General features: G+C 41.4%; 2 protein-coding genes across 5 annotated transcripts in view; both read right to left on the minus strand.

Annotated features, from left to right (window-relative positions):
- Positions 1-27,231: 27,231 nt before the first annotated feature.
- On the minus strand, positions 27,232-54,640 carry pcdh12 (protocadherin 12). Of its 4 annotated transcripts, none has more exons than XM_080901082.1 (6): positions 54,529-54,640; positions 51,299-54,250; positions 47,105-47,193; positions 43,786-43,937; positions 29,010-29,174; positions 27,232-28,821 (listed from the first exon to the last, which is right to left on the minus strand). In XM_080901082.1, the coding sequence occupies exons 2-6, from the start codon at positions 54,149-54,151 to the stop codon at positions 28,583-28,585; spliced, it is 3,498 nt and encodes a 1,165-aa protein (XP_080757208.1). In that variant the 5' UTR covers positions 54,152-54,250; positions 54,529-54,640; the 3' UTR covers positions 27,232-28,582. The 4 variants fall into 4 exon arrangements, with proteins under 4 accessions (XP_080757208.1, XP_080757205.1, XP_080757207.1 ...); XM_080901079.1 differs by having other exon boundaries at positions 47,105-47,196; XM_080901081.1 differs by having other exon boundaries at positions 47,105-47,196; positions 54,535-54,585.
- A 7,464-nt stretch (positions 54,641-62,104) lies between these two features.
- The window catches only part of gm2a (ganglioside GM2 activator), a 10,974-nt gene continuing 989 nt past the window's right edge, over positions 62,105-72,089 (minus strand). Inside the window, exons 3-4 of the mRNA XM_080900893.1 lie at positions 63,842-64,024; positions 62,105-63,697 (exon numbers count right to left, since the gene is read on the minus strand). Coding sequence (XP_080757019.1) covers positions 63,542-63,697; positions 63,842-64,024 — 339 coding nt within the window. The 3' untranslated portion in view covers positions 62,105-63,541. The remainder of the gene's footprint in view (positions 63,698-63,841; positions 64,025-72,089) is intronic.

Raw genomic sequence — 72,089 nt, forward strand, 5'->3', positions numbered from 1 at the left:
CCCTGAGAGCTTTGTTTTATTTCATTAGAGCTTCTCTCCCTCTGGTTACACTGCTGTATCACTGAGGCTTCAGACAACATTCATGGTTTTACACACACACACACAGCCAATTCTTCTTGATCATGTTGTTCCTCCCCAAGTGATTCTGAAGTGCCCATATGTACTGTTACAGTATATGAAGTATGGGAATAAACCTCTCTGGGAATAAACCCATACGATAGATAGATAGATAGATAGATAGATAGATAGATAGATAGATAGATAGATAGATAGATAGATAGATAGATAGATAGATAGATAGATAGATAGATAGATAGATAGATAGATAGATAGATAGATACAGTGGGCCAAAAAAGTATTTAGTCAGCCACCGATTGTGCAAGTTCCCCCACCTAAAATGATGACAGAGGTCAGTAATTTGCACCAGAGGTACACTTCAACTGTGAGAGACAGAATGTGAAAAAAAAATCCATGAATTCACATGGTAGGATTTGTAAAGAATTTATTCGTAAATCAGGGTGGAAAATAAGTATTTGGTCAATAACAAAAATACAACTCAATACTTTGTAACATAACCTTTGTTGGCAATAACAGAGGTCAAACGTTTACTATAGGTCTTTACCAGATTTGCACACACAGTAGCTGGTATTTTGGCCCATTCCTCCATGCAGATCTTCTCGAGAGCAGTGATGTTTTGGGGCTGTCGCCGAGCAACACGGACTTTCAACTCCCGCCACAGATTTTCTATGGGGTTGAGGTCTGGAGACTGGCTAGGCCACTCCAGGACTTTCAAATGCTTCTTACGGAGCCACTCCTTTGTTGCCCGGGCGGTGTATTTTGGATCATTGTCATGTTGGAAGACCCAGCCTCGTTTCATCTTCAAAGTTCTCACTGATGGAAGGAGGTTTTGGCTCAAAATCTCACGATACATGGCCCCATTCATTCTGTCCTTAACACGGATCAGTCGTCCTGTCCCCTTGGCAGAAAAACAGCCCCATAGCATGATGTTTCCACCCCCATGCTTCACAGTAGGTATGGTGTTCTTGGGATGCAACTCAGTATTCTTCTTCCTCCAAACATGACGAGTTGAGTTTATACCAAAAAGTTCTACTTTGGTTTCATCTGACCACATGACATTCTCCCAATCCTCTGCTGTATCATCCATGTGCTCTCTGGCAAACTTCAGACGGGCCTGGACATGCACTGGCTTCAGCAGCGGAACACGTCTGGCACTGCGGGATTTGATTCCCTGCCGTTGTAGTGTGTTACTGATGGTGACCTTTGTTACTTTGGTCCCAGCTCTCTGCAGGTCATTCACCAGGTCCCCCCGTGTGGTTCTGGGATCTTTGCTCACCGTTCTCATGATCATTTTGACCCCACGGGATGAGATCTTGCGTGGAGCCCCAGATCGAGGGAGATTATCAGTGGTCTTGTATGTCTTCCATTTTCTGATGATTGCTCCCACAGTTGATTTTTTCACACCAAGCTGCTTGCCTATTGTAGATTCACTCTTCCCAGTCTGGTGCAGGTCTACAATACTTTTCCTGGTGTCCTTCCAAAGCTCTTTGGTCTTGGCCATGGCGGAGTTTGGAGTCTGACTGTTTGAGGCTGTGGACAGGTGTCTTTTATACAGATGATGAGTTCAAACAGGTGCCATTCATACAGGTAACGAGTGGGGGACAGAAAAGCGTCTTACAGAAGACGTTACAGGTCTGTGAGAGCCAGAGATTTTCCTTGTTTGAGGTGACCAAATACTTATTTTCCACCCTGATTTACGAATAAATTCTTTACAAATCCTACCATGTGAATTCATGGATTTTTTTTTCACATTCTGTCTCTCACAGTTGAAGTGTACCTCTGGTGCAAATTACTGACCTCTGTCATCATTTTAAGTGGGGGAACTTGCACAATCGGTGGCTGACTAAATACTTTTTTGCCCCACTGTAGATAGATAGATAGATAGATAGATAGATAGATAGATAGATAGATAGATAGATAGATAGATAGATAGATAGATAGATAGATAGATAGATAGATAGTAGGGGTGCAACGATATTCGTATCGATATTGAACCGTTCGATACAGTGCTTTCGGTTCGGTACGCATATGTATCGAACAATACAACATTTGTAATTTATTTTATCAATTTTCCTTCTGACGATGCTGTCTGTGTTGAGCGCTCAGTGAATCTGTGTTCGACTACTCCGCCTAGGCTGCACTGTCGAGCGCAGATCCACTGAGCGCTCAACACAGACAGCATAGTCAGAGGGAAGAGCGCAGGGCAAGCTAGCGAGACAGAAGTTAAGCTCTCCTTGCAACAGGCAAATTGAACGTCATTCAGATCTGGCGTTTGGAATTATTTTGGTTTTCATGTGACGTATGACCCTGAAGGTAAGCGAGTCATGGACTAAAGTAAAACAGTATGTTGAATGTGCCATGCAATGCTCAATGCTCATTGGTGTGAACTAGTGTGTTAGCGCAGTTAGCTCGTTAACATGTTGGCCGTCTAGCCCCATGCACGGAGTGATCGGCGGTAGCTCGTTAACGGAGATTTGCCGTGTTGTGGCGTTAAGGTAATTTCAACGAGATTAACCTGAAAGCACTAGCGGGAACACAACGAATATGACTGCACATTTACGCCGACATCATCGTAGTGCAAAGACAAGTGGAAGCAGACAAAAAAAAGCAAGCATGCTACTAACTTTAGCCGAGTCATTTAGACAGCTGTTAGCACATGATTCTCCTTATGCTGCTGAGAATATAGCCCAGAAGAAGCGGATAGTATAGCTTTTATTTTGGAAAGAGACATTTCTCTGTAATAAACTCTCTTTTCCAAAGATGAGTGATTCCTCAATCAGATACAGGGCTTGCAATATCGCTAGCCCGACGTCCCGGAGCTAGCGATTTTTTCAGTCGGGCTACCAAAATCTATCTCTTCCCTGCCCATCGGGCTATTGTAGGAAAAATATATGTCAATGCTTTTGCATTCTTTCGGAAATGTAGCTGGGTAATTATGTCATTGGCATCGGTGAGCCACTGTCAATATGTGACATATTGAAGTCGCGTTTGAATTCGCGCTTTTTTTTTTGCTTTCACTTTGCAATCGTGCGAACTGTGTATAGAGAGCGACAGCACTGATCTGTGAGTGATGATAATTTGTGCACCAATTCCTCTGACATCGTCTTATTAATCGTTAGCTTACTATGCAAACATGACAAGTGAAATCTCCCGCAGCAAGCTTAAACATGTGAGAGGTTGATCGTGCAGAGAATCGCTGAGCTTATGTGAGTGAGTGTATAAAAGCATTTCAGTTCTGCTGAGCCAAATAAGACAGGTCAGGGTGAAGAAGTGACAGCCAAAGAAAAGCTTACCACAAAACGGAGAAGTTATGACAAATCAGACTATGAGGCAAAAAGAAAGTGCAGCTTTATGGTTTCATGGACAAAAGAATTTCTGTGGCTGCAATATGATGAGCTAAATAACCAGGGCTGCACATAAGTGGTCCGCAGGTGCGCATTCGCTGTCAAAATAAAAAACACGCACAAGGGTTAGGGTTAAATTCAAAAACTGTACTTTTGAGTTAAAATATATATTTATAATTTTAATAAATGACAAATTAAAAATGCATAAACATTTTTTTGTATCGAAAAAATATCGAACCGTGACACCAAAGTATCGAACCGAACCGAACCGTGAATTTTGTGTATCGTTGCACCCCTAATAGATAGATAGATAGATAGATAGATAGATAGATAGATAGATAGATAGATAGATAGATAGATAGATAGATAGATAGATAGATAGATAGATAGATAGTTTCGTGTTGGATCGCTGCGATGTAGAGGTCAAATGTGCTGCTATCTGGTTAGCAGGCTAACTGCCTCACCAACCCAAAACATCTTTGCTTTTCACATTTGATTTATTGTTTTAGTTAACTGATGCAACTGATATAATGAACTTTCAATAGTACTCTTGTACACCAACCAGAAGCCAGGAGCCAGATACATACAGTGGGGCAAAAAAGTATTTAGTCAGCCACCGATTGTGCAAGTTCCCCCACTTAAAATGATGACAGAGGTCAGTAATTTGCACCAGAGGTACACTTCAACTGTGAGAGACAGAATGTGAAAAAAAAATCCATGAATTCACATGGTAGGATTTGTAAAGAATTTATTCGTAAATTAGGGTGGAAAATAAGTATTTGGTCACCTCAAACAAGGAAAATCTCTGGCTCTCACAGACCTGTAACGTCTTCTGTAAGACGCTTTTCTGTCCCCCACTCGTTACCTGTATGAATGGCACCTGTTTGAACTCATCATCTGTATAAAAGACACCTGTCCACAGCCTCAAACAGTCAGACTCCAAACTCCGCCATGGCCAAGACCAAAGAGCTTTGGAAGGACACCAGGAAAAGTATTGTAGACCTGCACCAGACTGGGAAGAGTGAATCTACAATAGGCAAGCAGCTTGGTGTGAAAAAATCAACTGTGGGAGCAATCATCAGAAAATGGAAGACATACAAGACCACTGATAATCTCCCTCGATCTGGGGCTCCACGCAAGATCTCATCCCGTGGGGTCAAAATGATCATGAGAACGGTGAGCAAAGATCCCAGAACCACACGGGGGGACCTGGTGAATGACCTGCAGAGAGCTGGGACCAAAGTAACAAAGGTCACCATCAGTAACACACTACAACGGCAGGGAATCAAATCCCGCAGTGCCAGACGTGTTCCGCTGCTGAAGCCAGTGCATGTCCAGGCCCGTCTGAAGTTTGCCAGAGAGCACATGGATGATACAGCAGTGGATTGGGAGAATGTCATGTGGTCAGATGAAACCAAAGTAGAACTTTTTGGTATAAACTCAACTTGTCGTGTTTGGAGGAAGAAGAATACTGAGATGCATCCCAAGAACACCATACCTACTGTGAAGCATGGGGGTGGAAACATCATGCTATGGGGCTGTTTTTCTGCCAAGGGGACAGGACGACTGATCCGTCTTAAGGACAGAATGGATGGGGCCATGTATCGTGAGATTTTGAGCCAAAACCTCCTTCCATCAGTGAGAACTTTGAAGATGAGACGAGGCTGGGTCTTCCAACATGACAATGATCCAAAACACACCGCCCGGGCAACAAAGGAGTGGCTCCGTAAGAAGCATTTGAAAGTCCTGGAGTGGCCTAGCCAGTCTCCAGACCTCAACCCCATAGAAAATCTGTGGCGGGAGTTGAAAGTCCGTGTTCTTCGGCGACAGCCCCAAAACATCACTGCTCTCGAGAAGATCTGCATGGAGGAATGGGCCAAAATACCAGCTACTGTGTGTGCAAACCTGGTAAAGACCTATAGTAAACGTTTGACCTCTGTCATTGCCAACAAAGGTTATGTTACAAAGTATTGAGTTGTATTTTTGTTATTGACCAAATACTTATTTTCCACCCTGATTTACGAATAAATTCTTTACAAATCCTACCATGTGGATTCATGGATTTTTTTTTCACATTCTGTCTCTCACAGTTGAAGTGTACCTCTGGTGCAAATTACTGACCTCTGTCATCATTTTAGGTGGGGGAACTTGCACAATCGGTGGCTGACTAAATACTTTTTTGCCCCACTGTATGTATCTGGCTCCTGGCTTCTGGTTGGTGTACAAGAGTACTATTGAAAGTTCATTATATCAGTTGCATCAGTTAACTAAAACAATAAATCAAATGTGAAAAGCAAAGATGTTTTGGGTTGGTGAGGCAGTTAGCCTGCTAACCAGATAGCAGCACATTTGACCTCTACATTGCAGCGATCCAACATGAAACAGTGGAGAAGCAGAGCACTCCAGATGTTGCATTTTTCAGTTCTACCATCTTGTAAGTCGTGTTGAATACAAGCAGTTAGTCAATGGAATGGCAACTAGCAATTAGCAATCGTGCTACGAACTGGAGGTCTCTACTCCACAGAAATCTGAGCCAAGTCATGCACAGAAGATATGCTGTACATAACTTTAACTTAGTTTTACCTCGACTTGAGAAAAATAAATAAAATACTTCCATCCTATCCTCCTGTCCTCTCAAAAAATATAAAATTTTTCAAAATAAAACCTAAAGCGAAGATCAAATTTACCATTTTCTAAGTGAATAAAACTGCAGCAATAAGGCTCTTCAAAGTTTGCTGGCTGCCAAAATCAGTGGTTCTTACCTTGTTAACACGTGAATCTGCAGATGTTGCTTTAAGTACATTTTGGATTCAGTGAGCATAGACTGCAATTCAGCATGTGCAGAGAGTTTCAAGGGTAGTCTGTTCGAGAGATGGCGAAAGCATCTGCCGGGTAAAGTTGAGCATGAGGGTCTGTGGCACCGAAGTGAGTGCATACAGCTGCTTAAAGCTAAATGTTGTCACATAAAGCTCAGGTGGGTTAGCAACACTATTTAAGGCTTTCATTTATGTAGCTGGCAGCTCGGTGATATAAAAGCAAAGCAGGTAGAAGAAGGAGGAAGCTTTTCCATGACTGACTTTGTGTGAGTATGCACACCTGGACACCTGGTGTACCTGGACACAAATCAGTACATGAGACCGGACAGATGAGGAATCATGTTAAGAAATGCTGAAAAACTGGAAGTGGATCCGTGTCTATAAATATGAATCAGAAGATTCAGGTTTTCTGAGCTGTCACAGTAACATAATGGAGCATGTCGAGTGTCAGGTGGTGGGGTGGAGAGTGTTGTCTTTGACACCAGAGAATTTTTCTGACAACACCTCAGATAAAGATGTTACTCATCAGCAGTTTGTTTTTTGTAACATTTCTATATCAGATCAGTTGAAAGCATTTCCAGATCATAAAGATATTCACAGCACCGATTAGTCAGGATTGGCATCTCGAGAGACGTTAGTACTGACGTGTGAATCTTATGTCATTCCCTCAGCTGCCTCAACCCAGCTACCGTAAACACACAAGTAATTTGCCAGGACGAACGTACCAAGGCTGGAAAAAGACTGGCCACAACATCCAAAAGCCGAAGGATGATCTGAAGGTCTTTTTTCAGAATTAGAACCACTACAGCTGACAGCACCCACAGCCAGTGTGTATCTGCCATAAATAATCAGGTATTAAATGTGTGTGAGGTATTAAAGTGTCAGCCTTTATAGTTTTTCTACAGAGAATAATACAGAAAAAAGTCTCTATTTAATTCATAAAGAATACTGTCCCATTGTCCAGCAGCTCTTCCTCTATTGTTTGCATGCAGCACAACATGTATCAGTACACACACACACTAACAGCATAAAAATATCAGTCAGTGCATGAACGCTGGAACATTTTACTCCCTAGAAATCGTCATTAGCTGAAAAAGTCTAACAACACTCTAAGCTCAGTGTACGTCCAGCATGAAAGTGAAGATTTAAGAGCGAAAAAGTTCTGTTTCAAATAAACACGGACGAATGAAAATAGACAATTCAAGGAGGGGAAGTGAGCAGAGGATCAGAGAGAGAGAGAGAAGTGAACCTGGAAGATAAACCTCCATCAGCAGCAGCAGCTTAGAGTCTAATAAATGTTTGGTGTGGAGTAAATTGCCTGCTGGCTGCTGGTGTTTGACCACAGTCTGCTCTGTCACAGAGCTTTACAGCCTCTGAACTCGCATCTGAAAAAACCCATATGGGGCTCTTACATACTCTCTCCACTGCTGAGGCCTGGAGAGCAAATAAACATTTATCTGCTCTGTGGACACGGGAATATAGGGAGGAAAAAAGAGCATGTTAATTCAACAAGCTAGACAAGGTGGCCAGGATTTCATCATCTCCTCGTCCTCTCGCTCCTTCTGTGTTTAACTTGAGTTTTATTGTGTGTAATGCTTACATTCTTCTCATTTCTCTGACTCCATCTGGTTTATCTGCAGCTTTAGTTCTCTATTTGCAACCAGCAAAAAGACCACAACGGAGTCCCGAAGCAAGCGCTAAGCCAGCTTTTATGTCGGGAATACAACATATTTCAGATGAAGCTGGATTGGTTCCTCCTCTGATGCCGCATGTGTTTATCACTGAAATCATCTGGTGGAGGATTTGGCAGCAGTAAAAAACCTGTGTGTATGTTTTTGGCTCCATATGGCACATAAAAGCCCAGGAGGGTCTCTGCGATTTTGGTAATAAACGACACATTTTTAGCTCAGGGTTGTGTTCAGTGCCGAAGCTGTTTTTAGCTTATTATTATTTATTTATTTATTTATTTTGTGCTTGAACAAAACAAGTTGCTCTTATAAACAGCAACTGTTACACCGAGTTGGTAAACGATGGCAGCACTAGCAAAAAAACATCTCTATGAACATAAAGACACAATACTGGCACTGACAGCATGCATAAAACATTTTTTCAGGTCAGATGACTATTTAAAAGCTTTTGTTGCAAAAGAAACTGAAACATAAGCACTAAAACAAACAGCAACAATAACAGAACACTGTTATGGAAATCAGTAATAAAGATAAAAATGACAGCATGCTTCTGATAAATTTTTCCGATAAATACGCTCGTGCAAATTATTTAAACGTTTTACTCTCAAACTCTGTTGTTAGAGTTGGAGAAATGAGGCTCCACCCCCTCCCTACAATCAACAAGATTTACAACCAAAGACGGAGAAAACCTTCAGTGCAAGAAATATCGGGAAACCAGAAATATCTCCACGATTAACTACTCTAATTACTCTGATTCAGCTCTAAAAACGATGTTCAAAATCCTGAAATGGCGTAAACGGGCATGTAAGAAAGACCAGAATGGATGGTTAAGAAGATGGATGGAAGGCATGGAAGGCACCATGACTGCCTCCAGCTGAAGGGACACTTACGTGCTCATCTCTGAGCAGCTGTTCAGATAAACAGAGAAGCTAACAGCAGATCTGTGGAGCGTAGCAGCCGTTAGCATTAGCGCTGTTCCAGGAACTGAATCGTTTGCATCTGTCCCTGCAGTTGGACATTCTCCTCAGCTCCATGTGCGTCTGGCTGTTTGTTTGTTTGCTGTGCGCTGTCCCTCAGCCACCTGTCAAACACGCTGATTTTACCTGGCAGTGAGCGTAACCGCTGGCCGAGCCAACTGACTCCGAGCCTTGTCCTTTTTCTCGCTGCGGAAGGTCATTTACTTTTTTCACTAATAACAACTCAGTGAAGTTTTGTCGTAAAATAATAGAACTACTTGTTTCACTTGTATTTTATAGTTTGTAATGACGTTCCAGAATAAAAATCCAATGTAGACCAGGAGCCGCGTCACCATCTGGGATTCTGGCCCAGTGCCTGATGGTGTTCAAACAGGTGAGTCTCTCCCAGCTGATCACATTAGGATGCTTGTAAAGAACCCCTGGAATCACATTTAATGCAATGTTTAAGTGTCATTTTTGAACATCCAGCATTTTTCTACCACCATTTGACCAAAACCACAAACTTTTGCTCTTCTTCTTCTTCTTTCAACTTGTTACTGTAGTGGATTGTCTGCCTCCATCTCCCTATCCTTACATCCTCTCTGTCACACCAACCGTGTGCGTGTCCTCCTTTACTTCACTTCCTTATTCTTGTTTTTAAACATAACCAGACAGTTTCTAACACAAACACCTTTCCAACTTCCAAATGCAGATAATTCAGCTCCTTTATCAAATGATTTCCAATACTGTGGTGACCGGAGGGTCAAAGCTTCACATCCAAAGGACACCTGGTGTAGACATCTGATACATTAGCACCGTCCAACAGAAGGGAAGCGTGTTAGTCGCTGGGATGAGAACACGCTGGAGGACGCTGGAGTACTTTTGCTGCTTTAGCTGAGTCTGCTGTTCTGTAGCTGCTGAACTGATCCAGAGTTTTGAGGTAATTTCATGTTAATCTTTCCAAAAAGATCTTCAGACTCTAACCTCACGCAGCAACAGAATTTCTTCCATTTCACAGTAATTCTGTCATATTGAATTTTTTATGTAACCTCTCCAGTGTTGTTGAGTCCTACACCTTTTGGACCGTGCAGTTTTAGGATATCGTCTTGCTCTGTGCGTTTTTTATCGCTCAGGTCCTGGAGCCGGTTAGTTTCTCCACCAGCTGGATACAAATATACAAACTTAAAATTTGGAGTTGTAGGTTGATGATGATGAAAACTTTGAAGGATTTCTTTTAATCCAATGTGTGCAGTGATATTGCAGTGAAATGTTGAATCTCATAAGTGTGATTGTATTTTGTTTTAGGGATTACTGAGGCCTAAAGTTAGAGGATTGTTGTTGAGAAGCTACATGCATAGTGAGAACGTTCAGACAGTGAGAAACTCTCCTAAAAATGCAGCAGACATGTAAACTGTGACCAATTAATGTTAGAAAATACATTTTTTATCGATACTGGAAAATCCAAGCCAAACCGTGTGTTCGTGTCCAGGCTGGTTCCCATGGTAACAGCTGTAAACAGCCCTGCCCTGTTCAGGCCTCAGCAGGGAGCTGACAGTAACATCTGAGAGGATTGTGTTATTAAAATGCCACCTTTTTTAAAGACTTTGCTGACGGAGTGTGTAGCTGCTGCGTGTAGTTGGTGGTTTATGGCGACAGCTTTGCAGCTGCTGCGTTAACAGAAATACTCCACCCTGTTGTGTCTCTCCAATATGTTATGATATTTTTGGATGCATCTTTATTTTCTGGGTGATTGATTATTGAGCTGTCATGTGTAACTGGGGCCGTTCCCTCTGAAATCCTTCAGTCATTCTGGGAGAATCTGTACATTTTTCACCCGTCTCCTCCAGGTTTGTTCACTCCTGCTCATTCGCAGGCTGCTGCTGCCCTCCAGTGTTTCCTGTAGCCACTGCATCACACTGACCAGCATCTTCCTCCTCTCGCAACGTAGACAGTGTTTTTTTCACTGAACACACACACTCATAGGCTCTTACTGATGATAGCAGCTTGTCATAGGTGAGATGTGTTTCAGAGGGACAGGAAATATAAAACCCTGGTATTTTAAGACTAAACTGATAGATGACTTATTTACTAATACTCTTTGTTTTCAAATCACTTTTTTTTTTTTTTTTATTGTCACATCACATGTGCAGGCACACTGGCACAGCACATGCGAGTGAAATTCTTGTGTGCGAGCCCCACAAGCAACAGAGATGTGCAAACACAACAACACAAACGAGCAAAATACAAGAATGGCCAACCTGAAACTAATAAATATATGTACAATATATAATAGTGTATGCATTTCTGGATGTGTATACTAAATATTTTCCTACGTGTGTGTGTGTGTGTGTGTGTGTGTGTGTGTGTGTGTGTGTGTGTGTGTGTGTGTGTGTGTGTGTGTGTGTATACACATTTTTACAAATTAAATAGTAAAAAAATAAAATAAAATAATAATAATAATAATAATAATAAAATATATAAAATATACAGAGTTGAATATGTGCAAAACAAGTGGCATTTATATACAGTGTGGAGTGCATAATGTTGAAGTTCCAGTAGTGAAGCTGAGGTGTCTATGACGTGTTCAGCAGTCTGATGGCCTGATGGAAAAAGCTGTCTCTCAGTCTGCTGGTACGGGACCGGATGCTGCAGAACCTCCTTCCTGATGGAAGCAGTCTGAACAGTTTATGGCTGGGGTGACTGGAGTCCTTGATGATCCTCCCCGCTTTCCTCAGGCACCGCTTCCTGTAGATGTCTTGGAGGGAGGGAAGCTCACCTCCAATTATCCGTTCAGAGCACCGCACTACTCGCTGGAGAGCTTTGCAGTTGTAGGCGGTGCTGTTGCCATACCAGGTGGTGATGCATCCAGTGAGGATGCTCTCAATGGCACAGTGATAGAAGGTCCTGAGGATGCGGGGGCTCATGCCGAATCTTTTCAGTCTCCTGAGAAAGAAGAGGCGCTGCTGCGCCTTCTTCACTGTTTTGTTTATGTGTACTGACCACGTAAGATCCTCAGCCAGGTGTACGCCAAGGAACCGGAAGCTGCTCACTCTCTCCACAGCAGCGCCGCTGATGGTGATGGGGGTGTGTACTTCTCTGCACCTCCGGAAGTCCACTATCAACTCCTTTGTCTTTGCGACGTTGAGGGTGAGATGGTTGTCTTGACACCAGTGGGTCAGGGCGCTGACCTCCTCCCTGTAAGCCGTCTCATCACCGTTGGTGATAAGACCCACCACTGTAGTGTCGTCCGCAAACTTCACAATGATGTTGGAGCTGTTAGTGGCTGTGCAGTCGTAGGTGTAGAGTGAGTACAGGAGAGGGCTCAGTACACACCCCTGTGGAGCACCAGTGTTCAGTGTGATGGGGGATGAGGTGATGCTGCCCAGTCTGACCACCTGGCGTCTGTCAGACAGGAAGCTAAGGATCCAGCTGCAGAGGGAGCTGCTCAGTCCTAGATCCTGCAGTTTCCTGTCCAGCTTCGAGGGAACGATGGTATTGAATGCTGAGCTGTAATCTACAAACAGCATCCTCACATACGTGTCTCTCTTCTCCAGGTGTGACAGGGCAGTGTGTAGTGTCAGGGCTATGGCATCATCAGTGGACCTGTTGTGGCGGTATGCAAACTGTAGAGGGTCCAGTGAGTCGGGTAGTGCAGAGCAGATGAAGTCCCTGACCAGCTTCTCGAAGCATTTGCTTACGATGGGGGTCAGGGCTACAGGTCGCCAGTCGTTCAATGAGGAGATGGTGGAGGATTTGGGTACAGGGACGATGGTGGCCATTTTGAAGCAGGCTGGGACTACAGACAGAGAGAGGGAAAGGTTGAAGATGTGCGTGAACACTCCAGCCAGCTGAGCCGCGCATGACCTGAGGACGCGGCCGGGAATCCCGTCCGGACCAGTAGCTTTGCGTGCGTTCACCTTCCTGAAGCACTTCCGCACATCCTCCTCAGACACAGTGTGCGCACTGACGTCATCCGCGGTGCGCACACTGTCCGGTCTCATGGTGTTCGCTGTGTCGAATCTAGCGTAGAATACGTTTAGATCCTCACACAGAGAGGCCGTGGTCTGCGGTGTGCTGGTTTTCCCTCTAAAGTCTGTGATCGTGTTTAGTCCCTGCCACATACTCCGAGAGTTGTCAAACTGTTGTCCCACCCTGTCCCTGTACTCACGTTTGGCTGCTTTGATCGTCTTCCGGAGTTGGTAATGTGCGTGTTTGTAGTCCGATGTGTTCGCGGAGGCAAAGGCGGTGTTCCGTGCCGCCAGTGCCGCGCGAACATCTCCGTTAATCCAGGGTTTTTGATTTGGGAAGGATTTGACTGTTCTGGATGGGACGACATCTTCCACGCATTTCCTGATAAATCCAAAGACTGAGTCTGTGTATTCATCAATGTCTCTGGCGGCCACGTGAAACATTTCCCAGTCCGCGTGATCAAAACAGTCCCGCAGCGCAGACTCCGATTGGTCCGTCCAACAGTGCACCGCCCTCCGGGTTGGAGCTTCCTGTTTCAGCTTCTGCCTGTAGGCGGGCAGGAGCAGGATGGAGCAGTGATCTGATTGGCCGAATGGGGCGCGGGGGAGGGCTTTGTACGCATCCCGGAAAGAGGTGTAACAGTGGTCGAGTTGCCGGTTTCCACGTGTGTTGAAAAGGATGTGTTGATGGAGTTTTGGTGAGACTTTCTTCAGGTTTCCCTTATTAAAGTCTCCGGCTGTGATAAACGCTGCCTCTGGGTGTGCGGTTTCCTCGCTGCTGATCGCGCTGTACAGTTCCCTGAGTGCTCGGTCAGTGTCGGCTTGTGGGGGAATGTAAACAGCCGTAATAATCACTGCTGTAAATTCCCTCGGTAGCCAGAATGGCCGGCACTTAATCATCAGGTACTCCAGGTCCGGTGAGCAGAAGGATTTGACCGGGTGCACGTTCGCATAATCACACCAGCTGTTGTTGATCATGAAACACACACCACCGCCTCTGCTTTTCCCAGTAAGATCCTGTGACCTGTCCGCGCGGTGCACAGAGAACCCCGGCAGTTGTATTGCGGAGTCCGGTACTTTGTCCGATAGCCAGGTTTCTGTGAGGCAGATCACGCAGCAGTCCCGCATCTCTCGCTGGAATGAGATCCGTGCCCGAAGCTCGCACAGCTTGTTCTCCAGAGACTGCATATTAGCCAGTAATAAACTGGGTAACGGTGGTCTGTAAGTGCGCCGTCTCAGTCGAACCAGAACGCCAGATCTTCTCCCTCTGCGTCGGCGTTTGCGGCCTCCAGGGCCAGAGAACAAAGGCGTCTCAGGTGAGATGAATGGGGGGTCTGCAAACGGAGCGTCCGTGTTGCAAAACTTGAACTCCGGAAAGTTATAAGAAAGACCGTCTTTTATGTCCAGTAAGGTTTGTCGGTCGTACACAAGGAGACAAGTGCTGCTCGTGAAAAAATAAAGGAAAAGTAAAATTAAACACAGAAGAAAGCCGTTGCTTGGGGGAGCTCGCGACGAGGCTGCCATACTCGGCGCCATCTTGATCACACTTTTTAGCCTGTTAGAGTGTCCTTGTAATTCTGCCATCATTGTCACTCGAAGAAAAGGCCGCTAACCTCACAAGAATGAAATCATGTTTTGATCCATTTACATTTGTTTGCAGAATTCCCGTTGGGTTCTATGATGCTTTAAAAATATATATGTTTTTTTGTCTTTAATGAAAATAAACAGCTATTATTGTAAACTTGGATAATATACTGTCAAACATTTCAAATGTGGCTGCCATTGGACCACATTACATTTTAGCAGCGTTGTGAGGATGTAAAGCTAAACTGCTTTTTGGGTAGAGTTTTGAGCATTTGCACATAAAGTGTATATTTTTAAAAAAAGATTCCTGATTCAAGCAAAGCTTTACCAGCATCTGTTTGGTTCGTCCTTAGATACAAGATCAAAAATGAGGCTGAGAAATTCTTTGGTCTGTACATAAAAATGAATTAACCTTACTGAACTGTAAACAACCGTTCACCAAACTTAAGATATAAAGTAAAAGGACTCATTAGTCATCCTGCCCTGTCTGAATAAAGAAATGAGAATCTGTAAAAGAAAGCACCATAAATACCCTTTCCTGCAGCTCAAGGTTGTAAACTTAAGGTGAATTACAGCAAGTGAAGAGAACAGCCCAACAAAGGCTTTTTATCTTTTCTTTTTTATTCCACTTTTAGTCCGCTTGGCAGGAGTTTTTGCCAAAATAATCAATAACTCATGCCCAAGCTGCACACAAGTAACCGAGTTTTTTGGAAGACGTGAGCGTGAAGACAAAACAGCAAAAGACAGCTCAAAGCAGCTGCCTACGGCAAGCCTGGAGGCCAAAAGCCCCCGGCAGTTTTAACAGCGTGGAAGAGTTAGATAATACAAAATAGTTTCACTGTGTTATGTAGTATGTTTACAAAAAACGTGTCAGAGCAGCAGATGTTAACGTGTAGCAGAAATATTCATACTCGTAATCATATGCACATTTATAGAAGTATGCTACGCTAACAGCGCCACAGAGCAAAGCACTGCTTGGTTTTAGCGGTTAGAGGGTTGGGTGTGGTTGCTGATGACAAGTTGGTGATAGTTGAAGAGATGAACTTTTTTTTGCCTGTTTTTACTTGTTATTATCAGTTCTGAATCAATGAGTCATAATAATAATATGACTCATTGGTAATAATTAATAAATCTATCACAGCATAAGATCAGGCAGTCACACTCAGCTCAGCTCAAACCCTTCAGCACATCCAACAGGCTGTAGGGCGTGTTGTTAATCCTTCATCCCGCCCACAGTTACCTGCTCTAGCCCAGCCCATGCTGTATCATCATCATGTCAGCTCTGTTCCTCGCCGCTTCCAATGGTCTGTGTGTGAACATGGCCAGGCACCAAGTTTGCAGGTTCTCCTGCAGGTTCTACAGTTGTTCAAAGACATCCATGTTGGGTTAATTGGTGTTTCCAAAATGACTGTAGGTGTAAATGTCTGCCCTTGTCACTGTTTTAATAAATAATAATTAAATTGGCAGCCCACCCTCAATAAGTGGGCAGCCAGTCCAAAGTGTAGCACACCTTTGGCAGCTGGGATAGGCCCCAGCCACACCACGACCCTGAAATGATGGTAAAACAAATGAATCGAATGAAGTCACGATTATGTCACTACCCCGTCTTGTGCATTGTCTTTGCCTGTCTTTATATTTACTTCTTACATCCACACAGCCCTGTTGGACATTTTGTCCGAATTATATTAATATAAAATTCAATTCAGTTTTATTTATACATAAGCACCAAATCACAACAACAGTCATCTCAAGGTGCTTTATGTTGTAAGGTAGACCCCACTACAATACATGCAGAGAAAAACCCAACAATCATATGACACCCTATGAGCAAGCACTGTGGTGACATTGGGAAGGAAAAACTCCTTTTTAACAGAAAGAACCGGGCTCAGGGAGGGGCGGCCACTAGCCGCGACGGGCTGGGGTGAGAGAACGAAGACGGGAAGTCTATTAGCACATAGTGAGTGAGAAAGGTGACTGAAGAATAAAAGAGATTGCATGTTTTTTTTTGTTATTGTATTAGAAATGGATCTGATACTCATCGTGTTCACATGAGCCTCTCTGGCAGCAATAATTTGAAGTTGGTGTGAAGGTTTTTTTGAACAACAGCTTTTCAAAATTGGCTCAGATACTGACCCTGACCTGGACTGAGACATATCAAGAGCCAGCTCAGACACAAATGAATAAAAGGGCTGCTTTCATACAGATATTTCCTGTTATTGATGAGTATGGTCACAGACAAAGGTTGAAGTGTTCTAATGGTTTCATTGTGAGCAATTTCAATGGAGAAATGAACCATCAGAGGCATGAACAGTAATTGTGTCTTTTCTTCTGTCGATACTGAAACGTGCTGTTTTCATGGAAACATGAGCGGGAGAAGCAAAATGAACATTCAGAGTTTAGATTTAAAGCTCAGATGCTTCGTATTAGCACTTCATTGTTTGAAACCCAAGCTAAAAACAAAACCCGTCACACCTGTGAAACGCTGTAGTCTCACATGCTTAATAACAGACTTTTACCTTCCTCTGTAGCTACTCCCACAGTGGATCATCTTTCTCCATCTCCTCCTATCCCACCATCCTCCACTGTCACTCCAACCCTGTGCATGTCTCACTTTACTACATCCGTATACTTTCTCTGAGATCTTCCTCTTTTCCTCCTTAATCGTTTATCCAGTACAGTATATCCCCCCTCCCTCCTCTGCACAGATCCAAACCATCTCTGACTCTGAGCTGTCCCTCTGATGGACTCCCTATGAACATCTGAGCATCTTCAGCTTTGTGTCACAGCCACTGTCTCCAAATCAAACACCATTACCTCAGTGACACAAATCAAGACTGTGAAAAGATTTCTACTAACTGCATTCATCTGGAACTACATGAGACTGAATCATCTCAAAATCAGATCTCTGACTGTTGAGTTTTCTTCTTGCAGTAAAACAAATGTAGCCTTTACCATAAAATCGTCACATCAAAGCGAGGTTAGCTTTTCATTTTTGCTTATCTGCTCCCTCTGACACAGGGTATACAGTATAAGTTGTTTAGTGTTGGAACTGAAGCATGTAGAAAGTGCTCGCTATCTTACCCTTGAAGTGACGGCTGCCGCAACTCCTTCCTCGCCCTGACCGCACTCTTTACATCTTCCATTTACATGTATTCATTTGGCTTTTGTTCACAGTAAATTACAAATGAGATCCAATCAAAGCGACAGTAGCTGACAGAGAAGCCTTTGAAAATAAATGCCTCTACACCCAGCCTCCAAGATCAACATGATACAAGTACCTCAAGGTTGCAAGCAACACGGGAAATTCCTTTTTTTTCCTTTGAAAACACGACTTACCGGTAAAGACACCGTCGCATTCATACATTCAGTACAGCACCTGTTCAGCCACTCGGTGCTGTATGATGATCAGACACCATGCTGACTTCATAAATAAGACTCTAAACACCTAAAGCACCCACAACTTTTGTACAGTCATTCGTGTATGGGAGTAAATAGCATATAAGGGGAGTAACTACTTTGTAGGCGATTCTGCTGACTGTGGAGAATCGGATTGAAACTTCATGCCTCGCACTGACCTCAGGTCATTGTTCTTCAGCAGACTGTAGTGAAAGCTCATAAATCTGAATGAGGTAATTCAGGTAGATGGGTGCTGCGCTAGTGGCCACTTTGTAGGCAAACATTAGTGCCTTGAACTTGATGTGGACAGCTGCAGGGAGCCGGCGAGAGCAATAACAAGTGGAGTGACGAGAGCTGTTGCTGGCTAGTATTAAATTCCAGTTCTTTTGGATTCTTTAGGGCCAAGAAAGACACGGCTCAAAAGTGGTCTTTTTACTTTAAAAAATGATCTTTATTTTGATGCACATGCTGTTTTCTTCGCAAATTTGCATCATAGGATTGTTTTTCGTTTTTCCTGCAGTATATAAAAATTGGTGTATTTCAAAACTATGAAAACTATGAAGACACTCAAAATAAATTTCCTGTGGTGGGAAACTATTTTTTGCAACTTTTTTGTATTTAAAGTTTTGAGGGATAAACCTCTTAAATTTCTCCAAGTAGAAATATATGTAAAAAAAAAAAAAAAAAAGATTTTCAATTTTTTTGTAGTTTATTGCACTTTTTTGCAATTTATGTAGTTACTATGGACTTAATGCATACATATTATTAAAATATGGGCTATAACAGTTGTATTGATGTATAGCAACTTGAAATGCTCCCAAAAATGGCACTACAGCATGTAAAAATATAAAGTAAGCTCTGGCGGCCTTGGTAGGTCTTAAAGGGTTAAAAAAAAAACTCTTGCAAGTGCAAAAGTTTCCACGCAAAATGTGTCTTAACTCTTACCTACAAATAAACCTTCATGTTATCTATATCTAGAAACATTTTGTTTTTACATTGACCCCCCACATTCTACTAAAAAATCAAAGGGAAAACAAACGAGCATTTTCAATCAATTAAGTTTAAGCGTAGAAGCAATTACTTATGAGTAAGTTTTATCATAGCTAAATTATCAAGCTCCCTTGATAAAGCCCCTTATTTCAAATTAAACCCAAAATCACCCCTTCTTGGCACATCTCATGTGTCAAATGCGCTAAAGCCAGCTACTAAAACTGAAAATACTGAAAATACTTCACCACCCCTTATAAAAATGACAGGAAAAGCTTAGTCACATCATTTCTCTAAAACTCTCAGCAATTCTCCTCTAGGGTATATTTGCCCCAGACCTCCAAACCTGTAGGAATAAGATCAGTCTAATCATCATGTTAAACCTTTTACACCACTGGCTCCATTCAAACCTGCCTAGAAACAACACCTGTGTGTTAACACTAACTTCATTTTAAAACTCACATTTCATGTGTTATAACATGTTCTTGATACATCATATTTTGATTTCATTTTGCTCCTCTTAATGTAACGGTACATTCTAATTATACTTTACCAGACTTAACCTAAATATATGTCCTTTCCTTACTTTGCTCCTGTTTTAAAGGAAAAAACCTTGGTCACTTCGTCAAGTGTTTGTTATTCTATAACTGCATTTTATATGAAAAGTCTAGCAATCTCCTATGTGACTCATAAATATTACTTTTGTTTTAGTTATTTTCCTCTATAAACTTTAATTGACTTCTACAGTGGCCTATTTTGTTAATGGCATGAGTTATATCAAAAAGTTTCTCCCCTTTAGCATTTGGCATTTTCCCAACAATATAATCTAGTACCATAATCTAAACCCAGTCAATAAAACAGAATTTTCTTAAGCAAACCTCAGCAACCCAAAATCAGCAGCCAAAACATTAAGTCTGCAAAGCATCCCCTTTCTCTCCCCAACCTAGTCAATTGTTTGTCCCCCTTTATTCATGCTCACCCTCATTCACTCATTCACACACAGTCACTCAAAATAAAAACACTTATCTATCATTTTTGGTCTGGATTGACACGCTGCAATCCTTTTAGACAGGAACTCCCAGGTTCCCACAGGTGGCCTTCTCCTCAGCCAGTTGTAATCTGGAAAAGGTCACCTTATATTTGCTCTCCCGAAAAAAAGTTTTCAGCGCTGTTAATTCAATCTTGCAGGCCTGCTTACAAAAAATGAGAAAAAAGAGAGCTGATTATTAGCTCATCAAAACACGACACATAATCACCTGACAGGTTTTCTCTAAGTGCACTGTTACAAAAATAATGGGCCCAATTCTAGACATGTCCATGTTTACTAAAACTCCCTCTGTTAAAATAAGAAAACAACCCAAACCTAACTGACACAATCCACCCATCACTCAAACAACAACCCCAAAGATCTTAAACACAAAATTCTTTCTTATTTATCTATCAATATGTTATGGAGGTTAGAACTTCAGGGCCACAAAAGTTTTGCCCTACTCTTGGTTTAACTAATACTTACATAGTCTGAAATCAGACTTAAACTCACTCCCTCTGTTCATTTTCTGACATAATTTCACCTGCTAAATACACAATCCCCTTTAAGCACTTTAACATACTTAGATTTAGCATAACATATAAACCCGTTATAACAATGTGTCATCACTAAATTATAACTTTCTTGTCCAACTCTGCACCTCTGAACAGACCTGACCACCTTATTTAATTATCCTGGTACTTTACCATTATATTATATTTCACCAACTAATTCTTCTCAGTCTCTGCTATGTTTCCTCCATTCAAAGCCTCAGTCACACAGCCACACAGGAAGCTTCTTTCTCACCACTCATTTCAGCTAATTTGCATACTGAGTCATATCACAAGACGTTACCGTGACAAGAGGAAGACATATTTAAATCTTACAACATTATTAAATTATTTTATTTTCTTCCTAGAGTAATCACTTGTTTTGCTCAATCGACACAAGAACACTTCCAATTCACTATTTTAAAACTACTTTAAGCTTTTAATCACTTTTTCATTTTCACCAACGTCACTCTCTTGTCATGAAACTTTCCAGCGTTATTCCTCAACTTCAGGGTTTAAGTGTGTTCACACTATTTTAACACTAATAAACAGACTCCCATGCTCAACATGCTGTCTAATCTTCATGAGCTCTCTTGTATTTGTAAGGTTAATGCATTTTCTGTTTGTGTGTGTGATTTTGTATATGTTTCTTTTTGCGGTGTTTCAGACTCCTTCACAATTTTCCCACTTAAGCAGTCAGTTTTTTCTTTCCCAAGTTTGCTAACCCAAATTTTGATTTCCCACCTTAAATAACAGCATTCCTTATCTTCAGCCAGGAGTTAGAGCTCTCTTGTCAGGTTTAGTGATGCATGGCGCTGTAAACAACCAGGCCTGAATGTTTCCAGTGATGTTAACCAATAACCGACCGTCGCATGTAGAAAATTGATCCAAATGGACCTAAAAATGACAAACTTAGACACTTTCATTATTATAATCAGTGCTTAAACAACCCACTTCTCTCTCTCTCTCTCCGGCCAAAAATACCAATTTATTTCATGTATTCACCTTGATAAATGTAAGCGTGTTCTTCCTTGCGTTCATGTTATGTGATCATGTTAATGGAGTGTAAGCTGCTTCTTCATTGCATATGTATTTTATAATCAGGTTTAACTCATGCCTCTTTGCACTGAGCTGTGGATTCAAACTATCTCAATTCTGCTTCTCCCCAAAACTAATTTCACATGTAACCATTTCTATATGTGTGTTGTCTAGCTTTTTAACCTCATTGTTGTGATGTGGTGAAAATTTCTAAACCTGCATAAGTTCAGCCTTCAATCCAATTTTCCCATATGCATTCACTATATAATGTCCAGGTTCACCGCTCACTGTTCTCACAGTTTCCTGTGGGGCCTTGCCTGCTGTTAATTCTTCAAGTACACTGTGTTCTGTCTGTCTTCTGTCTTCATCAGGAGATTGACTGTCCTTTAAGCTTCTTCTCAGGATAAGGAGACAATGAGAGGTGAAGCTGTCAAATTTTAAGCCAAAGCCTGGCCTGTTTTCATCCCAATTCTGTTAATCTATCATTTTGCCGCTGTACTCACATTTTCAGGTTGAGAAGAGTCCACCTGTATTAACACTAAAACATTCAATTAATATAATTTGATCACTTGTTCTTAATACATCCATTAGCTTCATCTGCCTAGATTTTAACTCGTCTCTCTCTCTCTGGACAGTTCACACACCAGCCAGTTTCTTTTTATGGGCATGCAATGTTCCTATCTCACACACTGCTTCCTGTCACACACACACAGCAACACAGACTCATATTTTTCTGTTTCTCTCTTTCCTGTTTCTACAGGCTAATCGAACTCTTGTTTTTTTTTTCTTTTTGTATTTACAGTCTATAAACCCTCTGTAATTCTGCTGAGTCTTGATCTAAAAACAATGCACCCTTATTTCACGCACACACACACACTTTTAAATATACTAAGCTCTTTGGTTTTGCAAGCATTCACGTCACAATCTTCAACGTGCTCAGCAAAGCTCTTTCAGACATCAGGACAATTAACAATTTTCCACACATATCACCATTCTTTCAGCTCAGTTTTGAAGCATCATCCACGCAATACTTTCATCAACATTTTACACACTTCCCTGAACTTCGTCATCTCACACACACTTTTCTCTCAAAACAATGTTCACCTTTAATCATTCATTCCAAATGACAATTTTACCCTTCATTTATACATTCACACATTTATATATAACAAAAGACTGCCAGTAACCGCCAAGATAAATTATTTCCATTACCATATTCACATCTTCACTTCATCTTCCTCTAGTACTAGTCATCCTACCGTTTTGACTAATTTAAAAGCATCTAAGCCCAGGTTCGCCCACCTTGCTGGTCAATTGTAGCCGTTATCTGTCCGGGACAGTGGCCTGATTACTAAGTCCTATCTTAATCTATAAGCGCTTCCCGCAGCTTGACAAGAAGCTCCACCTCATGAACACCCAGCGTCCTGCTGGCGCCTGAAGCTTTCCGTAAAGCTTACATGTGAGCCACGTTTAAAATGGTCACACCCAGGGGCCCCGCCCCTGTCGGTCAAACAGTGCAAGAAAAGTGGTGTTTGACCACTAGCTATTAACGAGCGTCCCCAGTGCTCGCAGTTGTCAACTGAATTAACCCTCTCGCCCAAGGACAATGTTCCACGTCCGGAACAGAGTGGAGGCATAACCCTCAGAACATTTTGCACCCCTAGGAAGTCCAACTTCCCGTCCTAAGTACTTTAAATAATTCTGGAAGCATCACTGTGGACTCTAACCGCCAGTTGACCAAATTTCTTAATCTAATTTCTTTTCTTGGCTGACGTAACACACACATAACACATCAACTTCAAACATACGTCACAACAACTTTCAACTTCACCCTAAAATTAATCACAATAAATTTGATCAAATATCCCCAAACTTTACCTGTATTTATTTCTAATAACTCAAAATTATCATGGACATGTCACCTGAAATCTACTTAACAGATTTTATAATTTAGTTTACTTCACCCGTTGCCTACTGGTGGTGGTCAGAGGGCCCGGTTTCGCCAGTGTCCGGCAGCCTCGCCTCTGTCAGTGCGCCCCAGGGTGGCTGTGGCTACGATGTAGCTTGCCATCACCAGTGTGTGAATGTGTGTGTGAATGTGTGTGTGAATGTGTGCGGATGACTGAACGTATAAAGCGCTTTGGGGTCCTTAGGGACTAGTAAAGCGCTATACAAATACAGGCCATTTACCATTTTTACCATATCGGACCAGCAAGCAGTGATGCTGAAACACTAGTTCATGCATGTGTTGGTTCTGCTGGACTTTGCAATGCATTATTATCAGCTTGTCCTAAAAACTCCTTCGTCAACTCTTCACTGGGTTAAAATCTTAGAGACCTCACAGCATCATTTTGTTCTAACAGAGCACGTCACTCTCATAGTTTCCAAAAGTCAAACTAGATTGAGAGTCTTCAGCTTTCAGGCTCTTCTTCTGTAGAATCAGCTGCCAGTTTAGATTCAGGAGACTGCATTTTTTCTACTTTTATGACTTTAAATGTTACTTTTTGATCAATCTTAATCAATCAATTGATCTTGCTGTGGGCCAAAGAGGCAGAGAAATAAATGAACATGATTGGCAGATATCTGTGAACGATTACGTCCATCAGCTTGAAAATGAATCTCCTTTGTCATTTCCCTTCAGCACAAACAACAGTTCGTTTCTGTAGCTTTAAATGATATTCCGGCTCTTTCATCATCCAAGATGACTGCAGCAAAATTAAACACCTGTTGTTTTAATGCTGTTTCTGCCGCTGCTTTTATTTATCATTTCTTTATATATTTTCACAGAGGACCGGCTGGCTGTGTTTTATTCTGCAGCAGGTGAATCTACTCGTCGTCCTTTTGGGATTCACTCTGCTTCCAAACATGCTCGTATTTCTGCCAGAAATGAGTTTATACTCTGCTCGTATTATTGGAGCTTACAAATAAAGTGTTGTTGTAATCGAGTTTTTATTGGATTTTTGGTTTCTCTCGCATTCAGTAACTCACAGGTGGCACGCTTTAATAGCAAAGTGCGCATTAGCAGCTTCCAGATCTATTTCCTACCACAGGGCCACCGATCCTAATCCTGGTGGTTTGGGGGGAAACTGTTTGCTTTGCTGTTTTTGTTCTTGTTGTTCAGTAAATCTAAACTGAACCAGTTTGTCTTTTAAATGAATATTTCCTTTAAATTCAGATCACTATAAAAGCCTGGAGCGCAATAAAAGTCTCTCCTGAGCCCAGTGAGATTTTGAAGTGGCTACAGAACAAAATGAAGTCCTGCAGACTTTTGCTTACTGCGCGTTACAGCGACATCCAAATACTAAAGAAACTAGTGAACAGAAGTTACTGAGACAAATCAGTGAACACTTTTCAAAGTTTTATAATCATTCACAGAAAAATAGACAAAATGAACCACATTAAAATATCTAACATTTTTAATATCTGAAACTTCTCCTAAAAAAAGAATCATTAGACAAAATTGAATTAAAGAAGAAATTTAAGACCTTTAAGTTTGCATCAAATGTCAGGAGGACACAGAGAACAATTCAGTAAAGACTAAATGATCATCATGAATTGATAATCATGATCATTAGAATTTATTATTGTGTGTGTGTTTATTGAACATGTAAAGAACAGATAGAAATAATTTACATATTAATGTGCATATATGTGTACATCCAGCATTTCTGTCTCTTTTTTTGCTGCTTATTTCTTAGAAATGGTTTCAGCGATTAATTTACTCTTTGGAGGAAGGCAAGAAATCACACGGATGATGTAGAAGTCTCAAAAGCTCACAAAAAATTCATAGCAAATATAATATTTTAGCCATTAACAGGTTGCAGAAAAATCAAAAAACTGCTTCTTTGTCTTTTGCTGTCACTGTCTACATACAAAATATTCACACTTACAAATATTCTCACTGAAGTTGCACTCTCAGTTGGTCATCGAGCATCTGCAGAAGGAAATAAACTTATTTTTAGGAATAAAACTTACCATCTGTGAGCTGGATGAAATGTCTACATCAGCAGGCTGATCCTGGGCTCAGACGTTCACAGGGTCCTTCTCCGGGAAGTCTGCATGTTTCCCTGTGCTTGTGTGGAACTTCCAGTTTATCCTGGTTTAATGCTGTCTTATGTTTCCTAATTGGACAACTGAACGTGTCCAAACTATCAGGTTTGACTCCATCAGTGTAGGATGGTGTGTTCGTCATTCAACGGAAAGGCCGGGAACAACATCAGCACTGATGGTAACACAGATGCTTACCTACTATAAAAAGCAACAGACGTTCATAATCACTGATGTGTTGGGGTATTTGGGGGGTTTGTTCAGTGATTATGCAAAGTTACACTGTTGACTTTGCTGTAGAGAACTTTAATAATATGAACGTTCAGAGGCATCATAAATATTCAGTGTTTGCAAAATGCAGCAGCTGGCACACAGAGCTGTAAATCAGCAATAAGCTAATGAAATTAGCAGTGTATTTGCAAAACTACTAAAGGAAGAATCTGAACTGAGACACAGGAAATACTTTGAATGCTAAGTTGAATTCCTCATGGAGGTTTATGATTAAATCACTGGCACGAACAAGAACAAGTCAAACAGCTCCAAGCAGACTTTAAATCAGGGTTCTGCTGCTAGCTGTTCAGTTTGGGATCATTATTTATCTCTCACTGCATCAATGCTGTTTATTCTGTCAACAGATTGATCCATTTTAGTTTATGTTTTAAACTTTTTATTCTTTTGTGTTCTTCTGCGTGACAATGTAAAGGCCTGTAACTGGCTGACGGTGAACTTTCAGTGTGTGAGTGTTACTTGGTGAAGCAGGACTGTGCTGAAGCATTAGTCTGTTTTGGTTGTTTTTTCACTGACCCTGCTGATCTCAGAACAGGTGCTTCCACCTGCCCCACTTTCTCACGAATTGCATCAGCTGATTCCTCCAGCCTCACCTGCAGCTGCTTCACTTTTTAGCTGCCCCATAAATACAAACTTTACACGTGACCTCGAGGTTGCACATATAGATCAGGATGAGTGTGTTGTTATAACTTTAATGTGTTAATATGCCTTTGTGTTGTATGATTTGGCACCCTCTTGTGGCCACAGTTGGTACTTGGGAAGTTTGTTATGCGCAGCTAATTTCCTACAAGTGCGCAGTGGAGGTGAAACTTTTGCCCACATGCCTGTAAGTTTCCATTACATATTATAACCTTAACTATCTGATCTGTGATGCATGTGTAATGTGAGTATATTGAGTTACTATTTGGCGAGCTCAGCTCACTCCCTGTGAGCCTGAGATCTGTGGACTCGGTGTTCTCTGTCACTCATCTTTTTAAACTTCCGTTACTTTTCCTGTGTTTCTTGCTTTTTCAGGACTAATCACAGCATAGAGTTTGATGCTGTCTCTGAACCAACACAACAGCCTCCTTGACCTTTCTGACATCACTGGTCTGGCCTTGAATTTATTTTTAATGCAGGAACACTGTTTTGATCAGAAAATCATTTCTGTTGCTTTCTGCAGGAGGAGCTGGCATGACTTTTTTTTTTTTTTTTACCATCACGCAGTGTAACTGTTTCTTTGAGGCTGCAGAGGGTGCTCTGCACAAAGAAAACATCTGAGCAATCAAAGTCCACACAGACTGTTTGCGTGGTGGCTTTAGTGTGTAGTAATCATCATCGTCTTAAATAAAAAATTAAGAAAATCTGCTTAATGGAAGCAGATGTTTGAACAGCTGGATGAGTGTAAACAATTGTGCAAAGGAACGACCTGAAAATATACAAAGAACAGTGAAGCTCTTAAGTGCACATAGAGGTTGTGTTCATAAAGATCCACAAGTTTAAATATGATGCACATTTTATTGAAAAAGTTCATATTACAAAAGTAAAACTATATACACAGTGCTGGCTGTTAAATGGATAAAATCTGCTACATAGTGAGACAACTTTCAGAAGCGTTTTAAGCCAGAGGTTAAAGGACTGAAGCAGTTTGCTGGCTTACTTTGAGGAGGAAGTTCAGTCTGACATTCAGCGTGATGTTTAGTTCATTCTTGAGGAAAAACAAAAGGACAAAGCGACATTTCCTCCCAGTCACTGGTTCGCCTTCTGCCAGCCAAACCCTGAACAACAACAGGGTTTATTAGGTCCTGACAGAAGGAGGTCATCAGGTTACTGCCTGTGTCCGAGTTAAGGACAATGGAGATGCTGAAGTCTTCAGGTCCACTTTGGCTGTGTTTTCCCTGCACGTATTTTAAAACCTGACATCACAACGCACGGGTGAATTTTTGAAAAAATCTGATACTGTAGCACCAGTTGAACAAAATCTGAGCTGATCTTCAGTCTGTGCACCTGTCTAAACCCTGACCCCAAGCATAACGTCTATATTTTATCTTAAAAACTGCACATCAGCATGATGTTGTGTCCAATAGTGCAGCCTGTAGAGGAAGAATGTGAAGTGGAAACTGGTGACTGGTAAACTGGTGAAAACATAAAGTCCTGAATCCACGTTCATTATAGGGCAGAGAGGACTGAGGCGAAGCTGCACCTATATATGATTTCAAATGTTGGAGGCTCTGTCTTCCTGCTCCTCTTGTCTGTAGTTTGTGGTTGTGTTTAGCATCAGAGAGGTAGTTTATTTCCTGAGTTACATTTCCTAGTATTGTTTTCTTTTAACATCCTGGCAGCTCATTATAGTTGTACTGTACAGAACTGGGAACTAGAATCATGGAGGTTGTCCCACCATATGATGATTTCATTAAAACAAAAAATGTAATATTTATTTCATGTAATTTCTCTGGTCTCTGGCAATGCTTTAAACATGCTTATAGGATAAATGTATTTTACTCTGATTAACGTGTTATCTTTGTGGTGCTGTCTTCAGTCTGGTTTGTAAAATAAATAAGCTCATTTCCAGCCAGTGGGAGATGGTTAAGTGCACAAACTAGTCAAGCAGAGGAAAGGGAAGAGTGCTGCTGGCTGAGGGGAGTGTGAGGGCCGAGTGTATGTTAATTAAATCCATCACAGATCCACTGTGGTGTTATTTACTGTTGCACATGCCTGAATTATGTTTCTGTGACTGAATGCCTCTAAAATCCTCCACAAAAACAGACACCTGAAAAACACTGTCTGTTGCACAGTTGCCAGTCTGTTCCAGTCTTCAGTGAACACATGCTACGGTTATTGACAAAGTCCTGAGGGTGCGGAAGGCCCAGATCTCGCAGAGTTTTTGGCTGCGTTGCCAGCGGCTCCACCGTCCAGGCCCAGAGAGCGACGGTACGCCGCCGACAGCCGGTACAGGACGTCAGGCCGAGGGCCGGGGTGGGCATCGGCCTTCTGCGTCATCAGCATCTCGAACAGCGTGCTCACCTCAGATAGCAGAGCTCCGCCCAGTGGGCCGTCCTTCTCTGGGGTTTTACCTGAGGAGAACACAAAGAGTCAGAAACTCCAGATTTCTGTTCGTCTTTTTATAAATCCCGCTTCTGGTTCAAGTGAACATGATCAACACGATCTTCAATGATAATCAACTATTATCTTTTTATTTTCAGGATAATATTTCAACTTGAGGGAAAAAAAAGAGTAAAATAAATTTAAATGCAAACTTTACCAAACGTGGAGAAGGATGAAGATTCCAGGCCATCCCGAGGAAGGGTCTCACTTTCGGGGGATGGAGGGCTGTTGGGGACAAACACGTTGTCATGGTAATCGCTGGTGAGTGGGAGGGAGAGTCTGGCCATCCAGGAAGGGTCACTGACCTCTGAGAAAACATCATCTGCAGAAAGAGAAGCAATAGCTTTGTCCTCAAACCATCTCAGGTTATTTATAGTGTAATATTATAATATATCTCACAGGTGAGGGCAGACATGAAGGATGCACAAGAAGAAGGAAATGACACAGTGGCTTTATCTGGCGGCTATAAACAAGTTTTTTTTTCTTCTTCCATCAGTTGCATCCTGCATGCTTGGACCGTATGCCGACGATCACGTCCACGCTGACACAAAACTCCTCCCGGCCCTACCGGCTGCCTGGCGGGCGAGTCGATGTCAGAGGCGTAAATGTCGGGTGTGTCTCGGAGCTCTAACCTTGGTTTGTGTGTTTTCACTCAAACATTCAACATGATTACATGTCTGACTTCATTTATTCATCTACTGTAAATACACTGTCTGCTGGACAGAGTGTGAGGGGAAAACACAGAGATATACTCCTCATCCTGTTCCTCACCCTGACAACATCCTGTTGATGTTGTGCGCTTCCTGCTTGTGTTTTTATCAGATGTTGTTGTAAAAACCTGATTTCACACCAGCACTAATAAAGTTTTTCTTGACCCTAATTTAACGTAAAACATAAAAGATCTTTACAGCCAAAACCTGGATAAGCTCAAGTACGAGCAGGATTGTGGAAAACTTTGGCAGAGTGACGGGATGAGCAGAAACACCAGTTTATTTTCTCATTAACAGCATTTGTCAGTGCACATCTGGAGACCTGCTATAGGAAGCTGCTCATTTGTCATATTCCTGATGTTGGATAATGTGCCAGTCAATTCTATAAGAACATACATGTACTCCCAGACTGTATCTGCAGCCGTCGTGGACTAAAAAGCAGAAACTGTGAGAATCAGCCTGCGGACGAGCTTGGTCTCTTTCATCTAACCGCAACCAGATGGAGGATTAAATGTACCACCACAAACACACACTAGTGCTTACATGCAGAATGGTAAAGACCGCCCCCAAATCACCCACCGTCCACCCCCTTTCCTCTCTTTGTTTTAGGAGTATTTCACCACAGAGCACCCAAACTCAAAATCCTCAAAATTACTAAACGTGTCGAGTTTCAGATCATCTTCCTGTTTATCCAAGTGTTCTGCCTTGTTACAGGAAAAATGATTCTATGTTTCTTTACCTTCTTTTAAATGTACAAAGATGCCTTTTGTCTGCCCTTTGCCTATGGTTAGATTAGTTTAGAATTATCTTTTTAGACTTTCTCAGCAAAGACATACTGTTTTGGGACATATTGTTTTAGATTGTTTTATCTCTCACAGCCTTCTCCCAGCTCTCTGCTGACGAGACTAGCGCCACATATGGAGTTGTTTATTTTATTTGTTTTGTATTTTCTTATCCTGTTCTCACTGTCTTTCCTATAAAAATTACCAAGCCACTGTGCATGGGGTGAGTTGTTCTTAGCAGCTCACCCGTGTACACGTTTGATAAAGAAAGTAACTTTGTCTCATTGTGTCTTTATTTCTCCTGGATCTTTTACAGAGTTTTCCCCCAACATTTCTTGGTCCTTCGACAGCCGGATCACCTCCATCGTGTCCTATCTCCGTGACCAGTCCACGTTGTTCGCCTGTCGACAGCCCACACACCAGGTGTGTGGAAAAAGACCAAGAGCGTTAAATTCGGGTCTTGGCCAACGTCTTAGAAAGCGACCCACGGTGGTGGGACCCGATCGAGGTGGACCAGACCCGGCGACACCGACCAGGTAGATACAGACACACTGACACAATCTTGCGTAAAAGCGCATTTTGAATTCAGGGAATTTAAAATAGCGGAAGTAGCTCGTCGACTGGTAGCTCTGGGAGCTCGTCGACTGGTAGCGTAGCTCGTCGACTGGAAGCTTTGGAAGCTCGTCGACTGGTAGCTTTGGAGCTCTGGGTAGCTCCCCCAGCTGGGTCTAGACTGGGTCTAGGGAGTAAGTAGCTCTGGGAGCTCCCCTTATTATAAGGGTTCCGGTCGCGCGCGTCGAAGCTGTGAATGTGAATGTGTGTGTGTGTATTGTTTTAATTAATGGAGCAAGCTGAATTTTCACGGTCCAATAAGAGACTGAGCTGCTCCTACTGTGTTTTTCTTTTACTGCTATTCACTGACGTGCTGGTGAGTTGAGAGAACGGTCGAGTTCCGTCTCGTAAAGTTCACACCGCTTTTGGAAATAGTCCGAAAGTAGAAGGGCGTGTGAGCAACCACTCTCATCTCTAATACCAGCGAAGGTGATAGCAGCTGTATTGTGTATATATTACTTAAACAAAAATAAGTAAATACATAAATAAGATGGGTAATCAAGCAAGTGAAATTAAAACTCACTCCTGCTGACGAGCAGTGGTGAGAAAAGAAAAGTCCAGACGCCGGACAAAAACAGTGTCTGTAAACTGAGAGATTTAAGAAAACAAAATATAAACAGTCAGAAGGACAGAACTCAACTGCCAGTTTAGTAAAACCAGAAGACAAGACACTGTGCAGTTCCCACAATCCTTTTAGTAAACCATCACTCACTCCTGCAGCCGCATCTGCAGCACCACCCATATCAGGAAGAACTTAATAATCCCTTATTAAGTGAAAACTAGAGATCACAGTAGTTTGAAGTAGTTTAAAAGGGTTGAAAACAGACCCCACTGAGTAGATATAAATATAAAAAGTACGAAATAAAGATGAACAAAGGGAAAATTACAGTAGAAATGATCTTTAGAGTATTTGACATTAATAATAGCAAGGACAACAACCTGTAAAGTGATATTAACAATGAAACACAGTTGGCATGATGACCATGCCCAGCATGTATAAAATGAATATAAAGCAAATAATTCACACGAAAATATTTTAATAAAATAAATAAGGTATATTAAGGCTGTGTCACTGTTCAGCCAAGGACAGTGTGTGAAAAGGTAACTGTCTCCACCTTGGGAAAAGGATGATTCTGCAGGTCATCTGAAGCCCTTGATGGATACAAAATAAAATATAAATAATATATTATAATAGAACTGCCTGGTCCGCCATGCAACAGAGAGAACAAATGTGACCGCAGATTGGATGAATTCAAAATTATCTGTTTGCTGAATAAGATGATCCTAACTATCAAATTGGCTCAGTAGTACTATAGTGGTACACACTGCTAAAATATTATAATATGCTATTGCTGTCATATAAGACAAAGAGGATAATATTAACAATGACAATATTAATATGAAGAGGCACCTTAATCTGTTATGATGTGTGGTGAATAATTGTTAAGCAGTAGTCTGCATCAAGCTTAAGGTTTGCTGAAACTCAGTGTAATGACATGTGAGATGAAGACAATACGGAGAATAACTAAACTAATGAAGTGCATAGAGGCACTTGACCAGCTTGAAACCTATCATCCTAGACTGACACATTGCTGAGATATAGAGCACACCTATAATAACAACCAATAAGCAAAACCCTGTAGACAACAGCTAAAACTACAGGATTGAGAAGCTGAATTAAATATGTAGACACTGCTAAGCTGATGAGCATGTTCCACATTTTCTTTTCTTTTTATTTATTTGTTTCTTTTAGAGCAGAAGCTGCTGTAACACACCCAAAGAAAGACTCTAGGTCTGACCAACCGTCTCAGTCGTGGGCAAAAAGATGTCAGTCAATAAAATTCTAAAAGATAATTTATTGACAAAAAATATATCAAGAGACAAAACGACACACTTAATATAAAATTCATAGCGCAAAACCAATCCATCCCAATCATATCTGATTTCATCACATTACATACCTGCACAGAGAGACAAAACAAAACAGCAGTGGTTGTAGTGTGGGCTATAAGTAGACCAGTGTATCAGTGCAATCAAGTACACCTGCCTCTAATTAGTCCAACCTCATTCCAGCCATTGGCTCACCAAAAATGTGACACACACAAAACCACTCCCAACCCAGTGCAACTTCACACAATAATATGGAGCTGAATTAACACAGGCACATTAGTCTACCATGTTACAAGCTGCATGCTATTACAAGCCAACATATGCAGACTTCTGCCTTGTTCGGGTGGCAGCATTTTTCTTTTTTCTTTTGTGTCCTGACACGTTTATGTTTTTTGTTTTTGTTTGATTATTTTGTTGGTTTTGGAAACGAATTTAAACGAACTTGTGACAATACTTGAGAATCACAGTGACACATAGTGATTAGGCATATGATTGAAAAATGCCTAGGTTTAGAGCTGTGAGCTATGAGCTGTGAGCAATGCAAAGTTAAATATATATATGTATAAATGGGAAACAACCCTAACTTCAAAGTTTGAAATGTGTGAGATCCATGAATTGTTTGAAAAACTAGAAATTATTCAAAACTGCCTTAAGTGAAAATGTAGTGTTGCATCTATTCTCCCAGACCAAGACGAACAAAAAAGAAGAAGCTTTCTGTAACTTCAAAATAAGGCTGACTGTTGACAATAGACTAAAACACTAATCCACAGGTGGCTATCAGGAACAGAGAGGCGAGCAAAGTCACAAACACTACGGCTGCAGACAGCCACGCAGAAACAGCAGATAACATAGAGACAACGCCTGCTAGAACCATGGAGAGGAAGGTCACTTCCCACGAGATTGTAGGAGTAGAGGACAAATTAGTTGTAAAGTCAGCTTCAGGCCACACAACTGTACAACAATTAACTGCCCTTTTAGAACTAGTACACACAGCAAGTGGCCGCAGGTGCTTTATTAAATTCATATATGACCCGTTGTGTCCAGTAAATTTGCTAGGTAGAGACGCTCTGACAAAACTTAAGATAGCAGTCATGCCATTCTTTTCTGGTATTACACCTGAGTGCCAGAAACCGACCGAGTATCACAACATTCTGAGATTTAAACAAACTCCAGGCCCAGATCCACCTTATGATCAGCAAGTGTGGAAGCTAGGAGAACAGCATTTGACTTTACAGCACAGGCTGAAATTGTGTAGGTTACGCAGTAACCACAGATAGTAAAATAATGGAAGCAAAACCATTTTCTTCTTCATGTTCTGCACAGAGCGCTGAGCTGATAGCTGTGATACGCGAAAGCTAAATACAAACATACATACAGACAGCCAGTATGTTTTCTCTGCTGTGCATCATTTCGCAAAGCTCTGGCAAAACAGAGGAATGATTACATCAACCGGTAAACCAGTCCAGCATGCAAGCCTCTTACAACGCCTGCTGACTGTAATAAATTTACCACAACAACTCGCATTGTGTAAATGTGCAGCACACAAAACTGATAGCTCTTTTATTACTACAGGCAACAATTTTGCTGACAGAGCCGCAAAACAGGCGGCACAAAAGACAAACATGACATTGATGGCAGTAAACACACATCAGATTCCACTGGATGTGTTGCAAAGTGAACAAAAAGCAGCAAGCACAGCAGAGCAGGCAAAATGGCTAAAACACGGTGCAGTTCTGACAAACGATTTAATGATGTGTTATGGCAAGCCAGTGTTGCCAAAATCGCTCCACAGGATGGCGGCATTAGTGACTCATGGCTGTACGCATTTGTCATCGGGGGGAATGACCTGTATTGTCAACTCTCATTTTTACACTGTAAATTTTGAAACTTCAGCAAAACAATTTGTCAGAACGTGCATGACGTGTCAAAAATATAATGCTCAGGGTAACCTGCGACCACAAAGAGGCCGTTTTCCAACTCCGCCTCATCCTTTTCACACAATTCATATGGACTTTATTGAGCTAAATGAATGCCAAGGGTAAAAATACACCCTAGTGGTTATAGATGTATTCTCAAAGTGGCCAGAAATCTATCCAGTGAAAAAGGCAGATGCAATTTCAGTAGCAAAATGCCTGTGCAATCACTTCATACCCACATATGGCATCCCAGCTTTGATACGATCAGACAACGGCACTCATTTTGTAAATGATGTCATCACTAAGGTCTCTGAAGCACTCGGTTTCAGCATAAAACACCACTGTGCTTATCACCCTCAGAGCGCAGGCCTTGTAGAGAGAACTAACGGCACTATAAAACAAAGGCTCAGGAAATGCATGGCAGAAACAGGAAGGCCGTGGCCTGAATGTTTGGGTTTAGTGAAAATGTGGATGCGCTTAACACAAGGCTCCCATAAACTAACTCCATTTGAAATCATTCATGGCAGGCCGTTTCCACTGCCTATTACCAGTCAACCAATAGACAAAGCAATCAGAGAAAACACATTAGCAGAATGGATGTCTAAGCTGTTAGAAAACAAAGAGATCATTGTACATAATCAACAACCTGATGATGTTTCTCCAGTGTCTTGCAGACTAAAGCCCGGTGACTGGGTTCTGATCAAGGTGCTCCAAAGGAAAAACTGGAGCACACCCAGGTGGGAGGGGCCATACCAAGTCCTCCTCACTACACCGACCGCTTGCAAAATTGCGGAACGACCATCCTGGGTCCATCAGAGTCACTGCAGGCGAGTCAGTGAAGCCATCTAAACACAGCTGACGGCAGGCGTGCCTACTTGTTGTGATCTCGCCCGGTGGAGGGGTCAGCTTTCCTGGCCGGGGGGTCTACTCGCGACAGGAGGGTGTGTTCCGTCGTCATGAGGTGGTGGCTCTTATCAACTGCAGCGGCCCTGACCATGGCCGGGCTCTTCACCTTTGCTTCCATGAGGGACAACAAGTCACGCTACATGGAGAAAAGGCAGACACTGTATGACAAAGGAAAGTACACCAAGTTTCCCCATGGCTATGCCACTAATTTCTGGTGGCAGTTTATGAACACTACAGCTTACTTGAATAATAAAACTGACTGCTATGCAAATACATATACACTTTCTGCCCACCAAGGAACAAGAGGAAGTGTATGGACTGTTCACTCAACGAAACCTGTGCCAGTAACGCGACACTGATGAGCCTCAACTGTCGCTCTGACTACAGCTACCGAATGCCACTACAAACAAAGACTCAGTACCAGACAGGATGTGCACGGACGGCACCCAGCAGCAGAGGAACCAGAGTTTTGGCTGACTGGTACTTCCTATGTGGCAACAAGGCTTATCTGTCACTCCCTGAAGGTTGGGGAGGTCTGTGCGCCCTGGTGGAATTATCAGATCACGTTTTCTTCATGCAAAGTGTTGCACATCACCCAAGCAGCCGGCAGAGACGTGAAGTGGACATCGCCTCCCCCAATTCTTTCGGCATTACCGTGGACACTGGAGTGCCGGGAGAGTTTCGCATCTGGGGAGGAGGAGTGAAATTCTTACAGAGCTTGATCCCCGGCATTGGAGTTGCCGAGGTGCGGGATCACGTGGAAATCAACCGATATGCTCTGCTACGACACATCAACTTAACTAAGACCCTGGGAACCGCCTTAGCAGGAGAACAGCAGGCCATCAGAACGATGGTGCTGCAGAACAGACTGACACTAGACCTGCTAACAGCATCACAAGGAGGAGTTTGCAAGCTGATCGGGGAAACATGTTGCACTTTTATCCCTGATGGATACGAAACTGGAGGAGACATTTATGAAGCTTTGCAGAATTTGACCGCTCTGCAAAAATATGTCACTGAACACACACCTGGAGCAGCTACAGCACAAAGCTGGCTGGACTGGCTGTTCAGCGGTTCATGGCTGGCTGCTGTAGCAAAGCCATTTTTCCTTCTAGGTCTCATCATGATAGCACTGCTCATATTAGTGTTGTGTGTGTTGCCATGCCTAAGAGTAATGATTTCACAGATGATAACAACTACAATGACTGCTTATGTTGCCGTGCCTGAAGAAGAACAACATCCCGTTGCAATTCTGTTAGAGGAGAACTTGTACTAGCTGCTAATAAATGACGTGGTGATTAAAAATGACTTGTCAAGTGATCATGCACTGATTAAAACATTAGTAGGTTATGCAAGTTTTCATGCTTTTATTTTTTTTTAAGTCTTGACTTTTAAACATAAAGTTTTTCATTTTAAATATAAAGTTTTCATGCTATTATTTTTTGAAGTCTTCAGTTTTAAACATAAAGTTTTCATTTTAAATATGAAGTTTTCATTATTTTACATATAAAGTTTTCAATTTAAGGTTTGCATCATTTTAAATATAAGGTTTTTATCCTTGTATTTTTTGAAGTTTTCATTTTAGTTTTCATCCTTTTATTTTTTGTAGTTTTAGTTTTATTATTTTTTCTTGTTTATTCCACTTGTTATTTCATTTACTATGATTTTCATTTACTATGTTTTTCTTTTTATTTTGTTTTATTCTTTAGACCAAATGACTGCCATTTCTGCTATGATGACATTTTGAAGATTTTGGAAATTAAAAATTGCCTAACATACTTAATAAATGATTTTCATAGACAATTGTTGTATACATTTAAAATAAGTTAAACAGGGGGGAATGTTACAGGAAAAATGATTCTATGTTTCTTTACCTTCTTTTAAATGTACAAAGATGCCTTTTGTCTGCCCTTTGCCTATGGTTAGATTAGTTTAGAATTATCTTTTTAGACTTTCTCAGCAAAGACATACTGTTTTGGGACATATTGTTTTAGATTGTTTTATCTCTCACAGCCTTCTCCCAGCTCTCTGCTGACGAGACTAGCGCCACATATGGAGTTGTTTATTTTATTTGTTTTGTATTTTCTTATCCTGTTCTCACTGTCTTTCCTATAAAAATTACCAAGCCACTGTGCATGGGGTGAGTTGTTCTTAGCAGCTCACCCGTGTACACGTTTGATAAAGAAAGTAACTTTGTCTCATTGTGTCTTTATTTCTCCTGGATCTTTTACAGAGTTTTCCCCCAACATGCCTGTAATTTGAATCCATCTTTATACTTTATTTAATCTGAACAAGTCTTTCAGGGTTTCTCCTCCAATAGGAAGCTTTAAACACTGAGCTCTCGTCGAAAAACAGCGAGGCCTTCTTAGCCTGTATCTTCTTTACCTGTGAAACAGGAGTCAGCAGTGGAAGTAACAGGTCTCATAGAGACTCGTTTGTGTCCACATACACAAAGAAAAAAAATTTGTTTTCTCTGTTTAACAGGGTAAAAAAGGCCGCAGGGGTTGATAGTTGAGACCAGAGACGTGCATGTCTCAGATTTTCACACTTCTTTTGTATTTTTTAAAATATGTTATGAATTAAATATCCATTACTTGGATAGACGTGCTGCAGCTGAAACTAGTTTTATAACCAAAGTTATTCTCCCCTACTGGCGCTGAATGCATTGCAAGCACACAATATACTTCCTACTGTAATATATTACAATCTGTGCTGGATGTCATGAAGAATGTGCCAGTTTGTGTCAGTGGACACAAAAAACTGCAAATCAAAAACTGTTTTTTACAACTGTTTTGTTTGTGCTGTGAGCTCCATAAACTCACAACAATGCTGGCCAGGATGCAAAAGCAGAGCGTTGTAAAATCCATGAACTCATAAATACCAAATACAAAGAAACCAAACACTCAGGGGGGGGGGGGGGGGGGGGGGGGGAAGCAGCTGTTCTAACAGAGACAGAAAACAGAGTCAATTCACAAGAGAGGTGGGTGAAACATGAGAGACTCAAGGTGGAGAAACCAATCACCGGAGCAGGAAGCCAAGCAGTGCCTGGCTCATTAGTCATTATATCATTTTTTTTATAATAACCAGAAGGTGCTTTTGACCCCTAAACAGGAGAGCCTAAAGCATGCCTATTCAACTACAAAGTTAGTTGGGCCAGATTTTCAAACCGAGGAATTTATCTGGGCCAGATATATTTTTTGAAGCCAGTAAGCAGCAGATCATGATCAATTTCAAACCCACACAACTGTACTGAAAAACAAGTATTTTTTTTATTCCTTTTCCCCTATAAATCTGGTGGTGACCTCTCACAAATGCACACCAAAAGGTCCATTTTTTTTTTTTTTTTAAAAAGGGAGCTATAACTAAACTATTTTTTGCACATTTGAAATAATAATAATAATAATAACAAAAAACATTTTGATAATTCCCTTTCAAATTAAAATAAATATTTCGCTGACCACTCACTTTTCCTGCCATGGATGGAGCCCCATCGGTCACAAGTATACAGACACGCTTCATATCCAGACCATTTTCCTCAAAAAGCTTAAATCTTCTCAAACATTATTTCGCCAGCTGTGTGTCCCTCTAACGGTAGTAAACCGAGCAATTTCCCATCCAAAAAACGGACATATGCGCACAACTGTGCATTATCAGTTCTGTCTGTGATCTCCTGCTATAGACATTACATCAGTTTTCTTCAGGTCATCTAACAGCATTTCAAACTCGTCTGACGCCAGAACTTCAATTCTACGAATATTTGAACTGTCCTACAGGGGTACGTTTTTAATAGCAGATGTCACACTTACTTTTCACCGCATCCATCACGGCCAGCATGCAGTATTTCATTGTTTCAGAATCTGTGAAAGGCCTTTTGTTCTTCGCCAAGAAGCAAACACGAAGGGAAGATGCTGCAGCTCTCTCTTGGGCTGTACAGGACCCACCATGGTAGTACAACTCCGGTTGTAAGATTATTAAACTCGGTAAAATGAATAAGTATTTGTCAGTCCAGGCAGGGTTAAACCGACAGTTTTCATTGTCAATTTTGCGCTTTTGGAGTGAGAAAGACATGCTGTTGTCGCATCATATATTATGATCAACAACAGATCAACAGCTTTGGCACTGATAGATTTAATGGAAAAGATAACGGAATGTATGGATAATAAGAGGTATGCGCTCGGAGTTTTCTTAGATCTAAAGAAGGCGTTTGATACTGTTAATCATGAAATTCTATTAAAAAAACTGGAAAAGTACGGGTTTAGGGGAGTGGTTTTGGAATGGTTAAAAAGCTATGTAGGGAATAGGCAACAATATGTACAAATAAATGAATATAAATCTAATTTGATGGATATAGCTTGTGGAGTACCTCAAGGTTCAGTACTGGGTCCAAAAATGTTTATTATGTACTTAAATGATATCTGCAGAGTATCGGAGATTTTAAAGTTTGTAATATTTGCAGATGACACAAATATACTGTGTGCAGGTGGGGAATTGCCACAGGTTTTGGAAATGATCACACAGGAATTAACGATATTAAAGAAGTGGTTTGATATAAATAAATTATCATTGAATCTCGATAAAACCAAATTTATGTTGTTTGGAAACCAAAAGAAAAACATCGAAGTAGAAATATGTGTTGACAATGTATATTTAGAAAGAGTAAATGAAATAAAATTTCTTGGGGTGATCATTGACCACAAGCTCTGTTGGAAGCCACACATTACTTATGTTCGGGGGAAATTGGCACGGGGCATTGCCGTCCTGGGAAAAGCAAAGCATATGTTGGATCAGAAAGCACTGCACATTTTATACTGTGCTTTACTACTGCCATATATGAGCTACTGTGTAGAGGTCTGGGGAAACACATACAAAAGTAACACACAAACAATAACTATAATACAGAAAAGGGCCATTAGATTAATAAATAATGTAGGGTACAGGGACCATACAAATGCACTCTTTGTCAAAATGCAAGCTATTAAATTCCAAGACTTGGTGAAGCTTAAAACAGCGCAAATAATGTATAAAGTCAGAAATAAATTGCTTCCCAAAGAAATCTGTAAATTGTTCATAGAAAGAGAAGGTGGGTATAACTTAAGAGGGAAATGGAATTTAAAAATACAAAGTGCTAGAACAACTTTAAGAACTATGTCAATCTCAATTGCAGGAGTTAAATTATGGAACAGTCTAACAGAAGAAATAAAAGACAGTCAAAACATAAAACAGTTTAAAGTAAAATATAAAAACCTAATTTTAAATAAGTATAAGAATGAAGAAAACGGGGTTAACCCAGGACGGTAATGTTGCTGGAAATGGTGTTGCGGTTCTTTTTTGGTTGTTTTTTTGTTTTGTTTTGGTTTGTTGTTTTTCCATAACTTGTGTATCTGCAAATATACACATTCTGTATTTTTCATATGAAAGAAACTATACTGTGGTGGGGCTTGCTAATTTCTTGTTTTTGATTTATGTATGTTATGTTTTGTTTTACTTCATATGTTTATATGCTTCATATGTTGTTTGTTTAATTTAAGACAAAAAAAAATTAAATGAATGAGAGGTAAAACTTGAGGGGGTAGGGACAAATAAGTAAATACTTCAGCCTACTCCTTTTCAAACAAATAATGGAATGATATTTTGTAATGATTGTGAAGGCACATGTTTGAAATGTTTGAAATAAAAATGAACTGAACTGAACTGAACTGAATGATCGTTTAATATGTTTACATCACGGTGCATTGTGGGTTACATATTGCTAGGCTACTAGGAGTGTTGCATTCACAGTCCACACTACGCTGTAGGAATTTTTAATTTTTTTAAAATTAATTAATGAATTATTTTTTTGCGTTTTCTCTGTGTTTCTGCCAGGACCACAGGCAGGGCCACTCGCAGGTTGCTTCTGGGCCGCATTTGGCCCGCGGGCCGCCATTTGAATAGGCTTGGCCTAAAGGAACCGAAGGAAGCCAGTGTTTCCTTTGAATGTGTTTTAATATTAACAGGAGGAAGAAGAAAATCTACCTGATTGAAACTTCAATGAGCTGTGGGCCACTGTTGGTACTGTCATCTCATTGGAGGGACAACTTCAGTGTTCAAGCAGTACAACAACAAACAATTTTCAGAAATCTTTGTGGCTGTTTTCTTGTTTGTTTGTTTGTTTAATTTCAAATATTGTATAACAAGACAAAACTACAAACGTGAATGCAGATTTTAACTGACTGACGCCTTTCATTGAACTACCAAATGACCACATTGGTCCTCTTTCTGTCCAAACACATGGCAGCACTTCTGCTATCATTCTGTTCATATTTAACAAAATAAAAGTGCAGACATAAATGTACACATTAGTTTTTAAATGTCTCACTGAACTAACACAGCCAATCCCTCAGCATGTTTGTATTCTCTGCTCATGTTGCCTTCATATTCAATCATTTTGGGCTTTTTAATGAACTTATTTTAACATTGCACTCAAGAACAAACAAATCCTTCCCAACAAAAAAGTCACTTCAAGGGACAAATTGCATTATATTTCTTCATGGCAATATACGGGCCGCATCTAGGGGTGACGTGGACCGCAATTGGCCCCCGGGCCGCGAGTTTGAGACCCCTGCTATGGATACACAAACATAAATTCTGTTCATCATTAAATTATTTTACACTAAAAATGACAATAAGAGCTTTCCTTTTCATATATATTTTCCTCTCAAAGTTATTGTCAGTCCTCAGAGTGGAAACTTTGATAAAGATTCTTTAGTTAAAGCACAGAAGCAGTATGCTCATCTACCATGAGTGCAACCAGTAACTACAAAATACAAGACAAACCAACATAAACGCACAGCTTCTCTCCCCTCAGCAGCCATAACATCATCCTCAGGTATGAACAAAGGGACGTGCATTTATGTGTGTGATTCATAAAGGTGCAGGTCAGGAAAAAGAGGAATGTGCTGCCCTGAAGCTTTCTTCAGAGCTGAGCTGTCTGCAGCACAGTGTGACTTACACTGATGATGGAGCCTGCGGGCTGAAAGGTGAGTCAAGCACATACATAACTCAACAAACTCCCACTCGCTCTTTTGTTTCTCTCCCGCGCTCTCGTCCTATCATAAAGTGACGCTCGTTCTTCCATCATCAGCCGGTAACCCCCTCTGCTCACCTCCAAGCTGTGACCACCACAATGCCAGGAAGAAACTTTTTAACACACCTACGGTACACGCTCAGACACTGGATGAAGCGAGTGTTGGCTTTCATACCGCTGAGGAATTCCCAAGATGTTAGATAAACTTTGGACAATCGACATTTCTTATCCCTCAATCATTACTGCGTTTTGCAAACACGAAGTAATGAAACCAGCTGTTTGTTTACGGGGGAAACAACTGTCTCCTTACGGCAGAAGAATGTAAAAAAGAGTGTATCAGAGATTCAATCTCAAAACACAGCAAGACGTCCTGAGTGGAGTGTGTGTGGGTGGATGTGGATGTAACTTGCCACTGTGTTATTTCCTGCTTTCATCCTGTTTTCTACAGTTGTCTTTGACTGTCCATTGTGAGTGATCAGTCTGTGTGTGTGCTGCAGGGTTAAAGTTTGGCTGCTTTTATCCGACAAATCAAAGAGCTTCACCAGGAGGTTCCAGCTAAATTCACCAGTTTAGTTTCAGTAGATCTTTAAATAGACTAACCATCAGTCAAACAAACCTGAACATCAAATAACCTTCACACAGAGTCAGGACACACTGTTTTATTTTATGGACCTCTATGGTGGGAGGATGCAAACAATGCTTACAGCTACTCATGCTAAACTAAAGAAATCAGCTAAAAAAGAACAAGAATGAGCTTTTGTGGTCAAAAAACCTGGAACCTGAGTTCATTACTAAAAATATCTACAAGTGCTGAAGAGTTAAACATCATTATTTTACTGCAGTTGAGTCGGTGAGGGTTAGCTGGTTGCTTTTGCTTGGACGTCTGTTCATTTCCATGCTACGTGGAAATCTGATTAAGAGTTCTGATGATCCTTTAACGTGTGCTTTCCCATTCAGTGGTGATGACGATATCATTGATTTAAGATAGGATTTCACTTCCAATTTCCAAGAATTATTGCTAACCTCGGGTGTCTGTCAGATGTTGTGTGCTTACCAGGATTGTTGAGGAGGTTGCTGAGTCCTTCCTCCAGCTGTGGGTCTATCGGTGAGTCTCTTCCTGGTTCCCAGTCCACATCTCCAGCCTCGCTCTCGCCATGTCCACTGTCTTTGGTGCTCTGCCAGTCAGAACAGTCCTGACCTCCATACCTGCAGACAAACGTGAACTTGACTCACAAACTCTCCGTTCATGTATCTGTTTAACTTTGGGCAGCGTGTCTGTTTAAGCTGATAGTTTGATGTCACAGAGTTCTTGATAGAAACGTTTCAACTATTAAAGATATTTTTTTTAATCTAAAATTGCAATGGGAGCATTCACTTTATACAAAGTTAAACAAGTAGTTGGGTATGCAGTCCAAACTCATTTAAGAACAGAATCTGCCCAATTTACCTTTTCTCTGGTTTGGTTGTTTATTTTTTAAAATAAAACAATTCTTAATGCTTAATAAGAGCCAGAACATGAAATATAAACATATAAAATCTTTGGTGATGAGTCTATACATTAGGGATGATTAGAAGTCCCCAGCTCACAGTAACAGTGAGGCTCATGCTGAGTTGGCAGGAGCACGGCCATGCAAGGCTTAAAAACAAACATCCAATTCAATCCTCAAACTCAGTGAGAGGCATCGCAAACATAATGTGGTTAAAACACTTTAAAGCCGGCAGCACTGTTTTATATCAGTTACAGTCTGACTGCTAATTAAAGTCACATCCAAGCAGCACTGCTCTGCTTTGAGTCCACATGATGTTTGGATGCAAACTATAATGTGATATTTAGGATTCTCATATGTCAGAACCATTTCCTAATTGTTGCCAATACAAAGTTTGACCTTATTTGACCTTGAGGGAAAGTTCAGAGGTCAGTGTAACGTGATATTTAGAATTCCCATATATCATTCCTTATATGGCCATAGCTCTATATAGCATTACTATCAGTCTGACCTTCAGATCAATCTATGTGATAGAGAGGTCAGAGGTCAAATGTGACATTATAATATAAATCTGTACTTTCTATTTGTTGACGTCATGAATCATGGTTAAGTTCTAAGACATTCTTTTCCCACCAATAAATCATGAAGTTGACCTTGAGGTGGATGGATGTCAAATTTTAATGATTGTTTAGGTGACCTCACTCTACAGCCCTACAGAGTTTATCAGAATTCACTCCAAACTTTTTCAGTTATCGTGTTTACGACACTCTAACGCTACCAAAAACAGAACCTGCTTAGTGGAGGTAATGAGCTGAGTGCTGACTGCAAACTGTTAGCCACAGGTGACCTCACCCTGCGAGTGTCAGAGCTGTGTAGGAAGCAGAAATCAGAAATCTTTGGGAGACAAATGGACAAGTTTGAAAATGTTGCTAGGCGTTAGAATGAGTTTTTGATATCCAGTTAAAAACATATATTCCTTAAAATACAGTGAGTCACAGGAGACAGAACTCCAGAGTACAGCTGAGGTCTGATGTTTTTAAGGGTTTTAAAAAGGTGATAAAATTCCTGAGGTTTCAGGTGACAAGTCCTTTGGTAAGCACATCTCATCAGAGCAGCAGGCTCGGGCAGGAACCAGCGCACAGATAAAGGTGAGCTCACACACAGGATTTATGCACACTCAGGTGTGTTTTGTGAGTGCGATGAAACAGTGCACCGTGTGTATCAAGGTGATGTCAGATCTTATCTGAGCGCAACAGTGATGCTGAAGTCCTGCTTCCTGTCAGAGCCTCTGAATCACTCTGCTGCAGTCTGCTCTGGCGCACACGCTGCGGGGTTATGAGACACTCTTCCTGCGACACTGACTTTGTGTCCTGTTTTTCTGTTGCTGTTATTTCAGTCACAGCAGGTCAGTCGGTCAGAAACACCAGGGAAGACATTTGTCAGCTGCAGCTTTCACGACTTTAAGCAAAAGCAAAAGTTCCAGCTGAACAGTGTGGCGTTACTGTCACTGCTATGAAGGCACAGATGCTGGAATAATGCACTAACCACATTGAGTCAGGAGCTGCCCATATTCCCAAGTGCATTTTATTTATATGAAAGCCAGGAGCGTCCCTCACGGCAGCCACTTTGCTAGACATTGAAACACTAAACTGAGGTGAAAAATCTTCTTTAGTCTAAATCAGGTTGAAGAGATGTATTTTCACTTTTCCATTAAAGAGAGTATTTGAACACAGACAATGCTTAATACGCATTTCATGGTGTTGAAGTAATTTTGTTAGGCTACCTACAAAGATCTGAATTCATTTTAAACTTTTCAAGTTAGATTTAGCTCAGGTGTTTGGTGCACAAAGTAGCGCAGCCATAAAATACTCAGCGTGGTGATCTCTAACCCTCACCACTGGGTTTCACTTAATAAAACCACAGAACAACAACACGTGTTTGTACGTGGATCAGATTGATCATTATAACATATGCAGGTTCTTAAATTTGGTGGGACCCCCCCCCCCCCCCCCCCTCATATTTCTGCAATCAGAAGAAGACTGCATCAGAGCGCGCAACAGTGATCACAGTCTGAAGCCAGCAGCCATCTGGCTCTTAAACAACCCTCTGATTAAAGGAAAAACAAGTTCTGCATCTACATCGGGATCTTTCCTTCAGGATATCAGTCTGTTTTTTTTAAGTCAGTGTGCAAGTGCAGTTCCTATCAGGGCAGCAGGAAGAGACTTGTGGTGACCCGTGTTAGTGTCCGGCCACATTTTTAGCTAGAATAACAAATATTGAAGCCTTAAAGGATGAAATAAAGACACTTTGAAGAAGACAGTGTGCCTGGCATGTCCACTGTGCAGTCACTTCTACTAGAAAACATTACTCATGTTTGAATTTAAATCATGAGCTGAATAGACTACAAAGAGTTAAAACTAAAAACATGCTGGCATCTGATCAGAGTTAAAACTCTTCGGGAGGTGTGTGTGTGTGGAATGTGTGTGTGTGTGTGTGTGTGTGTGGGGGGGGGGGGGGGGGGGGACTGAGTCTTATTTGTTTCTTTTTGATGAAATGATGACCAAATAAACATGAATACTTCATTCAGTCTGAGCACTCTGTGTCACCTTAAAGAGTGGATTCTTCACTAATCTTGTTTCCAGCTGATTGACCCTTTTTTTTTAATCACACTTCACCCCATCCTAGTTTCGTTCCCATTTTTAAGGCTCCAGAAGTTTAAAAGCAGTTTAAATTCATATAGGTACAGAATGTGAATGTATTTCTATTTGGAGCAAATTTTGAGTATAACGTGGTTTTGTGCCAGATAGAAGCAGGTTTGTGACCTTGCTTTGATTTGCTGCGTCTGTACTCCAGAGGAGGAGGATGGAGAGGAGAAGTCAGACTGACCTGCCATTGCGGTGAGAGTATTTGTTTCCACGGAAGTTCGTTCTGGGCTGCAGCTGACCCTGATGGAGGAGAGAGAGGAGCTGGGAGATCTGCTGTAAGGAGGAAAAGATGGAGGGAGAGGAGAGATGAAGGTGAGAAACAAGAGGAGAAAAAAAGGGTTAAACGCACATTTTCAGACATCACATTTCAGTTTATCCAGCTTCACCTGAGGTTCACCTGACAGCAAACCAGAGTTACTCCTTCACAGTGAGTACTTCTACCAGAAGTCAGGCACTGGCCACATTATATTTCAATACACACATGCTGCACACATATTTGTGCAGGGTCAGACATTAATATTATATATATATATCTCAGAAAGCTGGTGGGTTATTCATCGGGCCTGTTTGGAAGAGCGGGGTGTAATTTGGTTTCTACAGGTAGATGAAACATGTTTGGAGGTGTAGAACCTCAAAACCTCTAAATCAGCGGTCCCCAACCCCCGGGCCACGGACCGGAGTCATTTGGTACCAGGCCGCGAGAGTTGAGGCTCAGGTGTGAAATGTATGGTTTTCAGGGGTTTTATTGGTTTTCAGCGTTATTTTGTTATCGTTTTTATCGTTAACTCGGTTTTCCTGGGCCTTTTCACGTGTGTTATGAATAAATCTTCTTTTTTTCGGTACCGGTACTAGTTTTATTTTGTTGTATTTATCCGCGACACCTTAAAGGCCGGTCCGGGAAAATATTGGCGGGCATAAACTGGTCCGTGGCGCAAAAAAGGTTGGGGACCGCTGCTCTAAATCACCACCCAAGCAAAGCAGTTTCATGGGCAGAAGTCAGCAGGCCAGTGCGGTTATTTTTAATTTATTTTAATTTGCTAAAAAGCCATTTCATTGATTTTTTTTTGGTCACACGTGATGATCCCTCCCACTCTGCGTTTTCTTTGTTTTCTTCCTGGTTTTGTGTAGGAGGTAGACAGAGTGGAGCCACTGAGCTGATTGCTACATAAGCTGGTTTTCATGCATTAAATCTCTTTCTGTCTGCTTTGGCTCACTCTGATTTTTATTTTTTTCAAACATTCGAGCTCATCTGCAGTCACAGCCACACACAGCAAGTTTGTGGTTTATGGCATTCTTGAAGCTGTTTTTTGTTGCACATTTACTGACCACAGAGTTAAAAATCAGTGCCTAACGAGTGATAACAGACCCTTTTCACTGCAGGCATTTTGAACTGATTAACACTCAGAGACCCATGACAGTGAACAAGCATCCACAGAGGATCTCCTGAGCTTTTTTCCTGCTGAAGGTCCACTGAATAATCTCACTCCTAAAGTGAAAACATTTTGTTTGCAAATCAAATCGATATGATTCACAAATTTTCTACAGACTGTGATGTAACTGAGGGGAAAGGAACATGTGCGTGTGGGATTATTTAATAAGTCGCTGTATCTCCATCACATGCAAAACATCACTTTAAGTAAAAGGTTTTTCTTTTGCTTTCAGAGTTGCAGCAGCTCATGTTTAAAGGATTAAACTGAAGCTCCAGTGTTTTTACTCTTCAGTAGTTTATAAGTAAATGTATGAACAGCTGAACTTTGAAAGAAGTCAATAATAAATCAATGTAACTGCCTTGTTAAGGTGAGTGGGTTTCTCTGCTGGTTGAACAAAAAGTGCACGTGATACGAGCGACATAAGGAAATTAATTCGTGCTCTTTGTGATTTTTGTTTTAGTGTTGCAGTGTGAGAACTGAGCGGCCAAGTCCGTCTCACTGCTCTGAGCTTTCTGCTGACAACTCTGTTATACAGCGGATACACACTGCACACCAGGGAGGAAGCACACACACATGTACAAGGTGAATAATGTGTGTGTGTGCATGCATGCTAATTTATGACTTTGTTTTAGCCGTGACATTTGTGTGTTTTTTCACGTGCACTCTGCTACAGTGACAGGAAATGGTCTCTACGTAAAAGCCTATTCTTCTCTGGCTGGTTTCCTTCCAGGACGAACTCCAAAGTATGCACAGTGATGATCATTTGTGTGTGTGTGTGTGTGTGTGTGTGTGTGTGTGTGTGTGTGTGTGTGTGTGTGTGTGTGTGTGTGTGTGTGTGTGTGTCTCTTTGTGAGGTGGAGGTGAACAGTAAATCCCCCTCCTCCAAGGCGTCGAGCAGGCCTCTTCCTCTGTGACCTCGAGGTGGGAGAGAAATATCTGAAGTCCAAGGAGTGCCAACTGGGCCGGCTGGGAGGGTTAAGGAAAGGAACTGGGCAGAACCCAAAAAGGCCTCTTCCCGTTTCTAATGGGATTCACGTGAGGATGTCGGGCCCGGCCAAGGTCTTTGTTCTCTGTCTGCAGGGCGTTGGCAGCGACTTTTTCCCTCAATAATGCAGATCTGTTTTAACAGTGCAGCATTTCCACAGCTGAAAGTTAAATTCACCATGACTATGACGCTTGTAAAGCATTTCTAAAATATAAACTGGCTTTTCTTTTTATCACCATTAATTGGTGGCATCCTCTCTACAAAATCAAATAAGGACAAATTAAATGAAGCTTTCAAAATGTGCTTGTAACTCCAAATACTGAAGAATTTATCCCCTTGTGGTCACGTGAAGTGTTAAAATGAAACTCCACATTTCCTGAGTAACATTTTAAGCACATATAACTGATGTTTATTTATAATTCCAATTATCATTGCTTGTCTATGTTCACTGATAGGTTCAAGGAACTGCTGAAAGTAAGCTGTAAAAATCCACTGTATGCTATTCACTCAGCACCAAACAACAGACATAACAGGAAACAAAGCTAGTGGCGTATTTAGGAGCCAAGGAACCAGATATTTCCTTTGGGAGATGGTGAAGAAGGAATCCTGAAACTACCCGCCATACAAAGGCCAGTCATCAGGAGAAAGAGTGAACAGTCTGAACTATTTTTCACTGGTGAATTAATGTTCAGTTGGTTTCAGGATCACAACCTAGAACATCACAGCATGAGATATAATGGGGGGTTTTTAAATAAGAAAAACTATTGCATGAAATAAATCCTGTTTGTTGAGTTATTTTAGGCCTGTGCAGACAGGCTCTCTGTAAGTTTTTTTTTTTTTAAGCCATTTGAAAGTGACAAAGCAGCGTGTCAGAGTAGTGTTAGCTTACACTATAAACACATGACAGCTTATTTTAGCCAGCCTCCCTCACACACTCCTCTTCTGGCCCACGTCCTACAGAGCATGGAGCGGCCCTTCCTCCAATATGAATCTGATATGTGAGATTTAGTTTAAAAGTCTGTCGGGGTTTCTCGTGGGGGATTTTTGGCTGTGACACATGAGCACATGAATAAATGTGCTACTTTTTGGTTTCAGAGTGATCCATCAGCAGGTTATTCTCCCCTACACTCACACGTCTCGGCTGACTCCAGCCTTCAGGCAGTCTGAGTAAGTCATCATACAGAAGGCTGAAAAAGCACAAAGACTGCTGGGAAACTGTAAGGGAAGCTGCTCTGTGTATGTGTGCTGCTGTGGTGGTGGTGGTGGTGGTGGAGGAGGTGTGGGGTGCTTTTAATCTCTACTCTCTAATGGACTTCACTTCAGATTAATCTCCAAGCCTCAAAGGAGAACACTTAATTACTCCAACACTAACTGTAAGCACATGTTGAAATAAATGTGATCACACATTTTCGACCTAAGTAAATGGCATTTAGATGAGAGTCAGCAGCAGCACATTATCCTTAATGTTTAAGCTATAGAAGAGAATGTAAGTAAGAGCACATTAAAAAATCATCATGCAGATTTAGTGAAATCATTAACACCAGATAAATGGATAAATATGTCAATTCAACCTGCAGGAAAGTTGTGTTTTGGAATGAACGTGGCTTGTTGTAATGAGTTTCATTCTTGCAGCAAATTTAAATAGTTTTAATGTTTGAAATCAGTCATGTGTGACTTCATTTTACTTAGAGATCTCTCCACAAATGAGACCTTAATTCGTCTTTTTATGCAGGTTTAGTTGTATATACCGGTGAGTAAAGGCTTTTTAAACACAAAACAGTTTACTTGATTAAAGACACCCAAACTTATTTTATTTTCAAAGACTTGAATTAATAAATACATTCAAGTGGCCAAAATTGTAGATTAATGCCACTGATCATTACCTTAGAGATAAGAAACAAACAACAATAAGATTAAGTCTTGTTAAATATTATGGAATAAGTAAAAGAAGAAAACTCACCTGCACCTCTGGAGAAGCTGAAGAAAGCTCAATGGAGTCTCCAAAAGCAGCCATGGAAAGACGGACCAGGTTTCGAAGGATCTGCCGGTGAGCTGCATCACGTGCTCCATGTCCATCCGAGGTCTTTGGCCTCCTGAGAGTTGCCACAGATGCTGATGAATATTGTGAAACCGTTTCCTCTCCTTCAGAGTTCTTCGGCCTCTTTAAGGTGCTGGAATGTGAGACTGAGGAAGAGGATGAAGTGTTTCTGGATTTGTGAAGAGTCCGGTATGATGTTGCTGGAGATGAAGGTAAGGTTCCATCAAGTTCAATGTTTCCAGGTTTCCTAAGTGTTCTGCAGTGATGGGTGTTGGGCTGAGTGACATCCTCTTCTAGATAGCCTTGGGAATGGAAGCTTGCATTCATAACTGATGGCATTAAGCTATAGTGACTCTCAATCTGCTGATCATCTGAGGCTGGAGGTGGAGTTAGTGGCTGGGCTTCACCATCGTCCTCAGGGAGGTCTTCCTTTCTTCCTCGGATTACGGGAATTAACTGGATGTCAGATTTTCTGATGTTCTTCTGTGGGCGCCGAGGATGGCGGGTGTAGGTCGATTCAGCCTGTCTGCAGTTGTAGGCCCGGTTGTCCCTTTTCTCAGGGCGGCAAAATGTTGTCACCAAAGCGATGGCCAATAGAAGAAGCAGGCATGTAGCACCGAGGCAGATTGCCATCATCATAGTGAAGCTGAGCTGTCCACGGTTTCCAGGTGATGAGTTCTTTAGATGGTCCTTGAGGTTTATGAAAGTCACCTCCAGAGTTGCCTTAGTAGCCAACCTCGGAGTGCCCATGTCAGAAACAGTGATGTCCACCTTAAAGATTTTCCCAATGAGTTCGGTAGCATTAGTGGTATTAACAAACAGCTGGCCTGAGGTGTTATTCAGCCAAAAGAGCTCAGACGGGTTTCCATCAGTAATGAGGTACTGGAGTTTCCCATTGAGTCCCGTGTCCTGGTCTTCTGCTTTGATTGTTGATGCGAGAAATCCAAGCCCCTCTCTGACTGAGTGATCAGTTGCCACATTGGTGGCTTCCTCTTTGATGGCATTCCCCAACTCTGTCACAATCTCACCTCTGTATGCATCAACGGGTACACTGAGAGATGCTACACCTTTTCTTGGTTTTGGCTCCTTGATGACCGGGAAGTTGTCATTTACATCTTCTATGTCAATATGTACTCTAGCTGTGCTTGTGAGTGGTGGATGTCCATGATCAACGGCTTCCACAATGAAAGAGTAGTTCTTGAATGCCTCGTAGTCTAAAGGTTGCTGGACACTTATGACACCAGTTTTGGGGTGAATTGAGAAAGTCTGCGTTTTAGTTTCCTCAACAATGGAGTAGGAGACTTTTCCGCTGAGCTCCAGGTCCTCATCATGGGCTTCGACTTTGAGAATGTGGTAGCCTGTCATGTTGTTCTCCTTGAACGAAGCTCTGTAGATGGGGATCGAAAATACTGGGGCATTGTCATTCTCATCCAGAACATAGACAGGTAGATGTTCGACATAAGAAAGTAAGGGGTTTCCGCTATCCCGGGCAAAGAGCGTGATATTATACTGCATAACCTTCTCACGATCCAGGGAGCCGCTGGTGACAATCATGTAGTCGTTGCCGTGCATCTTTTTAAGTCGGAAAGGGCCTGAGCCTTGTTGAATCTGTGCAGTCACATTTCCATTTCTTCCTGAATCTGCATCAGAGACCGTCACCACAGCAAGGAGAGTATCCTCTGGAGCTCCTTCCAGCACAGTTATAACCTGCGAGCTGGCTGGGGTCCAGGTCAGGCGTATCCTCGGTGCATTATCATTAATATCTATGAGTTTGACGTGCAATCTGCAGTAAGAGGGGATCGCATTTGGCCCATGATCGCTGGCCTGTACAATTACTTCGTAAGAAGACTGGGCCTCGTAATCCAATGGTGCCCTGATACTCACTTCTCCCGTTTGTGGGTCCACATAGAAGAGCCTTTGAACTTCTGGATGTGTGTGCTTACTAAATGAGTACTCAACCTCCCCATTGGCTCCCTGGTCTGGATCAGTGGCCTTGAGCTTGATCACAGTAGTCCCGAGTGCTGTGTCCTCTGGTAATGACACAGTTGGATTGCTGTCCTCAAATGTGGGGCTGTTATCATTTGAGTCCTGAATACTAACACGGACTAATGTGCTCCCAGATCTGGGTGGATTCCCTTTATCCCACGCCACAAGGGTAAGATCAAAGGAAGCCTGAATTTCCCTGTCTAATTCTTTGACAACCACCAGCTCTGCCTGTTTCGTCCCACCAGGACCAACTGTCACATCGAGATCAAAGTGCTGGTTGACAGACAGTGAGTAGGTCTGGAGGCTGTTGGAACCTGCATCAGGATCCACTGCCCAGTCCAATGGGATTCGCTTCCCAAGGCTAGCAGTTTCTGAGATCTCCACTTCTTGCAAAGTATTGGGGAAGCTGGGACTGTGGTCATTTAAGTCCATTACTTTCACGTGAACCCGCAGGCACTTCACAGCACCTCGTTTCCTGTAGAGGACACTAAACGCCACCTCACACAGGTCAGTCCCTCGGCACAACTCCTCCCTGTCCAATCGGCCCTGGGTGGAGACAACCCCATCTCGAGTGGTGACAGAAAAAGGAAGGGCTTTTCCCTGCTCCACCACCTGGAAATCCTCCAGAGATCCGCCTTCGTCCCTCTGCCGCAGGTCATCCGCCAGACAGCTGACCCGGGTTCCCGCCGGCTGCTCCTCCGAAACCTGGTACTGAATAGTTGTTGATGAGCAATGTGAGGAGAGGGTCTTGGAGCAAAGACTCGCAACGAGAAGCAGAGCGAGCAGCATGATGATATAAAGTAATAGTTAGCTGCTGTCTAAAAAAAGGTTTGTTTTTTTCTGTGAAAGACTAATTAAACAGACATCTCTAAGAATCCATGCGCTGACCTGTAAAGAAACAAATAAGAGATATTTTAAAATCGAAAGACTGTTAAGTGAAATTATTTTGTGACTCTCTCTGCTGTCAGATAAAATGATAAAATTCACATTTCTCCCAAACTAACCACCACGACCAAGTCAACAAAGTTAAGAAAAACTGATGGTTTTCAAACACAAATACCTAGAAAAAAAAAATCCAACATGGTCAGGATACAATTATAGAAGCCTACAATTAAGATATCATCCTCTCTTTTCTTCCCTCACGTCTGCCTGCTGTTGTTACTCACACATACAGCTGCTGGCTTCCAGCCTCTCACTTCATCCTCCTTGACTCTGTAAAGTTTGGTTCCAACTGAGAAAGCTTGGAAGTGGGTTTCCACATGCTAGAAGGGCACCAGCCAATCCAAGAGCAGGAGGAGGGTCATATGTAAATGAGTCCAGACTGAACACAAAAGAGACGCTCTCCCCTGTACCGAGCAAACTCAGCTCAACTCTGGAGTGCCTTCAGAGAAATATGACACTGCCTCTCTGTCACTTACCCCCCCATTGGTCTGCATTTCATCACAACCTGCAGTGTGGGACCTTAAATCACTTGGAAATTTTGTTGTATACCAGTGGGAAGATAACTGGCTGCAGGATATATACCCGAGCTTCATCACAGTGATCTATATCTGACACAAGAATACAAACACAGATAAACCATAACACACAGGCTTATTGTTCATGCTATTAAAAGTGTATTATTACTGCGCAGTCTGCCTGAACACAGTGATGACTTTCCCCCTCTTTGAACAGTAGTCTTTGTTTTATGTATTTGGAAATATGCAACATTGTTTTATTACCTCCTGGAAAAGCAATCCTTGAAGAGTTCGCCAGCTATGAAGTAAATGCTCAAAATCCAGAAGCCTGTCCTTAATGTGACAAACCCACATTCCAGCCTTCTCCCAAATATAATTACAGAGAGTTTCATCTTCAACCACACTGCCACATGAGGTCAAAACATTTCCAGAAAGCCATGGCAAACACATTTCGCTCATTCCTTTGCACTTAAAGGTTTGTTTATCAGTGAGAGGAGTTGAATGCTTTGAAAAAAAGTCAGTTCATGTCAATTTAGAATTGAATTTTATTTAGTTCAGAATTTAAAGTAAAAAGAGTAGAATAGTCTTGTAGTTTAATGTTTTTCCAGCATGTCCTCAGAATATCCTGCAGACACACAGAATTATGCCAAGGAAGGTTCAAGCATATCGCTTTCCTTTGGCTCAGACAGAGGGGGACTATTCGAAGCCTAAAACCATCAGTGCTGTCACCTGCCAGTGAAAGACTGAGAGGAAGATGGATGACTGATGAAATCAAAGAAATGCAAGACGACAGAGCTGAGAGTCCTGTTCAGAAACATATATCAGAGATAATTTATGGAACTCATAGTCACACATAGGATCCACAGATTAGTTTGCCCGAAATGAAAGCAAAGCACAAAGCAACTGACTTTTTTTTAAATAAAGTTGTAACTAAAGTGTAAAAGCAAAACATGTAATTTGCTGAACAGCCAACAACATGAGTGATTTTAAAAAGCTGAAAGTAATCAGCAGTGATGTGAAATCTCCAAACAACCGTCCAGTTCACTGACATCATAAGGAGATCGTTTCATTTCAGATTCAGTTCTGTTTAATTTATATAGTACCAAATCACAACAAGAGGGTGTCTTATCTCAGGGTGTTTTATTTTGAAAGGTAAAGAAGCTACAATAATTACAAATCATTAGATGCACTTTGGAAAAAAATAGTTCTGTGGTTTAGAGTGTTTACTCAAAGGATCAGATTACTTTCTCCATCAGTTCTTATTGGGGTTAAGAACTCAGGTGAAACTGAATGAAGTGATAGCAGAAACTGCGGGCTCACTTTGAAATGTAAGTATCCTGTGGTCCTTGCTGCAAAATTAAATTAAAAGGCACAAAACTGACTTCAAAATGTGATTTAAAGAAATCATTAGCGATAGTGAAAGGGACACAAACATCAGGTTCCAGAATAGCAAGACAGTACTGGAGAACAAAATATCTGAATTACGCCTAAATATTAAAAAAAACAGAATAAATCCTAAATAAAACATTTAAGTGTAATTTAACCCTCAGTGATGGAGGTCGTCTGTTCAGGCGACACAAACCTGAGCAGGAGTTCAGCCAGGCAGGGCAGAGGTCAGCTGGTCAGATGTGGTTATCTCCTAAACAAACAGCATCACCCGCCTGTCTGCTATGTGTGTGTGTGAGAGAGTGAGAGAGAGAGAGCAAGACCACATTCCCTCTTGAAGCTGCAGACGAGAATGTTTTCGCAGACACACACAGGCATATGTCTGCTTCCAATTAATCTACCACCTGTATGGAAGAATATTTATGTGTGTGTGTGTGAGGAGGGGGTTAAGTAGTTCTATACCATCAGTCTTCCTGTGTATACTCAGTTTTGTACTCGTAGTTGAAGTTGGTTCTTATTAGTGTTTTTCTTTTGGTGTTCCTACGTTCACTTTCATTCATTTTTGATGTTGAAGATGTAGATAAAAATGTCGCTCTTGGGTTGGGTTGAAAATAAAAAAACAAAACCCCAGACCCTCCACTCTAAAGTTTAATGATTGACATTATTTTTAGTCCCAAAGATGAAGCTTGGGGTCCTGAGGATGGCAAAATGAGTTAACAACAAACTAAACTTCAAGAAAGAGGTGCACATCAATGATAGTGTGAGGGTGCTCTCTGAGAAGAGAGACAAAATGAACACAAACAGATTAAAATACATGCAACAGACAGAACAGCTGCTGAGACAAGCAAGAGGGACTTAAAGGTCCATAAATGAGCAAAAAGAGAAGCAAAGCTAGAAGCAGATGCAGGACACACTAAAACAGATGCAAAAGAAAAAAAAAAACAATTGTAATGATAAGACCAGAACTCATGTAAATCCAAACAGACAGAGGGAAACCAGACAAAAATATACAAAATTAACAAAATTAGATGCAGAAACAGTGGAAACTGAGGAGAAACGACTGATAAGGCACACCATGAATAGCACTGCAAATAACATGTACGGTTAACATTTACACAAAAACGATCCAGAACTAAGATCAGATAGGCTGATGGAGGTCATTCTGTTTTCTTCATTGTTAATCCAGTGCACTGTTGGGTGGGGCTGCCGGAGCCTGGAAAGGTGTGGCAAACCTGGACAGGTCCTCCTGTCCATCACAGACTGAAACGGACTAAAATGAAATGCAAAATGCAAAATGCTCTTCAGTGGGGCAGACAGACACACAATGAACAAAATTTACAGTACAACCACAAAAAAACCGACTGAAACATTCTGTCTTCAGGTAAATTAATTTATTAAGTTTGTTCTTTGAGTAAATTGGCAGAAAATAAACAGAAAACAGAATTTTGTATGAAGCAAAAATGATCACAAAGGCAAAAAAAAACAGCATTCAAGTCTCCAAGTGCAAACCAGCAAATAGATGCAAAATATCCACAGAGAGACTCCAACTGTGCAGAATCCACAAGCAGAACTGATTCTGCTGCAAAAGCTTTGTGGCTGGAAACGGGACAGAGTTGGTCCCCAAACGATATGTAAAGGTAAAAGGCAGAAGGTGAGAGGAAACTCAAGCTCATTGTTGGTTGTCATTAAGTGGTAGAAGCTTCACATGACTGTGTGTGTGTGTGTGTGTGTGTGTGTGTGTGTGTGTGTGTGTGTGTGTGTGTGTGTGTGTGTGTGTGTGTGTGTGTGTGTGTGTGTGTGTGTGTATTTATCTGTGACCCCATTAACTCCCGTTAGCTTTGAGGTCCCCTGTAAATTCACCTTTTGTTTGGCTTAAACCCTCACTGAAAGCAGCTCAAAAACCCCTCCACAAACAGTGTGTGTGTGTGGTTAAAAGCAGGATGTAACTGATCTGCTGACCTGCATGTTGCTAGATAAGGATCAGAGTGGAGGAAGACAAATACCAAACACTCTGGTGAGGACAAACTCTGTGTGTGTGTGTGTGTGTGTGTGTGTGTGTGTGTGTGTGTGTGTGTGTGTGTGTGTGTGTGTGTGTGTGTGTGTGTGTGTGTGTGTGTGTGTGTGTGTGAATTAAATAAACATTCTTACCAAATTTAATTTACAGCCAAACACAGAAACTATTGTCTGCAGCTGCTGCAACTTCAAGAACATTAAAGTGTGTTTTTTGTTCACTGTCGAATCAGATTCTCTGATTGTGCTAACGACAGCTGCGTGTTTGTCTGCATCACATCGACATGAAGCATCTAAAATTATGAAACACTGAAACAAACCAAAGAAAAACTTTTAAAATTTAAAAAGCCACCATGGTCACACCAAATTTGGGTTTTACTTTATATTTTTAACCTTTAAGTCTCAGGTGGAGCGGTTAAGCTGCTCCTATTGTCCTATCCTTTTGTTTGTGTCCTGTGGAGGACGGACTAATCATTTCAAGGCTGATGGAAGCCACAGTTCAGACTCTCTATATGTTGCCTTTGTCTTTATTAGTCCGATAACTCTGTTCACCTTCATGTTCTTTTCTTGGAACCTGTCCTGGAAACCAGCCTGCTTGAATGTGGCCATGCCTCCGTAAGCGCCATCAGCCACTCTCTCCTGCCTTGGTCAGCTTCTCTGTTCTCTGCAGAGGAAACGGCTCAGCTGCTTCCCACTCTCCACCTGTGAACTTCTATTCACCTTGGGGTTTTTTTTTTTTGCCAGGTCAGTACTCCTCCTAGACTCCAATCCTCACTCCTGGCAAGTAAGACTTTTGCCTTTGATCACAAACAACATGCAAAAAACCAACCAACCCCTTCGTGACCATTTGGAAGCTTTTACTCCAGCAGTGCTCCTGGTCCAGCTACTTTGGAGAACTGGTTTTATACAAAGACTTTTGAGTTTCAAACATTTCAAACTGCCGACAGTCTGTTATCTGAGTCTGTGTTTAGCCTAATTATGAAAATTGTAATAGAAGCTGAAATATCCTCACCTAAAGATGATTAGTGTTATTGAACTGCTTTGGTCAGAGTTCCTTATTCTGTCTTTCCATTGAAACAATGTTCAGATGACACTTTAATCAAAGGCTTATCCTAAATCAATCTGCAGCCATTGTTCACCTGTTACACTCATGCCCGTGCCTCAGTAACAGAACATTGCTGACTAAGCAGTCCTGCAATTGTGGCAAACGTGGCATCAGACCAACACGACAGAGTCAGGAGTCAGACTGTTATTCTAATCACAGAGAGGGTTTCTCAGAGTCAGATCATGGCTATACTTATAGCAGAAATCAGAGAAGAGAACTGAGGGATAGGAAAGGAACTTCATCCTAATAACACAGTCTGCTAAAGAAAGGAGCAAAGACTGACTGTTTGCTAGCTGAAGCAGCTTTAAGGTGACGTGGATGTCTTTAGTGAAAAAGCATCATCATGAGTTGATTTTGAAACAAAATCAAATCAAAGAAAAAAATTTTTTAAAAATATGGTTCATGTTCTAGAAACCAGTCTGAGCTTTGAGACACGAAGCTTTGTTATCCTACTGAAGACACTGCACTGAGGTCATAAAAGATAGGCGTGGTCAGCAGCAGCACTCGGGCATGCTGTGGAGCAGCAGCCTGTACACTGACACAGGCATGATGGCTCCATGTTTTAAACGCCGAGCTGACCATCTGAGACTCATTAGACCACAAAACGTTTTTGTGAGTCTGTGTGAGCTGTAGCCTCAGTTTCCTGTTCTTAGCTGACAGCAGTGGCACCCGGTGTGGTCTTCTGCTACTGTTGTCATCAGCTTGAGGGTTCAGAGATGCTCTTCTACAGACCTCGGTTGTAACAAGTGCTATTTGAGTTTCTGTTGCCTTCCTATCAACTTGACACGGTTGGACCTCTGCCATCCACAAAGCATTTGTACTCTGATATTTGTATTAACGAGAAGCCGAACAGGTGTACCTAATGAAGTGGCCATTAAATGCAAACCGTATGACCTCTGATGCCTGGTGTCCACATGCTGTGGTCGGTGTTTAAGTGAAGCCACGTTACCTTTTCTGGTTAAAATGCTGCTGCCAAAGTAAAACACTTCCTGTCTGAGATTAGCCCAGAAACAAGTGGTCTGCAGCTGCATCTCACACACACACACTTTTTTTTTGAAGGTGGTGTGACACTCGACTGCACTCTAAAACATAGATCCTGCTGTGTGTGGCCAACGCGTCAGACTGCAGGGGAAGGCGAGAAGAAACCTCGCTGAGCTTTTTATTCTGTGCTGATCATCTTTCTGATCTGAACCCTGTGTCTCCTTCATCACTGCTGAAACCACAAAAGAAGAACTTCATGAACATTTTCCAGACCATGGAGGCTGATTTTCATCGGTAGCTCACCAGCTTCAAAGACCCAGATGCAGCAGGCAGGCAGGAAACACATGTGGAGACTTCTCTTTTAACCCGTTCTTGCACAGTCTCATGAATCTTTCATTCCATTGGGTTTTTTCTGGATGTAAACTCAGTGGTGTTGGTCCACTCTATGCTGGGCTGTTTGCTTCGTGTGTAATTCCTCACTTTCCTCCTTTTGTTTCCAGTATTCTTTAGCGTTTCCTGTTAACATTCACTGCTGCCGTGACTTCAACACTAAGTGGGTTTGCTTGGGTCAAAATAAAGAAAGCGGGTAATTTCTATTGTTCTGCGTTCTTGAATGTGAGTTACACATTTAGTTTCCTGCAGTGAGAAGCAGATTAAAAATGCCCAAAGCTGACTCTTGGTCTTGACAGTTAAATCAGCAAAATTCAGTCTCAGCAAAAATAACTATGAAGCATTTTTATCATCATCTGTTACTGCTGCAGGTCTACACGTGACTCTTTAATGTGAACGCTCAGGAAATGTTTGGATGTGAAATGCTGCCATCTTGTGGGAAAACACAAAAGCACACATAAAAGCTGCAGTGCCCCGTGTTCAGAGATGATCACATGTCCAAAGCGAGTCCCAAAGAGCTTCTGAACCGGTCAACAACGGTTGACCTGGTGACCCGTAAATGTTTGGTGTGGCAGAGTTCACGAGGTTAGAGGAAGCCCAATGACAGTCAGTGCGTGCTGTTCATCTAATAGATCTTTGCCGCTTTGAGGTGTGTCTCCTGCTGCAGTCTTAATTCTTCTCCACAATGATGCAAAGCAGAGGCCGAATGGCGGCCTGCGTCTCCCTCATCTGGGAGGAGCCAATTCACTGTAGAGGACCAACTCCTGTAGCAACCTTACCTCTACCTAACAGAAACATCCTCTGAACTTTGTTTTAGTCATCGTGAACTAGGGCTGTGCGATATGACCAAAATCTCATATCCCGATATAAAACACCTATCGTCCGATAACGATATAAATCACAAAAATTTAACATTATCTGTAAATTCTGTGAATCTCGGGCAGCTGAAGTGTTTCCAGCTGGGCATCGTGTGTCTGGTGTCGAGTGTTTTACCGATGCATGAAACTACACATTTTTAGACATAAGTGGTAACGGCTGCCGTTTTCTTTGCGAGTATTTATTACACAGCATGTTGCGGGGAAAAGCCTGTTCTAACGTTTGAGTCGAAGGTTTATTTTTTAGCACCTGACAGCTCTTTTTTGCTTGTCATCGGTAAATACTCTGCATACTCTTTCACGTGATTCAGTTTATTTTGAAAAGTCTCAAAGATCTTGAGCTTTATTGTGAAAGGTTTATGTGGAAAATAAACAAGCGGACAAGTGATGGTTTTACCATCTTGTTGCTAACAACAATGCATAAAAACAGGCGCTTGTCCATCCATAGTATGGTTATATTAAATATAAGAGAAAGAGAGAACTTTAAGAAATTAATATAGCCACTACAGTGACCATCAAAACGATGAAAAAAATATTGCCATAAACAGTTTATTTTGCAACACCACGAAACAAACGATAGCATTAAATGAAACATTAGTCGTTTTTATCATCATCCGATATATATCGTTATATCGAACAGCCCTATCGTTAACCTTTTTTTCTGAGGTAATTGATTTTACTGCACCAGAAAAGCATGAATAGCTTATGTGATAAAGTTTATTTAAAGCTGTGTTGAATCAGTCAAATGTATAACAGCAACATTTCTCTGTGATCATCACACAAGAAAAATTTGAACTCTGATTTACATGAATCAAAGAAAGAATGAATCAGGCACTTAGCAACAACAAAGAGTTTTAAAAAAAAAACAAAAAAAAAAACCCCCATAGTGATAACAACAATAATAATACTAATAAGGTCATTCACAATAACTGAACAGTCAAAACTGGCTCCCAGTTATTAAAATAACACATGTGACATTATCCCAAAAAAAAAAAAAAAAAAAAAAAAAAAAAAAAAGCACAGAATGTTTAAAAATAAGAAATTAGACAAATGTTAGCAGGTTTTTAGACAGTAGCACTAAAATTCAGTGAGCTGCAACATCATTTTGTTCCAAGTTTTGTCATGAGGACCGCTGACGGCTGAATTATGAAGAAATCATAAACAGACAGCCATCCCCTCCATCTTACAGTCTTTATTATTACAGGAGCAAGAGCTCCAGTGGTTATTCTTTATGTTAATGGTGACAGGTTTAGTTCCTCAGGACACATGAAACCAGTCAGACCTTTGGGGACTGACTGAGGTGCAGGACTGGTTGAATAACTGAAGGTTGAGATTTAGTTTTGCTTTAAGCTCCACTTGAGTCTAAAGAGATTGGTTTCTATTATTTCATTAAGAGTATTCATGTGATTTATTTCAGCATATTTATGCATCTCTGTCATCCATGTTTTAATCTATTTTCCTTCATATGAGCAGATCATTTCATACCTGTGATAATAATAACGTCATATTTCGACATAAAGGCTTCGCTTTTTCCTAATTAGTTTTTCTGTTACTGCAGGAGATGAAAACTATAAAAAGTTGATGAACAACAGGAACTTCAGTAGCTTTTCCAGCAATTAAAAGTAGTTTTAATAAAATTTCAGCTCCTGTAAAATCGTTCTCAATGGTTAAAAAGCACGATAAGAGGTCCAGCAGATACAGTGACGCAGTTTGTGTTCATACAGAGTGAAAGAAGAGCAGCTTGGATGCATCTTAACGTGGAGAAAACCTGTAATTTCACTAAAGAGAATGTTTCAGTGCATCACTGCGCCTGGTTTCGTACATTGCTGCAGGAGCTCATGTTCTGTGCGTTTCATCCCATAAAACCTGTTTTTGTTGTCTTTTCTTCTGATTATTATCCCACATCTCCCCTCCCTCATTGGTGAAAACTTTTTTCATTTCCCAGTTTTAAAACCATGAGGCTCCGGCTGACGGCTCAGTCTGAGTGGATGGAGAGCGTGACTTTGAGGCAGCCCAGCTCTTTGCCCTGACTGCCGAGGACCCCCTGAACCCGGTAGTCCCCGTTAGTCAGCCAGTAGGGCAGATCGATGTTGGGTAGGTAGAAGATTGACTGTGGCAACGTGTATGAACCCTGAGAACAGAGAGGGAGAGTCATGGTGTTTCATCATGTTTAAAGGTCACAGAGCTCAGGGCTCATGTTTCATCCCTAAATGGTTTTCTACACGTTTCAATCTCAGCTACTGAGAAGTGATCTGATTTGAAATCAAAGACTTACAGCTTTGAAGGGGCAGTGGCAGGGTAGGCCGTAGGTGTGCAGCGGTTCGGGACAGTCCTGACCGGGCGGGATCAGCTGGCTCAGGATATCGCAGGCATCCTTATAGTGACAACTGCCCACCTCATCCAGACAGGGCACCTTCACCCAGAAACCTGCCACCTCCTTCTCCAGAGTTACATTTAGCTAAAGATTGAGAGGAGACAGAGAAACAGCAGCACATGTGTTAAAAATGCTGCAGCGTCACCAGCGCCGTGCCGCAACCTTAATCCTGTTGAGAGGAAACGGTGATACCCGACATACTTCCATATGCCTTTATCATAGCTAACGTGCAAGTGCTAGGTATTTGGTTTTTAACTTAAATCTACAAATCTGCAGAAAGCTTCAGTTTATTGCCTCAGTATGTGCAGAGTTTTGAAACTCCAGTTTCCTCAGCTCTCCACATAGCAGGTTCCTTCATCAGCGTGAACAAGACGCAACAACAGCCACATAAGCATGTCAGAATTATTTTCAATTTTACAAAAAGCATCATAAAAATAAGATAAAATAAAGAAAAACATCAGCAGGTTGAAGCAAACGTAAAAACTAAAAGTGGCCAAACATGATGCAGTGACCTTTGATTTGGTGAAGGTAGAATAGAACTCCTCATCACCACAATCGCCTCAGGTTAATTACCCACTGCAGCAAATCCAAGAACTCTAAAAGAAATTTGAGGAGACCTCGAAGAGGATCATAATCAGAGTTTTACAGTTCATGCTTATCACTGCACATGTGACAAAGAACAAGTTCTGCTGAGTGATAAAGTTTCTTTTCCCGTTTCAGACGCATGATTGCCGCTTTACAGCTGGAAAGGGGAAAAAAAAAAAAAAAAAAAAAAAAAACCTCCAAGTGCCTCTCACATCCTTAAACACACCATCACCACTACATCATGTTACACTACTCATTACATTACCTTCTAGCTGCTCTGTAATAAACTGTGACATAATCACCAAAAAAACAATAAAAACCTGAGGCCCCACACGACACAAATTCCCATCCTAATAAGGACACACACACACCATCTTAGTTTTCAAATATGAACATGGAGCAAAGATGAAAAACAGCAGGCTTCAAAGCAATCGTCATGGCGATTCTACTTTAGAAACAGACTGCTCACACTGTAACAGGATCACTGTTATCTGCTGAAGATCAGGTGTAGCTGTGGGTTGTCTTTGTGTTAGAACGGTGTGTGTCTGCGTCAGCAGTATAATCCAGTTAATTCACAGTTTGAATTTTACCGTCACGCTCTTGTCCTTTCATGTGATAAAAATAAAAGTAATGTCCACCATCGTCGTCCTCCCTGCACACAAACTGAAATCAGCTGATCGTAGCGACGTATGCATGAAGAAAACAACGTGGTTGGTGGTGTTTTGTCTCTCTCTTGGTTCGCAGTGCAGGTAAAGAACTTTGGTCACACAAGTAACCACATAATTGTAACTGTGTGATGTGATTACTGACTTTAGTCCAGTAGCTCATTATATTACTGTGATCCTGAAGAATGTAATGTGTCACTGTGTATCAATCATACACTGCAGTTTTTAATATTGCTGTTAAACATTAGAATATGGCTGTGTCTAGTTTGCAGAATGATTTAAATTTAAAAATCTTAAACCTGTAAAAATAAATGACAGCCCTGATCCGGGGGGTGTCCGTGTGTAGGCCTCACAGGAGGCAACTGGTTGTCTATTTAGTTATTTGTTTGGTTAATATGTGTTAGAGATGGACCGATCCGATATTACGTATCGGTATCGGTCCGATACTGACCTAAATTACTGGATCGGATATCGGAGAAAAATAAAAAATGTAATCCGATCCATTAAATATCACGAAAGCACCTCACAAAACTTGCAACACGCCGTAACTCACCTCAGGTTAGCACGTCGGAGCAGTATGCATCACGTGATAGAGCGGCTGTGGCATGCGGGACCTGTCAGTGGTCTGGATAGCATTTGGAGCTTCGCTAGCAACCCGGCATTTCATCTCCGACAAAGTTATCCCGAGAGAAGTAAAGCAAGTGTGTAAGTCCATCTCTGAATGTTTGTAAAGCATTCCTGCGTTAAGCTTAACGAGCGACTGCCTCTCGCTCTCCGGCTGCTACTTCAATCGTGAAACTGCTTAATGATCAGCTGATCGGCTTTTCTGTCGCGAGTCCGTCTCTCTAGTTTGCTTTTGGCCCACTTTGCACCAGAAAGAGGAAACCAGCGGCTGAACAACAGCAGCACGTTTAAGCTTGATCAGCTATTGTTAGAATGTATTTAATATTACTTTCTACACCAGGATCTTTTTCTATGTAGCTGACGGCTGGTAACTGTGCAGGGGCGGATCTAACAAAGTTTAGCCAGGGGGGCTGATAGGGCATTAACAGGGAAAAGGGGGCACAAAGACATACTTTTCTTTCTTATTCTCATTTAAAATGTCGAGCGTTTAATAAATAATTATCTGACAGCCAAAGTTTTAATTTGATGCAAAATGAATAGAAGTCCATTACTGTATATAGTGACTATTAAGTCTAATATATATACCCTAGTAAGCTATACTACTTTTTCCTTTGGGAAGGTACCATCTGTGCAGTCTGCAATTTTGTTGAAGAAAGATGTTGAATCTATTTAATATTTCTTGAAAAATAATTGATTTCTGTGCATTTTTTTTTCACACTGCATCAAATTAAGGTTGATTACGTCGATTAAGTATCATGAGGTGGAGCGTGAGGGGTGGTTCCCTATTTTTTATTTATTTATTTTTGTTGTTGCTGGGAGTTGGAACCCTATTAGTTAGGTTGCTTAATATTTATGCTAAGTACTCTTTAAAATACCAGAATAGGGAGGATGGTGTAGGTCTAAGTTTATTAGATTGATCAGTATTGCTGAACTATGAAATATTTTTTTTGTATAGAGGTATAACAGAATAGCTTTAGTGTAGTTGTTGTTTTAAACTTGAGTATGAACTTATACAAAATGCAGCAAGATATTTAAAAAACAGTTTTGTTGATTAAAAAACACCATATCGGATTCATATCGGTATCGGCAGATATCCAAATTTATGATATCGGTATCGGACATAAAAAAGTGGTATCGTGCCATCTCTAATATCGGTATCGGTATCGGACATAAAAAAGTGGCATCGTGCCATCTCTAATATGTGTACAAATAAACCGATTGAGGAATGAAAGAAAAGAAAACTGAATAAAATCCAATAAAACCTGACTGCTCTGTGCCATCAGGTGTTTCTTCTAAATGCTTTATATATCTTGGCAAACCGGACAGTATTTTTATTCCTCTGTATCAAACACAGATTGGAAACAGGAAGTGGTTTTCATGCGTGCTTCTAAGTAAAGTTGAAATATATAAAGTAATAATACCTTTCTAATATTTCTGTCTCCTCATTCTGATGATATTAGCTCATTCATCTCTTTATTTGGCGCATGTGACCATGCTTCACAGACAAGCTTCTGTTTTCAGTGTACCATGTAACCCAAACAACATTCTTTGTTTAATTTCATTTTCCAAGATTAAAGACTAATCAACGGCTTCAAGTCTACACCACAAGTTGCACACACATTCTGTAGATATAGATATATACATGAAAACTTGATGTTTTTTAATTTTGTTTAAAAGTTTTTCTTATTTCTCTTGTTATTTTTGAATGTTCAAAATAAATTCTATCTATCTATCTCACAAATAGGGATGGGTATCGTCTAGGTTTTATCCAATACCAGTACCAAACCGGTACTTTTGAAACGGTGCTTAAATGAAGAACACAAACTTCGTCCAAAAACCTCTCATGTTTAGCTGGGTTTTTTTGTAAAAAGATAACAATCTTAGCCTTTTCTGCAGCTACAGTGGGGCAAAAAAGTATTTAGTCAGCCACCGATTGTGCAAGTTCCCCCACCTAAAATGATGACAGAGGTCAGTAATTTGCACCAGAGGTACACTTCAACTGTGAGAGACAGAATGTGAGAAAAAAAAAAAAAAATCCATGAATCCACATGGTAGGATTTGTAAAGAATTTATTCGTAAATCAGGGTGGAAAATAAGTATTTGGTCAATAACAAAAATACAACTCAATACTTTGTAACATAACCTTTGTTGGCAATAACAGAGGTCAAACGTTTACTATAGGTCTTTACCAGGTTTGCACACACAGTAGCTGGTATTTTGGCCCATTCCTCCATGCAGATCTTCTCGAGAGCAGTGATGTTTTGGGGCTGTCGCCGAGCAACACGGACTTTCAACTCCCGCCACAGATTTTCTATGGGGTTGAGGTCTGGAGACTGGCTAGGCCACTCCAGGACTTTCAAATGCTTTTTACGGAGCCACTCCTTTGTTGCCCGGGCGGTGTGTTTTGGATCATTGTCATGTTGGAAGACCCAGCCTCGTTTCAGCTTCAAAGTTCTCACTGATGGAAGGAGGTTTTGGCTCAAAATCTCACGATACATGGCCCCATTCATTCTGTCCTTAACACGGATCAGTCGTCCTGTCCCCTTGGCAGAAAAACAGCCCCATAGCATGATGTTTCCACCCCCATGCTTCACAGTAGGTATGGTGTTCTTGGGATGCAACTCAGTATTCTTCTTCCTCCAAACACAACGAGTTGAGTTTATACCAAAAAGTTCTACTTTGGTTTCATCTGACCACATGACATTCTCCCAATCCTCTGCTGTATCATCCATGTGCTCTCTGGCAAACTTCAGACGGGCCTGGACATGCACTGGCTTCAGCAGCGGAACACGTCTGGCACTGCGGGATTTGATTCCCTGCCGTTGTAGTGTGTTACTGATGGTGACCTTTGTTACTTTGGTCCCAGCTCTCTGCAGGTCATTCACCAGGTCCCCCCGTGTGGTTCTGGGATCTTTGCTCACCGTTCTCATGATCATTTTGACCCCACGGGATGAGATCTTGCGTGGAGCCCCAGATCGAGGGAGATTATCAGTGGTCTTGTATGTCTTCCATTTTCTGATGATTGCTCCCACAGTTGATTTTTTCACACCAAGCTGCTTGCCTATTGTAGATTCACTCTTCCCAGTCTGGTGCAGGTCTACAATACTTTTCCTGGTGTCCTTCGAAAGCTCTTTGGTCTTGGCCATGGCGGAGTTTGGAGTCTGACTGTTTGAGGCTGTGGACAGGTGTCTTTTATACAGATGATGAGTTCAAACAAGTGCCATTCATACAGGTAACGAGTGAGGGACAGAAAAGCTTCTTACAGAAGACGTTACAGGTCTGTGAGAGCCAGAGATTTTCCTTGTTTGAGGTGACCAAATACTTATTTTCCACCCTAATTTACGAATAAATTCTTTACAAATCCTACCATGTGAATTCATGGATTTTTTTTTCCACATTCTGTCTCTCACAGTTGAAGTGTACCTCTGGTGCAAATTACTGACCTCTGTCATCATTTTAAGTGGGGGAACTTGCACAATCGGTGGCTGACTAAATACTTTTTTGCCCCACTGTATAGGGGATTTATGGTATCACTCTTGGCTGGAAGCAGTGCTTAATCAATGGGAAAAAAAAAAAAAAACAAACCACCAACTTTGTCCAAAAACCTCTCATGTTTAGCCGTTTCCACTTTTTCTTTGGTCATTTTAGCCTTTTTGGCCAGGATGAAGGGAGTATCTGCCATCAAACAAGAAGACAGCCGCATGTAACTACGACAGTGTTTGCTAGTTCACCTTACGTGCATTAATTTAATAACGTGGTGAGCCTACTCAACGTAAATTACACACAAACAACATTAAGCTACTGACCCAGAGAAGAATGGCTGCTGCTGCTGCCATCATCATCAGTCATCATTTCTGCTACACTGGCAGGGCTAGGGGCCAGGACTCTCCTCTTCGAGTTTTTGGGGGATGTTGCTAACTCTGGGTCCGATAACAGGCACCACACCCACAATAGATGTGCTCGATGTGAGCTCTTGCAGCAAGCTATCAAATACGGTGCATTTCTCGGCTTTTAAAAAAAAAAAAAAACGCTATGCGTCGCCAGGTGTTTCATCAGATTCAAGGTTTTACTTCCTTTGCACAGTATCACCTTAAAACACTTGTTGCAGGCTGCTGAGTTTGCATCTTTTGCTATGAAGTACAGCCAGACTTTGACCGCTTCGCCTTGGGCGTTTTTAATCTGTAGCTCTGCTCTAAAAGAACATATGTACCTGGGCCCGCCTACTACGCTTGCAAAGGTAAAATGATTGGCTAGAATCCAAAGTGTGTGACATCTCAGGAAAAAAAAAAAGCACCGAAATAAAGCACCGAAATGTGCGCTGCTTTTCGGTCTGGTTACTACCGTTTATGTCAGAACCGGTGCCATACCGGTACCCATCCCTACTCACAAGTGACTAAAACCAAGACCCTTTCACTCCACATAAACTTTAACTGTCAAAGTGAAAGTACACGTGGGCAATGAAACAATAAAACGAGGAGCTGTTTCCTCAGGGCCGAGGTCTAACTAAACTCAATAACTGTTCAAAAAATACTCAATAACTGTACTCGATTTAGGGATAGGCACACTTCATTGGGACTTTGTAGGATTCTGACAGAGAGTCAGACGACTTTTTGCTTTGCCAAATAATAAGAATATTATACCAGACAGTTAAACCACTGTTGAGTAACCTTGTGCCTGTTACTTAAGTTAACCCTGTGGAGGATGACACTGCTATAAACTAGTCAGGTTTTTCCTAACATTTCAATACTTAACTAAAGGAATAAAGAGAAAGAATTTTGTCCGTTTCCATCAGCTCTAAGTTATTCAACCCACTCATTAATTAAAATCCATCAAGTTATTCACCTCAGTCAAGCATCAACAAAATATCCTCTATTTTGCCTGCAAAATACAAAGAGTTATAAGTAGAGCTGGGCGATAGAACGATAACGATATGTATTGCGATATAACTTTTTCTCGATCAAAAAATTAAACTATTGCGATAGACCTCGCCGCTCTTGTCCTCTTTAAAAAAAAAAAAAAAGAACAGCCAATCCAAATTAAGTAGCGCAGAGCCGAACCAATCACAGCCGCAGCGTCGCGTCACGTGACTTGTTACGTACAGCACAAGTGCCAAGCCACACATGTGTATTTGTTTGGGAAGCAGCCAGCCGCCGTGCCGCCCGGGTAATGGAGGAAATGAGTGTGCCGACTAGAGAAAAATCAACCGAGAGCGTGACCGAAGGTTACCGAAAAGAAAATCGATGATGGTTCCAATGCCGGAGAGATTGTCGAACGGGAGAGCCATAGAAGTTCCTAGTGTGAAGGTATTTCGGCTATTTCAAGTCTGACAAAAAACAGTAGCGCGCACTATAAATTGTGCCGAAAGAAAGTCTGGAAATACAATAAACCGGTGCATGCTCAGTCTCTGACTGGAAGCGCTAATTCGTCATTCGGCTTTTGTCAGACTAAAGTAACTGCTAAAACTGTTTGAAAAGCTAAGCTATACAACAAGGAGAGATTGAGAATTTCCTTTTAGTTCTCAGTTTATTTGATATTGACAAAAGTTAGTCAGTTTTGTCTGTTCTTCTGTAAAACAAACTAAGATTTATTTTTAGAATTAATATTTTGTTTCTAAGTGGAATTGACAATTTAGTATGTTTTGTTTGTTCTATTTTGAAACTTAAACGCTTTAGCGGCTGCCTTTTGTGTAGTTTGCAATATTTGCCTTTATTTATCTGAAAAAGTCTCATGTTCCTTAACTACATCTACCCTGTTGAACTTATTTTGGGAAATAAATATTTAAGTCAAAACAAGCTGCTGATTATTTCACATTTTACTTGTGAGCAACGGCACATTAAAATCTTACAAATATAGTTATTTGGCTTATATCGTGATAGATATCGTTATCGCCTGAAATGGAAAAAACCTATCGTGATATGAAAAAATCTTATATCGCCCAGCTCTAGTTATAAGCAATATTAGGCACAGTTTTCTGATGAGTAGGAGACTCACAGTGCACATTTTAACCTTGAGATACTCGTTTGTGTTTGACCACCTGCCCAGGGTGTAGCCCACCTCTTGCCTGATGACAGCTGACAAAGGCTCCATCTCAGCTCAACCGGTTGATCCGGTTAATTTGCCTGTGTGTGTTTGGAACTTGTGAGTTTGTGAAGTGTGCTGAATGCAGCTCCCTCTAATGAAAAAAATTAAACAAAAACCATTTCAAACTGGGAGACATTTAAGCCCTTTGTTCACTGTGGCTGCGCTGAAAGGGAAGTGCTAAAACTAACAAAGTA

Source organism: Rhamphochromis sp. 'chilingali' (genome assembly GCF_963969265.1).
Source record: "Rhamphochromis sp. 'chilingali' genome assembly, chromosome: 13".
NCBI classification, from domain to species: domain Eukaryota; kingdom Metazoa; phylum Chordata; class Actinopteri; order Cichliformes; family Cichlidae; genus Rhamphochromis; species Rhamphochromis sp. 'chilingali'.

Bases quoted from the DNA above. Each gene is read 5' to 3' on its own strand.
- pcdh12 (XM_080901079.1), bottom strand. From the start codon at position 54,151: ATGCTGCTCGCTCTGCTTCTCGTTGCGAGTCTTTGCTCCAAGACCCTC. The intron at 47,197-51,298 runs GTGAGTTTTCTT...TCCTCCTTACAG, and splicing joins CAGCTTCTCCAGAGGTGCAG to CAGATCTCCCAGCTCCTCTC. The intron at 43,938-47,104 runs GTCAGTCTGACT...GTTTGTCTGCAG, and splicing joins TACTCTCACCGCAATGGCAG to GTATGGAGGTCAGGACTGTT.